At 38.4% G+C, this 72,089-nt stretch overlaps 1 long non-coding RNA gene across 2 annotated transcripts; it reads right to left on the bottom strand.

Annotated features, from left to right (window-relative positions):
• Window positions 1–24,110: 24,110 nt before the first annotated feature.
• LOC108496104 lies at window positions 24,111–63,995 on the bottom strand. Of its 2 annotated transcripts, XR_001874323.1 has the most exons (5): window positions 63,594–63,995; window positions 50,136–50,291; window positions 32,973–33,075; window positions 25,032–25,130; window positions 24,111–24,413 (listed from the first exon to the last, which is right to left on the bottom strand). It is a non-coding gene; the product is annotated as an uncharacterized LOC108496104 (long non-coding RNA). The 2 variants fall into 2 exon arrangements; XR_001874322.1 differs by lacking the exon at window positions 50,136–50,291.
• Window positions 63,996–72,089: the final 8,094 nt, after the last annotated feature.

The following is a 72,089-nucleotide window of genomic DNA, read 5'->3' as shown; positions in this document are numbered from 1 at the left end:
CCCTCTGTAGCTCTAAACCTTATTACTGGGTGCCAAAAAGTCCTGTGAAAGAGCAAAGACACAAAGACAACTCTCTCCCCTTGTCAAACTCAAGTGAACAACTCTGCTAGTATCCATGATAATTATGAATGCAGCTTTCATAGTCTATCTCCTGGATGGCTGGACAAGGACTGAAAACCAGCATGAGTAAAAGGAAGGAATCAGTTCTGATGAAGAGTAAGGAAAGTCCAGGAGATTCCTCTAGATGCAGGACTCCTTGGAGGAGTCTCCCACTGCAGAAAAGGCCACCAAGCACCAATAAGGGTCTTGTACCTGAATGGGGAGAAGTTGATCTTGGTGTGGATGTAATGATTAACAAAGAAAGTGTCTTAAACTGTCACCTCAAATTGGACATTGTTCAGTTTTATACAGTCAAATTGGTACAACCAGTGTAAATGAGTCACATCAGTGTAAAATCACTGGGCATGTGTGACGGCTTATGGCATTGAAAAACACCTAGAGAAGCAGCAAGGGAATTGAGTATCAACTTACTATACCAATAAGTTTTCATATAGCTAGAGTATACTGTTTATACAGTATATTGCCTAAAATTGAAAGTTTGGGTTGGAGAGAAATAAAAAAAGAGCAGATTTTCCTTGTGAAAAGGGCAAGTAGGCTACATGTTGAAGGTATAAACTGTTCCCTGACTGTTGCATTTTAACTTCATCTTTCAAATATTCGAAAGCTCAAGGGAGCCCAAGAAGCAAGTGCTGTGACTGCAAGGGGTTAACAGGCAATTTATGTAAAGTCTTAGTATTCTACAAAATGAAATGTGCATGTGAAATGGAAAAAAAAAAAAGGAAAAAGATTATATTTGTCAGCTGTGCTACCATATGTTGCTCTGGCGGAAGCACAGCAAAATGGTGACAATTTCTATTTTATTGAATGAGGATCTGTGTTGATTTCCATTATTTGAGAGTGTCTCTGGACAAACAGAGGTATCTTCATTATCACATAAAACTGTGCTCACCAGTAACCTGGAATATCCATGGCTACAGGGTGACCTGGGACTGCAGTCTCCTTGAAAATAAAATATCAGAGAAACAGTTCAATCCATCTGCATATTTTAATGGATTTAGCCCTTGGAGGGCATGAGGGAATAGTCTTGTGAAAAGATAAGTGGCAGATACAGGAAATATAGACAAATTTGAAGCTCTTTAAAATCTGAGGAGAACTTATCTCATCAGCATGATTAAAACAAGTGTGTGTAAAGGCTTTGGTGGTTGCAGACTACTCTCAGCCATCTGGTCATACTGGGATGCAGGGCTTCGTGGTTTGGGCACAGAGCTGCACAAATATAACTAAATTTCTCTTGGACATAGGCTGTTGCGTTTGCTTAGCTCCACTGTGTCATACAGGCTTACTTGTTGGGGTTTTACAGGGTGAGGGATATGTGTGCCATTCCCTTTTCCACTGTATATAGATGTACTAGAAGATGATGCTTTTGTTATTCTAGGATCACAGCTTTCTCTCAAGCTTTTTCTCAGCTTGCCAGGACCTCAACATGTGAGTTACAGCAAGCTGGGTGCTAAGTGTCACTGAACATCCAGGGCTATCCTTGACTCCATGTGCAATGTGGGAGCACAGTGTCTCTCTGGGCCATATGTCCAATGCAAGGCATAAGAAAACAATTCTGTGGGGCACCGGAAATTATTCTCGTTTGCCTTCAGGGTAACAAAAGTTAAGCTTTTGTCTTCTATCCTGCTTAATAGTATTCAACATCCCTTGAATGTCTCTCCTTCCAGTGACCACAAAGATTTCCTGTCCATGTGAACCCTACCTCTGAAGTGGCACCATCATTTTTGGATAATGACACCACAGGGCATTAACAATACATCTGTTTTGCCTCAGCAAACATGACAGGCTGGTTTTAACTAGCTGACTGCCTGGCCTGAGAATGTAGAGAGGTGCCTTTGCTGGCACCATGTGCACCAGCAGGAACAGCTAGGTTGTGCCTGTGCAGTTCTGTACCCAGCTCCTTGATCCCTGCCAGACACAGCTAGGCAATATCCAGGCAGGACTGGTTTCTGGAGGGCCAGTTCTGGTCTGCCAGAGCAGACACCCAGCCCTAAGAATCCCATCCCCGTGTTGGTGTGCTCAATGTTACATGGTCCAGGTTCCAGGGGCTCCTGCGGGAACAGGGTGGATGCGTCCTCTTGGGTGGTAGAGCGCAGCATCCTTGGAGAGAAACGTGCTTTGTTTTACACGGGTAAGGTAAGCACCACCTGGTTCTTGGTCAAGCAGAAAAGTACTGTGATAATAAATAGAGGTAGGGGCTTCTTACCTCTGATCTCACATGAGGGGATGAAACTGTTCAAATCACCTTTTTGAAGGTGATTTTCCTATGTGCCCAAACAGAAAAGGGATTCAATTGTACAAACTGAGCATTCACTACCATAATGGATGGGCTGGTAGGACAATTATTTGCCAGATAGTAACAGCTATTTGCTGTAACAGACACATTAATAAACCATTTGGTAGAGGTATGTTTCTGTTTCCAATTCAGCCCTTTGCAATTCTTAAAGGGGAAATAAGTGCATTGATTTGCTCCCCTCTCCCCTCTCATTTTGCAACAGGCAGATTTTGGGCTGCAGAATCACTCACATTTCCCTTGAGGTCATTGTAGGCACCAAATCAATACAGCTGCATGATACCAAGGTGAGTTCTGCAGCTGCCGAAGAACCACACTTGGGAAGAAGCAGAAACTGAAAACTTGATTTCTCACAGTCATATTACTTGTTGTCTCCAAGGTCACTCTGCCTTACACTGCCATGGCATTTTGTTAGTGGCTGAAATGCCTATTTTCAACAACTCCTAAGAAGCCTCATGAGACAGTGACTGTGATTTGCTTTCAGCATGCTTGGCCCAAGAGGTGACACGCTTACGCTGATTTCTATTGTAGTAAACAAAGGACTTGTGCCTCAACTTTGCAACTCACCTTTGGCCATGGTTTTATGTGCTGAATTGTCTGTACTGTACAGTGGAATGCCTTGTACTGGGCAATCATGGAAAAAACGTCCATAGCTTAAAATTTTTTTTTCCTAAATCTGATTAGTTATTTCTAGAGACTCTATACAACACTTCTATAATGTGATCATCCTTCATTGCAAATAATAAATCAATTTTTCATTTCAACAGAATGAACACCTTGCTACTTGTTCTTTAAATTGCCTTTCTTAGGACACATTTGATTTCTGCTGTTTCTTCTTAATATTGTGGACTTGGAGGAGAATAAATGAGGACAAAACACCTACTGTTAAAACGAATTATATTTTTTCAGTGTTTCTGTCCTAGTTTCTTTTCCAGTCTGGGTATTTGGTTTCTGAGTGCTTTTGTACATCAAAATAAAGTTCTGAGCAAGAAGTCCATATTATGCTCAAATTTTGGAAAAAGTAACTACCTGTCCTGAAATCATTACATTTAGGAGTTGGCAGTATTAGTAACTATTTCTCAGATGACAATTTCCAGGGTCTCTTAAAAAGCCAACAAGAAGGCTTTGTTTTTAATCACACTCTTTGATCTTTAAGTGAAACCTAAATAAATAGCTTATCTTTCACAGAACTAACTTGAGCTGATCTGTAAACCAGATATCCTCTTAAGATAAATATGTTAACTAGAATATTTTTAGTGTCTAGATTGGCATTAGGGATGTTGATATACGACTGAGGCCATCCTACAAAATGGTCTTTCCATCACTGTGCATGCACTACTGATTGCAAGTCTGTGTCATAACTGCTGACTGTGGAGCAGAATAAATTAATCATTTATTTAAGATATGTGTTTTACTGCAATTTGACTGCCTTTGCATACATCTCTCCTTGTAAATGCAAACATATTAAAATTTAAACTTGAAACCATGACAGCATATCTTTAGACATAACTTCCAATAATCTGTTTAAATAACTTAAAATGAGTAAAACCCAGCACACCTCTAAAGTAAATCAGATTGCTAAACCAGGAGAAATCATTAGTTCAGCGTCTGAAAAGAAAGTGGAAATAAATATCTACTTTGGAGAGCTGTAACCTTTTTTGGAGACTGTACTAATTTGACTTCAGTGTGGTCAGGTTTTTTGAAATTCTTAAATAACTGAATGGCAACTAAAAAACTATTTAGGAGATGAAAATGTAATAAAAGTAATTTTAGGAAATGTAATGTTTTACCCCCATTTTTTAGGATTTAAACATAGGTTTGAGGGTCTAAGAATAGTTAGTTCTCTTGTCTGAAGGATTTCTAACTGCAGATCATCAACCTTTTCTAAAATAGTAATTTCAAAATGCACAGTCAATATTGATATTTTTATCCAGCATATTTGAAATAATTTTCTTTAACTACTATAAATTTGCAATGTTAATTTTCTGCATTGTTAATTGAATTTTGATATGCACCCAAATGCACAAATGTGAGTAAAGACATAATCTAGTAAATAGGAAAGGTAGTTTCACAATAAAATAAAAATAAAGTTAATATATGTACATTAAACTGTATAACTGCTTTCACTCTGAATAGTATATTGTTCAGAAAATCAATTCCAAATTTTTTGTAAAAGCTACTTTCAAACTTATTTATTTGCAACTAATTTTCCAAATGGTGAATCAACATCTTCAATCAAAAGAGAAATTCAAAGAGGCAGTCCCTATTACTGTTCCCTTGTGTTTGGAGTGAGGTTCCAGACTGTCACCATGTTTGTGCTGTAATCAAGAATCTATGGGACTAGTGTTCATGCACTTGAGAGAAGATTTTGTTGCTCTCATGTCCATCATTAGCTGGTGAGCTGAAGGTCTGTTCACTAGTCTGCAACCCTTCCTAGGATCCATTTGGAAGCCAGTCTGAAAGCACATCGTGGCATTTGCTTCAGATATTTTGGGGGAGTTGGTTGGACATGTTCCAGAAAAATACCCCTGGGTTAGAAGAATTTTATTAACACAGCAAAGTAGAATTCTGAATGTCAGAACTAAAGCTGTCTGGCAAGCCACAGAACCCTTCAGGTGGAGGCATTAACATGCCATCTTTTATTACAGGGATCAGTTTTTTCCCTTGGGCTTCATCCTATGCTTAGGTCAGATATATTTTGAGTCTTGTGGCAAAATTTGGAGAGTAAGTAGGATGATAATGTTTGGATTATTCAAGTACAGACAATCAAGTATAGACCAATATGAGAAGAATTATGAAACATACAGATTTTAAACTGCTAGAACTAAGTGTTACTAAATGTGAAGTTATGTATATTGCAAAGAATCAAAAGAATTATAATTTGCATATCCAAACTCAAATTGTAACAGATGAATGAAAGTTTGGTTTTAATGTATGATATTGATATACTACTATGGCAAAAGAAAACGGTGGCACCTATAAATAATTGTAGGAGGAAAAAAAAGGGTAACATTGTAAACCCACATACAAATATATGCTGCTTGATGCACCTTACCACAAAGGTGGTAGATAACTTTATTATAAAAAAGATCTAAGAGACAAATGCAAGGTCTTGGGCTAAACGAGGAAAATCATTGGTTATATGTCAAGCTTCTATCTGACAAGAGAATGGATGACTGGATTTGTTCAGAGAAGGTGAATGGAAGCAAAAATAATAGATATCTGTAAGTCATGAATGGTTAAGGGAAGGAGAACTTCCTCATTTTCATTCACATTTGCCTTTCTTTGTAATAGCTGAAGAGATATTTAACAAATATGAAAAGTGATGCATTTAAATGTGGCATAAGAGGCTTCTCCTCTGCACCACTCACAGCTAAGTGTAGGATATTACAAAAGCGCAGGATATTAGTAGGTGTACAAATCTGGGATTTTAGATGATTCATGTTTATAGATATGAACATAGTTATATTAAGCATGCAAGCACTTTTTTGATGATAAAATTCTTGTGCTTTAAGACATAAACTAGCTCTAGCACCAAATCTGACGGAGTTTGAAAACAATTTTTCCTTAACATAACATAATCCTAACTTGTTCTGCTCCATTTTCTGGAACTCTTTTGAAGTCCTTTTTTCTGAAAACTTTGTCAGGTAAGGTATCAGATGTGTCTAATCCAGACCTAGGTCCTATTTCAATCATCTATCAGAATCATAGAAAGAGGATTCAACTGTAGGAAATTAGTCCATATATATCATTGCAAAGGCTGTCTAAGCCTAGTGAACCACTAATTGATTCCTATTCAAGAAATCTGTAATTTTATTTTGTGGCTTAGATATGGCATTTTCCAAGTTTAATAATTCATGTCAAATTAAACAATGCATTTTCTGGATAGCTTTTGAGTGTTGCATGTTCATATAGCTAGTTTATGACTGGTTTTTTTAAATTATTTTGTACTATAGTCAGAACTCTGTGAAGATCTTCCAGTCTTGAACAAAAGAAAACAAATATTAAATGATCCTACTGACTGCTTTGCTTGTGTAGACAAGGCACAGATTTAGTACAGTTTTCTTTCTTCAATGTGAATGCTGCTCTAGCTGGGGACCAACAGACCTGAGGAGACACCCGTATGGCATCTCTATGGAAACTGAGGATGGCAGATTCAATGCATCATTGTATCTGATAGTCCAAGTCTTGTAACATTTATTTTGTACCAGGAATCCAGCCTAAGAGGTTGGTTGATTGCTGTGAGTCACTGAGTTGAAATGACAATCTTCTACAAGGGACAACATAATAATTGAAATATGGGCCTGGAAGGTGCCTGAAGAGACCAGCTGGTACAACTGGTTGCTCTGAGGAAGGATCCAGCGCAGCTTGGCAAACCCATCTATATTGCCTGCACAGAGACAAGACAGCCTTACCTGGGTACTGATTCCTGGGCACTGTAGTGGTGCCAAAAGGATTGAGAGGATAGATTAGAAGAGAAGCTTGCAGGAAACCCTCTAAAGCCTGTGAAGCTACCAAAAGACTACCCTCAAGAAGATGTTGGTATCTAGAGAAAGCTACTGCTTTCTCTGGCCTCTTAGATCACTAGTTTAGTTAAGGATAAGTAGGCATTTTCACTGAAGTTATTTTGGGAAGATTTTCCTTGCATGTATGAAATGTCTTTCCTTCTGTTATAACATGTGTATATAGTTCAACACTTGTTTGTGTAATTCCCTGTACATATTTAGCCTGTAGTGTTTTATGTTAGACTTCAGAATAAACTTGTTTTGTCATTTTCCGCTCACCTTCTGTCTGCTATTTATAACTATATGCAACAGTAATTAAGGAGGGAACAAAACAGCCTAATGCAATTGCCCTTGAAACAGCACTCTGTAATGTAAGGAGGAATAAGAGAAATTGTTCTGATTTTGGACAATATTAAAAATTTCCCTACAGATTTCTTTCCATAATTTTTTCCTCTATAAGTTACATTGAATTTATTTCATTCCTTTTAAAAGATGTATGGTATAAAAGGATAAAACTTGATGTACTGAGTAGGAATTGCTGCAAAGGAGCTACTGTACCTTTCTTGAGCCAAGTACCATTTGACAGTTTTTAAATAAAATGTACAAATAATTTATGGGAAAATTCGCCAGTATTTCATGACGAGAAAATTATTGCATTTTTCAGACAACGCCATAGTAACAGGAGAAAACCCTGACTGAGAATTTCCTGCATCTGACCTCCTCATAATGGACCACGTCAAAATCCCAAGAAGGATATATACATATCTATTGTAGCAAAGCAATCAGATGCCACTGTGTACTGTTCATTTTTTGGTTTTTCTTTTGGTAATGCCCACATTCACAAGATAATCAGGATATGATGGACTTCCTACTGCATAAAAATCTACAGTTATGGACAATGGTAGAAACAATTCAAATGTCTTTCAAAGCTACGCTAGTCTGTTCAGGTTCTTTACAACACACAGTGCCACAGTACCTGAGTTTTCCCCTAGAGCATTAAATATTATGAGTAGAATCTGTCACATGCGGTTTGTTCTCCAAGTATAAATGCAAGGTTAGGTCAAAATCTTCTTCAACTTTCATAGTTAGACATGCTCCATAAATATGAGCTAATATACATATGTCATTTTTTGGATTGTTCCTGAACTTCTTGTTTTCCTTCAGTGTCCTCTCTTAGATATTTTTTTTTTCAGTTTGGTACATATTACAGTAGTCAATGGCAAAAGTCCAGCATTCAAAAAGGTGCTTTGAATCACAACATTAAATCAAATATGTGAATGTTTTGGACAATCAGAACTTCCAAAAACACAACAAATGCAAAATTACTTTCTTTTCTGTATTAAAGCATTGTAAACATCTCCTTATTTAGTTTTTAAAGAAATTAAACTTTTGAAGTAAGGGACGTTTTTGTAGAGATTATGTGTATGTAGTATTCTGGGTTACAACACAGATGAAAATCAAGGAATTAAGACTTCAGACAACAAATGTTAGGACTTAATCCACCCCTGTAAGAATGTGACCTTCAAGACTGGTACAAGTCTGAAAATAAGTCTTCCACTTAGGCAGATACCAGGAGGGCATGGGAAGTTGCTCAGTTTAGTGACTTTTCCTCACTGTGAACTATTTATGGCTTGGATTTGGAAATCACAATGTTTTTGAATGTCAGGGTCTACTCCATATCAGCTGTCATTATTGGCTAATGATAATATTTGATAATCATGTTGGAATCTTATAGATTTTAACAATCTTAAACTGTTGGCTTTGTTATGGCAACATAACTGCTACTCCAGCCAACTGATGTGTGAATGTGCCCATAACTTCTCACTTTATCATTCACTCAAGTTCAGACTCTATCTCCTAGTACTAACAGAGCAAGCATTTTGATGGCACACTGAAATCTCTGCAACTGTGATACATTATATTCTTAGAGCCTCGCAGATTGCTAACTGCCTCATCAGATTCTTTAAGAATAGCTTTTGAACACTGATTTGTAGACAGTTATACCACTTCCCTTCATCTTATATCTTTCAACAGATATCTTGTGCCAGTATGAGTTCGTACTTTCTATGTCCTGTCTTCTTTTTGTGATTGTGTTATGAGGAAAACTTAGGTTTTGCTTTTAGTACTGGGAGGTCAATCTTAATTTTGCATGTGCTTAGAATGATGATAATGTATTTAGCTCCAGTATCTATTTTGAAATTTACTTTGACTGGTTATTTCCATTTTCACAAAGCCAATCTGTTATAGAATTTTGCTTTGATCAACAGACCCAACAAAGACCTCTGTTTTGGTATCAACATCATCCGAGCTTTGCCTTGTTGTGGTGCACTCATGAATATGTTTCCTTTTTATGTGTCTTTGCAACTTGTGCTGAGATTGACACACTTTGGCAAAATTTTATTGGAGATATGAGACAGCCCCCCCTTACTCTGCATGCTTTTGTGTCTTGTTATGATTGCCTCCATATGGTGAACAAAGAACTTGAAACTCAGCCCAGTAATGTATAGTACTGGCTACCTAAATGTGTTCAGCCTAGTTAGATCAAAACTTATGGAGACTCAGTGATACTGTAGCATTGGAGGTTATTTTAGTCAAACTTGGAGGTAGGATGCAAGAGAGAGCTGCTGAGATCTCAGGCAATGGTTTGACAGCTCAGTCATCAGGTTCTTTTGCATTTACTGCCATTAAATGATATCTCTTCAGTACCCTCAGAGAACGTGGTTGGTCCTGGAGGGTCAAATAAGCAGGAGAATGCCAGAAATCCAAGGAGTTAAGTGGACAGACGAGGGAATGGTGTGGTAAAGCAGTAAGAGACCTTTAGTTGGGTGTTCTTGCTTAATTTTGATTTCATTTGCACGGACAGTAAGCCTGCCATGATTGGTTGTTATTTGTGCCTCTGCCTGATGTGCATTGGGGGCTGAGCATAAGACAGAGTTTGTGGCATCTTCTCACATTTTGTGAATGTTGAGCATTTTTCTATTGATACAACTGAACTTCTATGCTGAAATAAGATCAGTGCAGTTCCAAAACCAGAATTAAATATTCTGTCCAAACCTCAATTTTGGTGAAAACTTCACAGAACTATATGACTAATTATTTTTGATGGAAGAGATGAACACAAATTACAAGGGTTTCGGATTGCAAATATTACAGCAGTTTGCTTGGGCCAGAGGGCACAGTCACAAAATTAACAGAAAAATAGCTGTAAAAGAAAGTGAAGCTTCTTAATTAGATTTTATTATACAACATGAATTATAAGTTATAACATAAGCTAAAGGATGTGTCTGACCTATTGTGTGGGATGGGATACCAAGACAAATGAAAAACCTTTGACATTTTCTGAAAAGGTAAAAGCTGTAGGAGTGAATAATCCTGTTATAGGCAGCCTGTGTAATGATGAACAACAGGTACCCACTTACTGATGAGGGAAAATGAATTTATTTATTTAAATTTTTGACAGTGTAAGTTTCCCTATCTGCTTATTGAGTTAAATTAGATATTAATTTGAAAACTTTTTTCTTTAACAGATGCCAGTAGCTTATGCAGTATTCTTTTTGTTAATACATGGCAAAACTGAGCTGCTCTGTTTTTTGTGTTGTATGACCCTTTTCTTCCTATACTACCTATTCTGTTGAGAAAATAAATTCTTGAGGGCAGGACCTTGGTTTTGTACTGATCTGTGAAACATTTTGCATGGTTTCTCTGCATAAGTAATGTATTACAGCTACAAAAATGGGTAGAGACTTTTGTGACTTTTTATTCCTTGTAGAGTCCTTCAGATCCTCTAAGCAGGCTCATACTTCAAGCTCAACAAAAGTTCTATATCAAAAGAGAAGCTGCATCCTCTTCAACAAAACTCAGCTGAATGCTTTCTGTAAGACCATATCTCACTGAAGTCCATCTGTTCATTAGTGTTCAACATGTAAAAAAAAATAAATTAAAAATTTATCTAATGTAATGGCCTTGTTATTCTTATAAATGGATACATTTCAAAGAAATAAAAGAGACACTGAGATGTCTTTTTTCCCCCCAGTGTTAGTAGTCTGGAAAATTTATTTCTGTGTATGAGAGCTCTTTTCTTTATCAGTGGATTGCTCCTCAAGGATAACTTCTGATAACATCTTATGAGAGGACAAATGTTATGTTACCTTATCAAATATTAGAAAATCCAAATTTATTGGTAATACCAATAAATTGGTATTTATTCCCAATCTTTTTTATGTTAACCTTGGTATAGGATACAGAGATGGTTGGATATCTTGACATCTATCTCTACCCTTTTCCACAGGATCTTTGAGTTTCATGATTCTTGATTTCAAATATGTTGTTTATTATCCTAAATTTAAATGTAAAAATCATCCTTTTATAGTAGTTGGAAAGATGTTCTTCCCTTGGTAATGTGCAGGCATTGCAGAAGTCTCCAGGGACTGCAGGTGGCTTTGGTGCCTTTTCCTACTGTCATGCTCTAAACCAAGAGGATCAACATAAATATTTCATTTAAATACAATACAAGTGGTAATTATTGTCAATTAAACACAGTTATTAAAATGTGCTGTCTAAATGTTTTATACTTACTTTATAAATAACATAACTATGCCAGACTCTCTCTGTCTCAGAAATGGATACTGGTATTCATGAAATATATGATACATATTTAGTTAAATATATGCTAATAACATATTATATAATCTTAAAACATCCAAGGAAGTGGTTTTGTTAGAAAGAAACAGCAGATTGTACCTTATATCCCCATGTGTGTGGCATTAAATCTGCCCTCTGTGTTTTGTGCTTCTCACATGCATAAGTGAAATGGATTTCTTTGCATCTGACCAACACATAAACCGCAGGGAGATGTTTTTAATAGGATTCATTGTGATTAGGAGCTGTGGAATAGCCCCATAGTCATAGCAATGTTAGAATGCCACAACTATTTGATAGGAGACATTTCAATCTGTCATCATCTTGTGTGCCCTGACCCCGATAATACACCCCATTCAACCTGAGGCACAAACAGAAATGGTGAGGTAGGGTTGCATTTTTTTTCTGTTAGCACAGCACCAGTCACAGTTTTTATGGGTTCCTGAGAGAAGAAAAAGCATTTTTATTTCCTGTGCTGTTCATCCCTTATCTAACCATTTGAAAAGATATTTTGTTTCCTGAAACACAATAAACAAGTGGAAGGGGGAGAAAAATCCTTCCTTAGGTAACCTCAGAACAGAAGAACTTTGTGCATTATGCAGCTCAGGCCATGCCAAAATGCAATTTGGAGGGTGTCCAGCACTTCATTGGAAAGTAATGGTTTTCACTGAACTGAGTTATGACCAGCTGTTTACAGACAGTCTGTGACATACTGATAGAGCAGAACACCGTATGTTGCTTTCCAAATCAAATGATACAAGAAGTGTGACAGAGTGGAGAAACATCTGTCATTAGCAATTTTCAGCACGCTTCACTAATTCTGGACAAAATACGAGTAATGAACTTACCGCAGGAAACTTCAAATACTACCACTGCTGAAACAAGGATATAAACAGCTAGTGCTCCTAATGGCGTCTAATTTAATTCATTTGCAGTAAGAAACAAACAAAGTGGGTTATTTGTTTTTGATCATGGGGTAGTAAATAGTAATGCTGATAACAAACATTCATTTTAATCAAAGAAAAAGAGATCGTGGAACTCAACTTGCCTGATGTTCAGACAGAACGTAATTATCAAGTGGTTTTTCTCCCTTTAGTCTTTTTGAATGTCAGTGATATGGGTGTTTTTGTTGTTGCTGTTGTTGTTGTTTTCTTGTTTTTGTTTTTAAGCAAGGTTTTTTCAGAACAGGCCACAGAGAAGTTGTTACAACATTAAGGGTGTTGTCCTTCTTTGCCTTGGTCCTCTCCCTCACATCTCCCCCCATCATATCCTCCTTCTGAATCGTCAGAGAGCAAAACTGCAAGTTTTCTGCACAGTATTACTCACTATTGGGCATGAAGACATGAAAGGAGTCCAGTTCTGGCTTTTACTCCATTTTTCTGTATTGTGGCACTGATATTGGTATTTAAAATCACATGATTTCAGAGGTACTTTCTTAAAGCTGCCCTTCAATGTGTATGTAGCCCCTATATATTACACATTTTAGTGTTTTGTGGTTGATTTCTCTGTTTTCATCATATCTGGAGCCCAATCACTGTAATTTTGTGATGATTTCCGCTATGTCTTTGAAATCAAATATACCATTTGCATTCAGGGGCTTTAGTTTTCCCCTACCACTGATAACACAGCAAATTCCCGACACTGTTAGGTTTAAATGGCAATCCTCAGAGGAAAAGAGGGGAAAATGAAAGGACAGGTTGTTCCTCTTTATATGAACTTTCAACTAATGTTCACACAAAGCTATAATATGAAATGCAGAGGATAGATTTAGTCCAATCCATTGGTGTCCCACCTATGGGACTTCCCTTGGAATGGATCCCAGACCAAGAGAGTGAAAGCCATTCCAAACTGATGACTGTAAAATGAGTGTAGGAGGTCTTTGAGTAGCTGCGTAATTGCAAAATTATTCATGATAAAAAAGCACTAAACTAGAATTCACAGTATCTTGTAGAATTTCCTGAGGTGTCACAGGAAAAATGTGTAACTTTCTAACACCTTGGATAAACCAAACTGGTCCAAGTACAATATGTTGAAGAGAAAGAGAAAATGTACGGAAATATTTTTTATATATTGGGAGTTTATGATAGAAATATTTTTCTTCCACTTTAATGCAGAAAAGGAAAACTATTAAACATAAACCATTTCAAGAACTGCAAATGTGAGGTTCCTCTAATTCTACACAGGAGAGCAAAGCAAAGGGGAAATATAGGTACCACTGACACCCATCATTACATTTGTGATCTAGATAATAAAGGAAGCAGACCCAAGCAATTCGCTAACACTAACGCTATTCTTTACATAAACAGTAAATGTTTAGATTTTCCTGTTCACTGACTAACAGCACACATATCATAAACACTAAGCTGTTATAGTACGTTTCGTGTGTTGATTCACTTTAACAGTTGTTAGTGTGAAGACAGGAAAAGAAAAGTGGGTGTAATGAGACCATGTGCAGTATGCTGTGAAAACAGAGGCCCTTATTTGGCATAATGGGTTGCACCATAAGGGCCATAAAATTGTGCATGTGTTAGTATCATTTTAATTATTACGGGTGCCACATGTTAAGCAGAATAGCGGAACTACTAAAACAGCTTCAAAATCCTTACTGCTGATCGCTGCATTTAATTACAAATAGGAACATTTGGAGATAGGTCACCATAAAACCCTTCTGTTGTCAAATGAGCTCAAATCTGATTTTTGTAATTATGTTTTTATACCACAGATCCTGTTGAATAACTATAGGGAATAAAATTTTAATAAGTACTGATTAAATGCAGGTACATCTTGCTTCCTAAGAATATTTATGTATGTTCTTTGCCACTTACATCAAGGTACCATCATTGCTTCTGTTTTGGTCAGTGGTGATCATTCAACCTGAATGCAAATAAGCTGAATAACTTTATGTGCCATGAAATATTGTTTTTTTTCAGTGAAGCATAAAAGCACTGGATTTCAATTATTCATTCTGTTTGCTAGAGCTGTGTACAGTACTCTAATTCTCTAGTACCAAGGCACTTTCATTATTACACTACATGTCACATTCAGTAGAATATAATAATTAACCTTCCTAAGGAAGAGTCTTGATGTAAGAAATGACAACTATTAAAATGAAAATCATAAATATATAAATTTTGTTGTTTAACAGAAAAAAAATCACTAGGATATTAAAAGGTGGTAAAAATTGTAATTTTGGATTTAGGTAAATAAACTTTCATTTTATGTAAAGACTGACTATAAAGTTCTCTAAGCAGAAATTTACCTTGGGAGGAATGAAAAAAATAAAAAGGAAGTAACAATTTAATAAATATATAAAATTTGATGGAGTTTGTGGGCTGGATTTCAAGTTATACTAAGGACAGAAACATTGCGTTTGACTATATTGTTCAAGCAAGATTCAAGTCAGAATATATGTGCCCATAAATATTTCTGAGCATTTGTTTGTTCACACTCCCTGTTTCTTTTCTAGAGATACATGTAATCCTAAACCAGGCCTGACCTAGTAGTTTTCCAATCTGAAATCTTGTCATCAAATAGAATGTTAAAAACGTCTAGAGATTTGTCATCAACATTGTGCTGTCTAAGGGAGGAAATCTGTTTTATGAAATTGCCATTGGACTCATGGGCTAACACCCAGCTCAGAACATGTTCCAGAGCTACTGCACATGCAATGGCTTCAAGAGAGTGTCAACTGGAAATAAATAAATATACAGTGCCTCCTGGAAAGAGACTGATGTGATTTGTAAAATGATCAGTGAGAGAATTACTTTGCTAGTTCTGATGCAGACTGACTGCTCTGCATCATTTATAGTTGCATGGTAAAAACTCAACCCACGTAGCAGTCCAAGAATCTGTGTCCTGGCTCAAAAGAAAAAAGAAAAAATCTTGTTGACTTTTGTAACCTTTTCAAATATGTCATTGAAAGAGTGCTAAATAAAGACCTCAAAATGTACTGAGTAACAAGAGAGAAGTCCAGAGGTTTTAGGAATGAAAGTAGGTAAGCAACACTAGAAAATACTGATCTCCTCTGTACTAGAACATTAGCAGGTTATGTTCTAATGTGAACCAGTAGAAATATTTGTACCCAACAGAGTAAAACCACAGATATTAATGAAAGTCTGTCTCCATTCTGATCCCAGACCACTTGTGCACCACTACAGCTCCATCGTAGCTCGTACTATTTGTACTTCTCCCTGTGAGGGCAGAATGCACTCCTTGTTGCTCTCTGGCTCAGTTGGAATAACGCACTATCCGTATGTCTAATGAAATTGTCTCTCGCTGATGTGAAACCCTCGTCTGACTGTGTCAGCCTCCGTCTAAAACATAGGCGGCAAAAATAAAATGCTTGGCATCAGTCCTTCCATTGTAACTCTGAATCCCATGTTGCTCTGGTTGTGATCCTATTTCACGGTAAGGTCTGCTTGATTCTGTTGGATGGAATCATGCCCTTGAAGGGGAAAAGTAATAAGAAGGGAGTGTGAAGAATACTCAGCTGATTAACTGTCTTGTAGAGAAGGAGAAAAAACAAAACAAGCGTTTTATCTGTGGGGTTTACTCCAGTCTAATTCCATTAATTGGTCCTTCTCTGTAATTGCAAGAATACAAATCTCTTAGTACAAAGAGAATGAAGAAGGGGGATAACAATATAAAAAGCAGATGTTAAAGAATGGTAAGACATTATCTTACACAATAGCACTGCTGAGCTCATAGGAACCCATTAAACAGTAATTTGAGCTCTCTTTTGGGAGTTGTCTGGGACATAATGGACCATACTCATGGATTTGGGTAGGAAATGCTCTATCAAGAAAGCAGAATTCCTATACACCATGTATATCAGTCCTCGCTCCTATGGTACTTGTATTCTACTGTCTATTGGTGACTTACTTTGGAAATTTGATGGTATACTGGTGATCTCTCTGGTTTTTTTGATCTGTTTGGCACAATCTCCCCATTTACAAAGTGAAAAAAATCAAGAAATTAGACACAGGTTACTGCTGGGAAAAATCAGTGCACCACTTCAGTTTTAACAATTTAATATTAAATGGAGAGGCTCATAACATTAAAAATTAGGATTATTACCCAGATTGTTACTGCATCTCAGAAACCCTGTCACCCTTTCCTATTGAAAGATCATGGCACTCCTCTCAGTCACAGTGCAAATGAGACTTTTTCAGGTATTGTGCATCTTGAGAGTTACAGCAAAACTTACAGTAATGCCAACTCATACAGGTGGACTTGAACTCACATCCTTGATTTTGGACTAAGCCAGGTTCACTTTGTGACTTTGATTCATTCCCCCATATAATGTGGTTTCATGTGTACTTGAATCTTTGTTACTCTTAGGAATATTTCCTATTACACTACTAAATAATCCTTCATGTACACATTCCCCATCTTTCTGAGCCAAGCCATGGCCTAAGAAAAACTATCACTCTACTGCCAGAAAATGTTACTTCCTAGTGTGCAAAAGTTTTGCCTGTGTAGTTTGATGAGGAATCTTTCTGTTCCCCTCAAATCCTTCTCTTTTCCAGGCTGAACAATCCCAATCTCTTAGCCTTTCCTCACAGGAGAGGTGCTCCATCCTTCTAATTATCATGGTGTCCCTCTTCTGGACTTCTTCCAACAGGTCAATGACCTTCCTGTGATGAGGACCCCAGAGCTGGATGCAGTTCTCCAGGTGGGGTCTCACCAGAACAGAGTAGAGGGACAGAATCACTTCCCTTGACCTGTTGGCCACGCTGCTTTTGATGCAGCCCAGGGCACGCTTGGCTTTCTGTGCTGCAAGTGCACATTGCTAAGTCATGTCCAGTGTCTCATCCACCAGCACCCCCAAGTCCTTGTCAGCTGGGCTGCTCTTGATCAGTTCATCCCCTAGGGTGACTAGGGGTCATGCAGCACCTTGCACTTGGTCTTGTTAAACCTCGTGAGATTCCCATGAGTCCACTTCTTGAGCTTGTCCAGGTCCCTCTGGATGGCATCCCATCCTTCAGGTGTGTCAACTGCACCACTCAGCTTGGTGTCATCTGCAAATTTGCTGATGGTGCACTTGATTCCTTTGTCTATGTCATTAATGACGATAAATAATGATGGTCCTAAAAGAACCCGAAAGTCAACAAGAGATCGAAATTCCATTCCCTGGAATTGTTCAGAGGAATAGAGAGATGCTGTGCTCTCTCAGAATCCTTACTATTTAGTTTAAAAAAAGATGCCAAAAGAAGGGGGGAGGCATTAATTACTAGTGCAATGACAATAAACAGAATAATCTCACTGCTTCACATATTCACAAACTATGAGTACTGACTGTTTAAACCTTTTATTAATGACATACACAGAATTTTTAAAAATCCATTTCAACCAGTAGCCCTCCATGCTCCCATCATATAATTGTCATCCCAGAAAATGTCAGTGATGTTTCTCTGGCTATTTTTTCTATTTATTCCTTTACTTATGCATACAGTTGAAACGACAGACAAATTGTTGGAATAGGTAAGTTATGAGATGGCATCAGTGCTGAAGCAACTGAAAATGGGATAACCCAAGAGGATAATTCATGTACTGAAACAAGAGCAGATGTCAAAAGAGACAGCTTGTCTGGTTTGTTTGGATGATGATTCCCTAGCATGTATTGACTGAGCAAGATTGTCAGACAGCCTGTTTGTGAAGTTCAGTGTTGCCTGTCTTAATTGTTCTTTACAGGGAGGTGACATTTTGTTGCAGGCAATTATAGAGTGAAATTTTTGTGAATTGCTTAAAGTAGACCAAAACTGTCCTACCAAGTGGCATTCTTTGCAAATGTCCAAAGTCCAGTGGAAACAACTGCCATTTTGACTTCTTAAAATTAAATTGGGTGGGCTGTCCCACCTGTGCACTGTGTTCAGAGATGTTGTGTTAACTTCCTCTGCTATCCAGACTAGGAAGATTCAAGCAGCAACAGTCACAAGGAAGAGGAGATCCATTTTAGACAGAAGGTTGGGTAAACCAAGTAATTTAAAAAGTCGTATGTATCTGCTACATCTAGGGAAACTGGCTTGCTCATGGTGCAACCTGTGTTATGATTCAGTTTCAGAGGAAAAGGAAATGGTAAATCTGAAGAATTTGGGGCATTTAGTAGTGTGTGCAAAACAAAATTCTACCTGGCTGACCTTGTTAGGCAATTACATTTTCAACTTTCTACTGTCCTCTGTAAGTAAACTCAAAAAGAAAAATTAAACATTCATCTGAAAAACTGATGTTAACTTGTTAAAAGGATTGAAGTTCCCCCTTGGGTTTTGTGAATCTCGATGATATTAAGGATCAAGGGTCTTAGGATCAAGGATTAGCTCCTTTGTAGCAAACTAAGGAACAGAGAATGCTTCCTCCCAGAAGAATAAGAGAAGAAGGTTTGTAAAACCCTTTCTTCACAGACAGAAATTTAGGTTTCAAGCTAACCTGGCATAGTGATGTATGCCCATGCTCCTTCCATAAATTATTTTCTTGAAATTTAGCTACCTAACTCTTCAAATGACTTTTTCAGTAATTCTCTCACTGAAATACTTACATTGCCTCATATTTTTTCGCCTCTTGACAATGTGGTCACTCCTGCTTGATCTACACAGTATTCTGACCCCCATTTCCCTTTCCCTTTCTCCCAGTTTCCTGAAGGCCACAACCCATTGATGATGACTTGAAGTTTCTTCCTTTTCCTTTGAAATCATTGTCTTTTACAAGACTAAGATTCTTCATGTCCAAATTGTTGGATTCATCCCTCCTCCTATTTCTGGTTTACCGTTACTAGAGTGCGTTCTACTTCATTTCTCCATCCATGCACTCCTCCCATTATCCTTTGTGTGAGGTTTTATGTGCCCTTGAAACAACCTTCTTCATCCACTGTGCCAACCATCAAGACCCTCTTCTTCCAAATCCATCCTTAGCTCACATTGATGCTTTTCACCTGCCAGTGACCATTTCTCCATATCATGGATCAGTAGACCATGATCTCACCAAGGAAATAACAAAACCAGAAAAAAACATAAATTAAGACACAAGATTTACAAATATTTAATAAATATTTACAAACATTTACCTGTTATCATTAAATACTAACTCTCCTGCACAGCATGATTTTCATTTTCCCTCTTTAAAAGGATGCAGGTCAGTAGGCACTGCCTTTGTTTTTCTTCTTTTGTTTTCATCTCTAAAATGATCAATTGGTGTTGATATCAAGGTTTACACCAGCACCATATCAAGGCCTTGAGCTGAAAGATCCCAAGGTCAGGAACTTTGTTGTGCTACATCCTTACTAAGTGAGATATATATTTCATTCAATATACAAATAATAGTAGCAGACTGAATGAAAAGACCTTCAGAGGTTAAACTTAACATTAGTAGGAAATCTGTGAAAACACAGGTGTTTTAACTACTGGTGTTTTTGTGCCAGCCATGACATATGGAGCAGACACCAAGGAGATGGAACTGAAGACTATTGTTAGAATGCATCAGTATCATCTTGCATTTTGTATACTGCAACATGATTTACTAATCCAATTTATGTCGGCATATACATGCTTATGTTTAAATATATGATGAAATAGCTGCATATTTTTAAAAGATGACATATTTTTATTTACACTTAATTTTGCACTTCCCAGAATTTTTCTGTCTTTTCATATTGCCTTATGGTGTGTTGCTTGACTCCTGTTCTCTGTAAGTGTGAAAAGTCAGGAGGAGAGTTCACAGCAGGTTGATGGCCTGGAGATTAAAAGTCTGTCTAAGGACATTTCAAAGTTGTAAAGGTACTATTCTCACATGTACTTATTTCTTGGTGGGTGTGAACAACAGCTACTCACCAAGCTGGTGTAGTGTGAAATAGTTTCCTGTGAAATGATGTGCAGACATATGCAGAAAGCCACATGTACAGCACATGCACAGACTCATCCCTGACTTATGATTAGTGAGATTCTTGCTGATAACTGAGTTAGGAATGACCAGTGGGGCACCCAGTGTTTTAATTACCCAGCAACTATGTGGATTTTCCATGTTTACCGGACTGAAGTCATGATCCTGTCTTGATGCTTTGAGATTAACACACTGGAAATGACCTTGACTTCTCAGCAGTAGTTCTCTATGACTAGGCCAACTGCAGACTGAGATTTTGTTGTATACATGGATATTTTCTATACATTCCTTTGTTTGTCAATGCTTGGCATAAATTTTTCCCATGCCCCACAAGACTAAGTTTTACTGTACTAAATACTAAATGTCATTCTTAGTCAACCTAAACATGTCAACTAAATTAAACAAAAGGAAATTAAGTCTTTCAAGCAATTTCCAAAACCTGGGCAATAATTTGGTATCTTACTGTTACAGGGATGAATATATAATATAGTAGAAATGCTACTGCTAATAATTTGGTTTTATTTTTTTTTGAGACAGTGAATAGGACACCAGAGTAAGTGGATCCAAGGCTTTTGACAAAGTCTGCTTGATCACAGATGCCCAGTGTGACTGTGACCAGAATGAGGGGCCTTTTCAACATTCACAAAAGTGAGCTCTTCCTGCCCTACTGCTGTATGCCAGCACAGCCACACCTTTCTGGTGGGCCAAAAATTAGTGTGATACATGCCAGAAATGACAATAAGAAATGAAAAGGCCATATGGAGTCATTGCTGCCTGCCAGTCATTGCAGTAGGTGGCAACTGGGACAGGAGACGTATTGGAAAGGGCTCCACACATTAGGGTACTGAAAGAGTAATGCAAAACCTGGATATGATTCCTGGCAAAATTTGAATTATTTCCCCCTTCATGTTACTTCGTTCAGTTGTATCATATTTATTATGCTAATAACCTCATATTAGGGATACTAAGTTTTGCGCTGGAAACAGAACTTGGTTTTTCCACAACTGCTATGATGAAAATTTTCTTGGAATAACATTTGGTGGATATTTACTAACCTATCCATATACTTCAGTTACCTGAAAGTCAGACACTGAATCACAAATAATTGTGTGTACTTCCTCTGAAGTCATTGAAGAGAGCTAGATGACTCCAGGAGGGGAATCCTTCTATCCTAACAGAAGCATATTGGGTAAGTCATACTTTGGTGGTGCTCAGCTCATTCTAAAGTACTTGTCCTAGAGACCAGATGAAACATGCCCTGGAAAAGCTGGATTCTCTCCAATTACTAGAGTGACTGATTAGACATGGCTAATGCTCAGATGAGATTAATCCAATTTCTGGTAAATACTTTCTAATCAGGAACTTAGGGGGATTGTCTCAGTATTGTGAGGTCTTTTCAGATAATTCCTGGTTATTATGCATAAAGAATAAATTCAGAAATGCAGTATAGAAACTAAAGAAATTTAAATGGAAGAACGTATTTCATATGAATTTGTATATTGAACTCAAAATACTCATAGACACATTCTATAGTTTTGTTACTTTCATAAGAATACCTTGTCTTATGTGAATGTACAAACAGTCTTTGATTTTGATTTCTAGTATAAATCTGTGATGCTGCTTTGCAGTGCAGTTGCCAGATTTCTTTATTTTTTGGGCTAGCATCTTAATTAATCTTTTTTTATTTACGGAATAATTTTTGTTAAGATTTTCTGCATATTCCCTCTCCCTGTCTTTCTCTGCCTTCTCATATCTGATCCACTTCCTTTCATAAGCAGAAAATTAAAATAAAAGTTTCACAACTGTTGTCTTGAATACTAAAGGGTTTAACCATAACTTCTGTGTCAGCATGTTAAATACATATGCTTCTAAATACTAGCACATATGTGATGAAAATCAAAGCTCAGGGCTTTAGTTGTTTGCTCAAGTACTCACTGAGGCCATTCTTCAAGATTTGATGCAGGAAGATCTCTGTGCATAAAGCAAATCAGAAGTAATTTCACTCTACATGATTTTACCCTACATGAGTACTGTGCTGCTCCACACTTGCTTGCCAGATGTCCCACCTCAAGCTCTAACCTCACACCTTGTCCTGTGCAGATCAACCTCTGCAGAACAAGCTAAGAGTCTCTACATTTTAGGAGATCACTCTGAGAGCAAAGAATTGTTAAATTTGAATAAGGCTGCCAGCCTGTGATCCTAAAAAGAAACTGTTCTTATTTGTTCAGGTGTAACCTAGATTTAAGCCAAGGAAGATACAAACCAAGAGAGAAGACCGAAGTTCTTACATGACATTCAACAACCTCTGGGTAAATAGCCCTATCCATGATGGTCATTAGCACTTTATGAGACAAAAGAACCAAACTGCAAACAAGGCAAGCATGTCTCAGAATAAAGCTTATGCTGGAAATGTTTCTGGGAGGAATATTTAGTTATCATGTGGCTCAAGTAAAACAACTGCCTGTAACTTAAATGGCTATTTTCCATTTTAATGGTATATTAAGGTGTTAAGTTTTGTTAAAGGTTTATTGGCACCCGTGCAGTCTTTTATCAGTCTGTCTATTTTGCATGTTTGTTTGCTGATGAGAAGAATTTCTGTAAAGAAAAAGAGAAAGAGAAGGAAAAGGTAAGACCATCCCATTTGATGAAATGATCATTAAACATGATTGCCATTATCTGAGATCAGGAACCATTCTCATGCAAAAATTAACCCCAGAGGTGTTCATCATGACTCATGTTTTCACCATGGAGCTCACTATGGAGCTGCATGTTCAGAGAACTTTGATACATCTCCCTCTCTGGAAAAGAGGGGGCTTGTATTATTTTCTTGCTTCATATTCAGTCCTCTTTTTATTTCAAGCATTAGCAGTGAGTAATTTGGCTTCATCTTCCTCCTAACTACAACAAACTTTGTGCACATGACCAGATAGGCAGACTGCTCCATTATAAACACCATTTTCATTTGTTTCACAGTGACTCAAGGAAGGGGTGATGTTCCTGATTTTTTTAAAGAAACTTGATTGTAAGTGTGGGGGCAGGGCTTTCCCCCCCTTTCCAGCAACTTGCAAGCTAGCTCTGTAGACTCATAAAAAGTCTACAGAGAACATTTTAGGAATGAAATTAATTCAAAAGGCCACCTATCTAGTCCAAACCCCTGTTCAACACGAGACTTTTTGCATCAGGTACCTTGTCTGGACAAGTGTGAGTATCTCCAAGGGCAGAGATTCCACAATTTCTCTGGGTGACTTGTTCTGGTCTTTGACCTCCTACATAGGGAACCATTGTTTCCTGGTATCTCATTTCAGTTTTCCTCATTACAGCTTGTGCCTGTTGCCCATGTGCTGCCTCTGTGTACTGCTAAGATCTGCTTTTCAGACTGCATGTGGCTGGACTTTTCTGTTTAAGGGGTGCTGTGCTGGCTCATCCTCAACTGTTTATGCACTTGTCTCATCTCACAAAATACATGATGAATTCCCCCATTTGGAGAAGGAGGTGAACATGTTAATTTCCCTTCTACTATTTCTCACTTTCATAGCTTGCTACAAGAAAAGAGTAATGCAGAGGAAACACAAAATCCTTGTACATATATATGTATATATATATATGTGTGTATATATATATTCATATCACAGAACCTTCAGTAAATCTGTTTGAATTCTTTATTGTTGAAAACTTTTATACCAAGGAACCCTTTATTTTCCTGTCCAATGTTAGTGGGAATTTAAGACACAGTTTCAGATGAATTCAATAAGATGTCGTATTCTTATGTGTGAAAATTGTACAACTACCAGCCAAGGAATAGCCTTGCATGCTTTGGATTGGTTGAAACAGAGAGCAAGTAGTATGTTTCTTCTACAAATCACTGTTAGGCTTTGAATACTACATTGTGAGTGAAAGCTATTCTCAGAAGTGGTCTACTCAATTGAAAGGTCGCGTTGAATATCTCAGACTGCGAGCATATCTGCAGAAACTTATTCTGTACCTGGTTTCTAAAAAATAAAATAAAAAGAGAGGAGATGGAGAAAAGAGGAGAGAGAATGAAATGTAGTCGTAATTATCTACTTTCTGAAAATCACATTTAAATTATGGGTGCAAGATTCTACTCAAGCAAACCCAGCATTGTTTTAATTTTAATTATTTTACAATTTATATTTTTCTAATAGATTTCTAATTGATCAATTTCTACATATATACTTGTGTCTTATTGTATGTAAACAGTTGCACTAACAAAAAATTTGGTTCTACTTTCTGTAGAGAAGAGAAAATTAGGTCCTGAAGAGAGTCAGCTCATCATTATGGAATTAAATTAAATCTATTGATTAAACCTTCATTCTGTGGTTGGGCTTTTTTGGAGGCATGAAATAGTCTCATTTAGTTACACTACAGCAGTAAGGGGAAGAATACTTAAGGGAAAGGGAATTGCCTGTTCTAACTAAAACAATTACAATATACATTCTACATAATAATAATAATAATAATAATTTAAAAACAGTTGCTCAGTTATAAACTAGGAGAAATATTTTCTGTGATGTTTTGGTGATAAGAATTTAAAAAGCAACATTTGACTGACTTCTCTGGTTTCTACCTGAGGTCTTGTGCCAACCTACCTTGCTGACACCATGGTCCTTTGAAGGACATGAAGATCTGATGTTCATAGGTCTTTCATGGTTCACATGCATTACAGTGTGCTGAGTCTGTGGATGTCACTGCAAACAGACTCCTCTTAGCATCTCTTTTTCTTCTCTCCCTACAACCCTTCCTCCCTCTCTAATACTGTTACTACATCTCCCGCCCTTCCTTATTTTCACAGGGAAAGCTGAGGATTTAAAACGTGTGCCAAATATTTATTGTCCAACTGAGAACTGGAAGAGAAGCACATGCTTTTACCTGAATAACTCTTTCTAACAATACCTCTAGTTCTTAAAGTCAAAAGGTAATACTTCTGTGGACAGTTCATATCAATAATTCAGGTAACAAGTAAAATGCGTTGCTAGTAAAATGGGCAATTCTGTGTTATCTGCTGGCTAATGCCATGCAGTGTAGAAAGATATTTTCCTTACAACTTTGCTGCTGTGGCAGCAAATAACTTTGTTGTGTGGTCCTGGATGTGGAACAGAGAATGCTAGATGACCTAACCTGTTTCATAAGGCTAAACTTCCACCAGTGGATAGAACAGAACAAATATACCCAGACCGATTTGTGACAAATGGAAAATTTGGACCCAGGTTCTTCAGAAGTGCAAAGATACTTTTCACCAACAACAGCAATTAGGACCTTTCTTCCATCATTTTTTGCTTAGCCATGTATTGGTCTGTGTCAACACAGATTGACAAAGTCATAGAATTTTATGGGACAATGTGAAAACTCATTTGCAAATTTTATTGCAGTCCATCTTGCCTGCATTCACAGCCCAGGGGTCTTCCATTGTTGTGAATAACAACTGGGAACAATTTCTGGCTATGGTCAATGTAGGGGTTGCAGTCTTCCACCAACAGGTGTTCTTTCTTAATTGCTTCCATTAGTTTCCCTTTATTGCAGGGCTTCATCACCTGATGAATGTGGTGTTTCAACAAATACCAGACCTATCAGCTACAGTGTGTGACATGATAATCAACGTATGCTCATTGAGCCCAACCTTAGTAAAACACTCTAGTCAAACTCGCAGTGCTTATTTCCCAATAAAATAGTTATTATTCCAAATGCAATATTTTAAATAGAAAAATTTATTGGTGCAGAATTTCAGGCAAATGCAAGCACTTGCCAACGTTTGCATTAGAAATACTGTGGCCAGCAGGACCAGGGCAGTGATTGTTCCCCTGTACTCAGCACTCCCCCTGTACTCTGCAGTGCTGAGTACACCACATTTGAGGCCCCACCTTAAATCCTGTGTTCAGTTTTGGGCCCCTCACTACAAGAAAGAAAGACATTGAGGCAGTGGAGCATGTCCAGAGAAGGGCAATGGAGTTGGTGAAGCGTCTAGAGAACAAGTCCTGTGAGGAGCAGCTGAGGGAGCTGGGGTTGTTCAACCTGGAGAAAAGGAGGCTCAGTGGGACCATATTGCTCTCTACAACTGAAAGGAGGTTGCAGTGAGATGTGGATTGGTCTCTTGTCCCAAGTAACAAGACATAGGACAAGAAGAAATGGCCTCAAGTTGTAGGATTAGATTGGTTATTAAGAGAGGATTAGATTGGTTATTAAGGAAAATTTCTTCACTGGAAGGATGTTCAGGCATTGGAATAAGCTGCCTATGGAAGTGGTGGAGTCACCATCCCTGTAGGTGTTTACATGGTTTAATGGTGAACTTGGCATTGTCAGGGTAATGGTTGGACTCAATGAACTTAAAGGTCTTTTCCAACTAAAATGATTCTATGATTCTATGATTTATAAGTATGCTGACAAGAGAAGGCATGATTCCCATGGGAAGTAATAGAACTTCTGATCTGGTAATCTCACTGCACCATGAAGCTTGATTTCATTCTAGGCCAAGAACCTTGTTGTGCGTCACATCTTTGTCTACTTTGAGTAAGAACCATACGTATTTTATCAAATAGAAGAGTTCTTCAAAAAGAAGAGCTGAACATGAGCCAGCAGTGTGCCCAGGTGGCCAAGAAGGCCAATGGCATCCTGGCCTGGTTCAGGAACAGTGTGGCCAACAGGTCCAGGGAAGTGATTCTGCCCCTGTACTCAGCACTGGTGAGGCCACACCTGGAGTACTGTGTCCAGTTCTGGGCACCTCAGTTCAGGAAGGATGTTGAGGTCCTGGAGCAGGTCCACAGAAGGGCAACAAGGCTGGTGAAGGGACTCGAGCACAAGTCCTATAAGGAGAGGCTGAGGGAGCTGGGGTTGTTTAGCCTGGAGAACACGAGGCTCAGGAGAGACCTCATCACTCTCTACAACTACCTGAAAGGAGGTTGGAGCCAGGTGGGCGTCAGTCTCTTCTCCCAGGCTGCTATTAGTAAGACAAGAGGGCACGGCCTTAAGCTGCACCAGGGGAGGTTTAGGTTGGATATTAGGAAGAAATGTTTTACAGGGAGTAATCAGACATTGGAATGGGCTGCCCAGGGAGGTGGTGGATTCACCGTCCCTGGAGGTTTTTAAGATGAGACTGGATGTGGCACTTAAAGCCATGGTCTAGTAACCACAGTGGTGTTGGATCAAGGATTGGTCTTGATTATCTTGGACATCTTTTCCAACTCGGTTGATTCTCTGATTCTACGATTTTGACTCCTCTTTCTTTTCATACTCACTGAAGTATTAGTGCAGATATCAGTGCAAAATGGATTTTTGCTTGTATCTTGCATTCTGGATTATCTGAATTTTATGGCACTGCATGGAGGTAAATTAGGAACAGAACGTGCCTTTCAGCCCTTTTTCTGTTTGTAGTGATACTCAAACCAGAAAGAATATAATTTTTCTTTTCAGATCTAAGATTACATTTGCAGAAATTATATTTATAAATAGCAACAAATGCCCAGTGCCTTCTTACTTTGGAACTAAAGAAATTCAGTTGAGAATTCTTGAAGACAAAAAGCCCAGAGAACCATTGTATATCTTTTTAGCATCTTTCCACAAAACAGTTACATAACTCCATAGCTGCAAGGAATTTCTTCAGAAGTACCTTTCTGCTATGGTATTACTTTAAAAATACTTTTTAATGCCAATTTTCCATTAAAAGTAAAGAGCTGGTTTTGAATGATTCCATTGTACCTTCAAAGACAAATATTGTCTCTAAAAGCTAAGATTTTTTTTTTAAATAAATTGTTCTTCATCATTGTCTTTTTTCATTTATTCTCTCCCTGTCTCTCTTTTTCTCCATGGTAACACAGAAGTTGATAACAATGTATGATACTTGCCAGCAGAAGGATTCAGAAGGGAGAAGCATAAAGTGCAAGAAATGTAGAAACCTGTGCCCAGAGCTGCACATTAGCTTTCAAACTTCTGCAGACTTTAACCTTTTTTCTGCTCTATTCACATTTGGCTCATTCTCCAAAATGGATGGGTCTCATTGGTTTTATCTGTCATTTACTTTACCCTTCTTCTCTTCCCTTTATTGCTTCCTCAAAGTGCAACACAATTCCTCAGGCTTTCCTGTTGAATGTTTCTGTGCTAACTGTGAGAGGAGAGAATCACACAGCTGCTGCTACCCTGATCTCAAAAGCAAACATCAGTACAGTCAATACCAATGAAGGCTTGCAAGTGGAAATGGAATGAATTAGCAGCAAAACCATGAAAATAGCAGCCAATCTCCATTTTGTAAGGTTTTTTTTTAGGATAAACCAAAATTTCTCTGGATGAAGTTCCTATAGGCCATGTATTGCTTTTCCGGCAAACTCCCAGATGACCTTCCATTGGCATACTTGTGGTTCCTCTGTCTAGACCGTACTTTCTCGGTGGGAGAATTCTTTGCACCAGGAACAACCAGAAATTAGCTTTTTCAATAAATGTCATTTTGTCTCTTTGCTTTAGACACCAAATAACTGAATGAAAGACCTTTCAGAACTTTCATTTGTTTCAGTTACAGTATATAGTTGTGATCCAAAATCCCCACTGGCTGACACCCTTCTCTGCTACCTGATGTAAACAGGATGTCTCATTCATCCTGCTATTACTATACCTGTATGTTTCTGACATGTTCCTCATACCTCAGCATCTCACCATTGTGTTGACAGGATGAAAGGCCAAATTAGTCTGGAAGACTCATAAAACGCAGTTCATGACTATATTCTCACTACAGCAGAGAATTCAAATATACCTATTTTTCTATTGGTATTGAAGAAAAAATGCAAATAGCAGCATGATTATATGAATTTGCAACAATTTTTACACACACACTCCCACACATATACACTTACACACACTCTCTCCCCTGTTTTTTGGGCATACATCCAACAGAACAATATGTGTCACTGAAGTTTAGAGCCATTCGCTTAATCCTACCTTCTGGCAGTCTCACCCATGAATCACAGACACAGTTACTGATGGGATAGATAGATCCTCCAGAGTGCAAACCCCTGCTTCAAACTTGCTCTTCCTTAAGCTAGCTGGCAGAGACAAGGATTTTCTGGCAGAAAATGTTAGGTGTTGAAATATTCATAATTAGAAAATGGGGCATTTGTACACATTTTGGAGGACAACTTTGTTAAAATGTTGCACTGCAACATTTTCCAGTCCAGTGTATTTCTATTTTTGATACCAAAACCAGCTTTTCAAAAACAAATCTTCATTTCAGCTAGTGAAATCAATTATTCATGGACTTTTATTGCATAGTGAAGTCGTCTGGCTCTTTGGGCCCAGTGCTTGTAAGCTCATCTGCCTCTGTTCATATTTCACTTTTTGCTCATTGACTTCCACAGATCTGTGTTCCTTCTAAGGAACACATTTTGAGAACAAAGAGCTGTTTACTGCAAAGAGTTAAAAAGGCAAACAAAGCCAATCTAGGAGTTTGCACACCACACTGCCCTTCCCAGTTCAAAACAAAGGGGGATTTGCCACATGGAAGATTCCTTTGGGGGAGCTGCTGGCTTGCATGGGTGTAGACCGGGTGAATATAAAGTGTTTGGGGGCAGCATACAGAGGAGCAAACATGTTGGTTTGAAGTCAATAGACTACCTGTTTGGACAGGGTAGGTGACACCTCCTCCCACCACTGGCAGTCTTACTGGCATGGGTACGAATTTGTCTCTTTTATGCCAGAAGCCATGATCTCATATTTGTTAGGTATTGGAAGCAGTCAAAGTCAAAAACACTCCTACAGTTTTGAGGACGCGAGAATATTATTCTACTGCTATGCTACAGCTAGTTATGCTGTGCTGCTCTCACTTACTACCTCCTGTGCCGCCACCTGCCAGACCCAGCCCGCCTCATCCGAGCGCCGTCTGGCATTGCTGGAGCGTGAGGGGCATGGCCTCCCCGTGAAGGTGGAGTATGTTGGCACCGCAGGCCAACAACCCTTCACTCTTCAATATGGCTGGCGCCCAGGGTCAGCGCAGGAGAAGTTGTTTGTTTTTTTTCTGGTCCAAGAAGCTCAAACAAAAGCCAATTATTGCACATACGACAAATTTAGCAGTGCTCCCTGAAAGCAACGCTGTGATTGTATGGCAGATACGTTGGCAGATACACACCGTTGGATTGGGCAATGTCACGTTCACCAGGCAGGTTAAGAGTTTAGACACTGAGCTTGTCTTAAGATACAGTATAAATTCAATGTGTTTTTATTGTAACCATGGAACTGATCCATGAGGTTTGCATTTGCCTCCTTACTTTCAGTTTTTACAGTTGGTAACAAATGGTCCAACAGGTCTGAGGGGAGTTTTGTCCTTTTCCAGGACAAACCCACTGCTCCCCCTCCACGGTCAGGGTAAAACTGCAGAGAGGAGGCGTGACAGGGCTTGGGCATGTGCTGCTGGGGGAGAGCAGTGCAGGCAGCAGCATGGCAGCTTGTGGCGTTATGGTATGTAGCCCATACAACTGCAGAGAGACAGATTGGCTGGCCCAAGCGGAGCCTCTTCTGCTGAGGTGCGCTACCACCGGCTCACTCGAGTGGGGACCCGTAGGCTGGACCCACTCCTACACTCGTCCCCGTCACTTGCCACCATGGCCACAGTCCAGATGGACACTGCGTTACGCAGGCTGGAGATGAGGCTTTGTTCCTGCTGTCAGTACTGTGGAGCCCATTTTTCTGAGGAAGCAGCTTTCAGACATTTGGGGTTGTGCCAGTTTCTGATAATCCAGAAAATCCTGAATTTAAGCATGTTCCTTAAAATTAGGGTCCCCTGCACCTTTCTGTCCCAGGCTTCAAATGCTCCCTAGGAGTAAGGGCACCTTATCTGGCAGAGGGTTTTTTAGCTTCATGTGTGGCTTTTGTTTTAAAATATATTAATTTATTATAATGTAAAATCATCTGCCTGGAGGATGTGGGATGTTGTTGGACTACAACCAAGTATTGGCTTGTAGCCTTCTATACCAGGGTGCTAGGAAATAAATCCTAAATAGAAATGGATGAACAGTTTATGTTCATCACCTCACCCCTCTTTTCTAAGGGCTTTCCTAAAAACTGTTGACGTTTTCTAGATTTGTTCAGCATATGAAATGTTGTATGGTGATGTCACAAATAGTGAAAGTTGTTTACTTAATTGCAAATTATTAGAAATGTCTTTTCCCTCTTTGGGGGGTTCATGGTCTTCTGATTATGTTGCATTATTCCTCCTCTTTGATTAAATGAGTAAAAAACTCATACACAAAAAAGAGTTCAATTATCACTACTTTCTTAATACTGATACTTGTATACATATGTAGTTTAATAGTAGTACTTTTACATACAATGGAATGACCACAGGATATGGGTAAGGAAAACATGCTAAAAAACTATTGTAAAATGACTAATTTGAGGTTTATGTAAGCAGAACATTTTTTGCTTTCCAAAAGATTTTGAAGTGAACTTTCTACACCTTACAGTTATTCCTGTACATTTTACTGTTCATTTTAATGAACCATTGATACTGATTTCCTGAGGTCTTGCAAAAAAAACAGTTAAAAAGTTCCCCAAAATGTGAGGATTTAAAGATACATAGATTTTTTTCCTTCCATTGGTATTTTAGCAGGACAATGAACTGTTCTGAAGTAAGATTATGATATTGGCTGTGACAGCTATGACCTCTCATATGCTCATTTACAAATTATTTTAGCATGTTTGCTGAATTCTAATGACTCTTTTTGGTTCAGCTGCTACCAAGTGAAATGTAGGTTTGTATAACATCATTACATTACTGATGATCAATTTTCATGCATCTTCTGATCAAGGAGGTACCATTGTGCTACCCTGTTTACAAACACAAAAACTAGATGAGCACTGCTTTTTAACAGAGTTTACAGTCCTAGAGCATTTCTGCAATTGCTGGTATTTAAAGAAGCTTGCTGCATCCACTGGCACTTCATTGACCTTAAACGAGCTTCCCATGGGAACGCCAGTATTCTCATATTCTGCCAGTTATAAAGTTGGGAGAAAAAGACAGAGGAAGAGGCATAACGTGCAAGCAAGATTGATGGACACAAACTAGCCCAGGCCAGTATTTGATGTATTTCACACTGATTGTTTCCGTTGCAAACCGAAACTGCACTAGAATGGTGCAAAGGAATAGTTAATGGCTTTAGCTTTGACATCAGTTGAATTGTAGAATGATCATATTTATGGTTACAGGAGCATCTTGTTTTTAATTGGAAGTTATCAGATGGAATTCACACTTTGAGGTTTGGAAGGATAATCACAGATCACAGACTACTGCATTGAAAGTGCTGATATTGTCTGAAAAATTCAGTGATTTTGACAATGAGCATCATTACTCTCTTATTAACAGCATTCGTTTTGCTTGGGGAAAAGCTTGTCTAAATCCAGAAATCTGCCATGCTATGCTCCTGTATTTTCATCTTTACAATTAGTTTTTAACACAGTGTTCAGCAGAAGAATGCCAGTTGACAATGACTAAGTACAGGGAGAGGAGTCTATTTTTTACACAGCAAAACATTTTTATTTTTTTTCATTTCCTCACTTACCCACGATTTGTCTCTTTCCATCATCTGTTTTGTCCCTTCAGAAAGCCAGGCTGTGACCTGTCTGTGGCAGGCACCCATTTTTCATTATCTGTGCAGGTAGGTACTATAATAAGTAAGTAAGTAAGTAAGTAAATAAATAAATAAATAATAAAAGACCTTTGTAGCTCCTTTTAGTGCTCTGTCTACAGACCATTTGCATCGATCTAGAAACCCATGAAGAAACTACTACAGAGTTTATGCACACTGAGTTGAAAATTTCCCCCACCAAACCCCCTGTTGTGGATTGTCTGGTGAAAAACCACAAATAATTCCAAAAAATAAAAAGAAGGACTACCACCTTCTGATAACACTGATAGTAGCAACATAGTTACCTGCCTGTCTGATTGCTCCAGAAGGGATTTATAACTTTATGCTTGACTACCTCAAAGATCTTAAAATTAAGATAGGTAATCAAAAATATTTTGATTGCCAGTTTTATCTCGAGATGTTACAAAAAGGCAATAAGTTCATATAATTAACTAACTAAATAAGTAAAACAGATAATTATATAAGAGACCTTAGCTAAAACAGAATTCAGAAAGATGTGACAGATTATAGGCTGCTAACACTGTCATAATCACTATTAAAATCTGTAATCTCATTAATATCAAAGAACTGGAACTGAACCGAACAAAACTGAAAAATTATTAAAAAAAGATAATTTTTTTTTTTACTATAGCCTCCAGCACTGTTGTGAAATACAAGAGGGAATAAAGGACAGCAAGAACATTTCAGAAGAGGTTGATGAAATGAAAGCTGTGATGAATTATCTCCAGCCTTCTTTCCAGCACTTACAATTGAAGATCTTACATCTACTCCACACTAATGTTTATTAAGAGTGCTCTGTCCTGTGGGGCAGAGGTGTATCCAAATATTGCATAACAGTAATAAAACCAGAGGAGACTGAATGGCAGAGCTCATAATTTTCTCCATTGTTAAAAATCCTGCGTATCTGTTCAATAATTTTTTTACATCAAATGACTATTTTAGTACATTCTTGTTGTTTACATCAAAATTGCCTCATAGGCTAGAAGTACAAAATCACTATTTTTGTAATTTTTCTTTTAGGTGGAGTAGAAGGAGCTGTTGAGCTTAGCTAGACTCTATACCTCAGTTGTTGTTGTTTTTGCAGACAGAATTGAGAGATTTTTGATAAATATAATGCCATTAGGTGGTTCTGTGCTCTTTTTTCACCCATTACATTTTTAGAAGATTTTGAAGCTTCAATATGCATGTACTTTAAAAACAAACTCAAACAAACCAAAAAAGGGGAGAACTTTCTATTTGATATAAGCAGTTAGTATCTATCAGCAAGTATGTTTCTAAGCAGGGAAAAAACTCCAGCAACTGACCTATTCACAGCAACGAACTGATTTTCAAAGAATGTAACTATTTCTTAGATTACAAATTCTATTGTAAAATTAAATAAAAACGTTATGTGAGATGTTATTGAAGAAAACAGTCCAGGTCTCCGATCCTCCAACATTTGCTAAAGATGGCATCTGATTGTGAAAAAGGATATGAGAACTCCATAACAGAGAAAAAATAACTCATTTCAGATAGATGGCATGCTTCAGATTAAGACTGAGACAGTGTCAGAGAGGTCATAGAGAAGAAATACACATTTTATATTCACAGCAGAAATGCAACAGCGAGGTGATTACAAACAAGACAGGAACATTTTCATACATTTAATTATGACTGCTACTGCATAGATGTTAACTTTCTAGTCGCTCATCTGTTTACACTTTTAAAAATCAAGCTCATGTAAAGGTTAAGCAGAGAGAGGGATAAGAAGTTTTCATGGGACAACCCGACTATGACCTTTGATCAATCATTCCAGAGGATCTTCATATTCTAGAGTACAAATGGTGGAAAAGCTGCAAAAGCAATACAGTCAGAGAGTAGGTTAACAGGACATTATGGAGTGTGTTAGCAAACCCTGCTCTTAGATTTAGAAGAAGGACAGACACCTGACAGCTGTAGAGAAAATGAGAGTAGTAAGCAACCCAGTGTTCTGTCTTAAAAACAGTCCTAAATTTTCATCTGAGTTAGCTATCAGAATTGCAGGTACTACCAAAGTTGCCTTTTTTGACAGTTTTTCAATAATCTTCCCTTTACAATTATCTGCAGAATACATGGCTGTGTATATAGGGATGTAATTTAGGGCAACAAAAATGGGACTCTTGGTCTGCTGAGACACACAGAGGCTCATCCTTTGATAGGTACAAAAGGGAAAAACCAGATTCCAAACACCAGGAGGTTTGGTCAAATGAACACACGGTGGTAAGCTTTTCTAACCCCAATACCATATGATGATAACTGAGGATTCATGTGGCTTTGCTCCAAATCAGAGAGGTGATAATTGCTCTCACTCATGCCACCATGTAGGCTCTCCTGTATTGTGACCCACAGGAAGACCAATACTATCCTTCCTTCCCTGGGTCTGTCTGGACCATGTATCAATGGTTCTGGATCAGCTATAGCATCTGAAATTAGTGGCACTGTCTTTTCTCTCAGGCAATGGAAGGCTTATGTTCATTAACACAGCACTGCTGTATTCAGTCCCTGTAGCAGGGTACTATTATACTACAGCTGTATCCCCCAGTAACACACTGGACAATATCAACAGTGACTCTTTGAAAACAATTAGGAAACATTGTGGAGCAGAGGCCAGTGTGCCCATGATCATGGTAAAGTAGCTGGTCTATCTTGCGTTCTCTTTCCATTAGTCTGATGGAAAGAGAGAAAGAGAGAGAGAGAAAGACAGAGAGAGAGAGAAAGAAAGAGAGAGAGGAAAGAAAGAAAAAAAAGAAAGAGAAAGAAAGAAAGAAAAGAAAAAGAAAAAAGAAAGAAAGAAAGAGAGAGAGAAAGAAAGAAAGAGAGAAAGAAAAGAAAGAAAGGGAAAAAAACCAATTAATGAACAAAATGGGTCCCATTTTTGGATGTACTAAATGCAAAGCACTCATTTTTTTAAAAATGGAACTGGGCACTATTCAGGCAGTGTGCTGCCATTTTGACATGCCATGTGGACTCCAATGTAAAAAAAAGAGAAAAAAATAATAATGCATATGTGTGGTAATAATCTGCACATGACTGGTTGCTGTAATGTGCACTGCTGTACTGCCAGCAGGGAAGTGAGTGATTGCCTCTCGCCTACACAATGGGCACTGGCTTTGCCTCGCATGATTTTTCAGCAGGAGAACAAATAAGAGGGGAGGAAATAAGGAATGAAAACCTCTGCCTGACTCCACCACCTCCCAGCCCTTGAGACTTGATTAAGTAGTCAATAAGAAGTTTTTTACTTTTTAAAAATTTTAGGTGGTTTGCTGTGCCCAGGGAACTTGCTGAGCAAGAGATGAAAGAAAACTACCTGCCTCTTGCTTTGACCTCTATGTCTTTTAGCCTAGGTAGTGAGATGTGTGCTACAGGAGCTGTGCTCATCAGGAAAGTTTTTATTTGTTTTGCTAGTCTAGTGGCTCATCCGGAGCAGTCTGATATTCAAATGAATCTGTCAGAAACAAGAGTGTGGTGCTTCAGTTCTTGCTCAGGCCTGATGACATTGATTTGTGAGCATACTGCTTGACTACGGGATGTGTGACAGATAAATTTTATCAAAATTAAGGCACAATTAAACATTTCATCTTCCTAATTACTGGCTGTAGATTCAGCCTGATGACCATGTGCTGTAAGAAATCAGCGACCATTACACATTTTAATGGAGCACAGCTGTCTTACAGCTTGGTAATATTTGCACAGTGCCACAGAACTGTAATTTATGATAAAAAGAAAAAATGTGTATTGGCTCTTTTTTGCCAAAATAGATTAAGGATTCATATACTTTAATGAGATTTGGACCTAGCCTTGGATTATCGTTATAAATGATTTATGTGCATGTTGGTGGACTCCTGTAGTTTTGAGTTGATTTGTGTTTTGGTCGACCAATATGTAATTCAGTATTTCCTTGTGTGCCAGTATTTTCATTCTTTCCTCTCTCTCCATTTCAGTTCTATTTGTCCACCATAACTTAGCGAGAAGGGCAAGTGGGAAGGTTAAGAAAGAATCGAGGCATATTTTCTGGGAGACCTCCTCACAGCAAAATTCACTCCTGAAACCCCTCCCCTGCTCCCCTGCTCTGCACCCTGAGCACAGAGAGAACAGGGGGGAGGGAGGTGAGGGGAGGTGGGTGTCACCAGCCTGGATTGGGGTCACTCCTGCAGCCTGGAAAGCAGGACATGGGGGAACAGATGCTACCTGAACCCCTGCTCAGTCAGAGACCTGCCTGAACATTGCTGTATCTCAAGGCAAAATATCAAAAACCTTCCTCCTGCTTGTTTAAAACATGACCTACAAAAGGGTGTTTGCTCACCCACTTGATATTTTTCCTGTTCCAGTCAGTTTTTCCAGCAAACGTGCTGCTTCTCTAAAGGGAAGGAAAACCCAGCAATGTATGCACACAAGTTACAATTTTTGGAACTGCCTTTCTTCTCCATTCTTTTCTTCACTAGGTTTCTTTTACAGATTATTTAGAGAGTGTGCAGAGAAGGAGAAATAATGAAGATTAAATTAGGTGTTTAATATATATACATATATTCATACCTATAAACAAACACACACATACACAATGGCTGTGTTTGTATTTGTGCATGTTTTATTTTTACATTAATCTTAGTGAACTAAATTTGTACTTAATTTAACTACCTAGGTTTGCAAGGAGTCACACTGAAGTCCAGAGTTTGACCCCATATGTTGCAAAGCCCTGAGATCCATATGCATAGATGAAAAGAGAAACTAAATTCTAATTTTCATAAAAAAAAAAAAAATCCTGTCCAAGCTTGATTTACTTCAGTGTTCATATGCTGGAATGTTTCATACTGTACCAGGTTGCATATGCTTGCACACTAATTCTCAATTGCCGTATGCAGTTTGTGACAACCATCTGCTAAGACCTCCCTTAGAGTTCTTTCTCCCACTCAGCCCAGCTGAAATAAAAATATGGACAGAAACAACTTCTGCAGGGAGATAAAAAAGTTAATAGGGGACCTGGAGTTAGACTGCGCATCTGATTTGAATTCAATTGCTCCTACAACTTATGCCCTACTCATAAAACATTCCTGAGGTGTAAAACATTAAATATAATGGAAAACTGTAAAATAAAGCCATACTTCCCTTGACAGACTTGATTGTGCTGGAAAGGTAATACTAAAATATGTCTGCACAGTGCGCGTGTTAGCTAGCTCTCACCAACAATTCCAAAACAGCAGCTTAGATTAACTGTGTATCGCACCTTATCACATTAAAGTACCCTAAAGCAGGAGCGGGATGAGTGGTGAGAAAAAGAGGGTGCGAGAGAGAAGGAGCTGAAAAATGTCCTCTCAGTTTCATTGACAGAGAAGTAATTCCTTTTAAGCCAGTCTCATCAGAAACCCTGAGTGCTGGGTGTTGGCTCCTCCTGTTCAAGCCAGAGGGGAAAGCCAGAGATCAGATCATCTGAAAATCAGGTGAAGGAAATAAATAGATGAACAATGATAGCAATAATAGAGGAGGGAGCTGTGGGCCAAGAAAGTGAAGATAGACTATTGGGTTCCAGCTTTACATTTCGCTTTACCATGTAGTAATGGGTTAAATTCCCCACCACAAGTATTATTGAATACAGATGAAAAACAGGAAAGAGTTCAAAGTCCAAGTAGACTGTCCCCATACAGGGCTGCTTATGCCACAGCCATTGAGTACAGGTGGCAGTGACAGCAAGTGTTTAGCTAATTTCCTCTTTAAAACCTTCTAATACAATAAAGTTGATTCAATCAGATTTTTTCCAAGATCAAATCTATTTCCATTTCTACAGTTTAAAGCCTGATACTTCTTTTTGGAGTGCCAGTTGTCATGGAAAAAGGTGGTGACAGATTTCCCTAGTGCTGCTCCTCTCCATATTTTTTGAGGTCCTGGTAGTGTAAAGGAGAGGTAAAGATGACTCCAAGTGTCTTCTGGGTAAGAAACTTGTATCTGCACACCAATATGATGTTCATCTAGTTCATAATAGCATGGTAGTTTTGCCCTGTGTTTGGTTCCTGAGAGGAGACTAGTGGAGAGAAGATAGCAGAATGAAGAAATTTGAGGTGGCAAACATGGGTCTTGGTCTGCATCTCTGTGCTGACTTTACTTCAGCAAGTTTTCAGTACAAGCTTGAGTGAAAAATCAATCTCAGTGATGAAGCTTAACTGCTCAGAATTAAAAACGGTACAAGGGAAAAGGGAAAAGAGGAATAATTTTTGATATGATGAAAAAAACCATATCTGGAACTCATGTTTTGTTGGATTTTTAAAGGTGACACATCAGGATATTTGGCAAACACAGTATTCCTAGGTCAGATTGTCTTACGTGTCTTTGAACCTTGGGCTTCAAAGGCTCAGTAAGTCATAAGGGATTTTTGCCCCAGAAATTGTAACACTGCACATGTGTAAACCTTGAAGCTGAAATTGGTTTGAACTATTTTAAGAGCTTTTAAAAGGCTAGCATATTAAGTTATATATCAATCTGTCCCCCATTGGTTATTATCTTAACAGCTACTCTAAGTGTAGCCTATCAGTTTTAAATATAGGAACAGCAGTAAATAGTGCATTATGATATTCCAGATGGAACACTTAAAATAAATTGAAATATCCATATATTTGAGAGTTTTCTACAGCACCACTATTATGTCATAATTTTCTGTAGGTAGTGTAACAATCTCTTATCCCTACAGCATTAAAAAGTTTGAAGGCATGGATGACATGGATGAGTGGAGAACTGATGACAAAAAAATTCTCAGCAAGACCTTTTGGATGCAGAAAATGTTTCAGGATTTGATGCCAGAGTAGAAGCAAGGCAGGAGTGTACCATGTTCTGGGTTCTCTTCTTCTGGGTTCTCTCTACTCATGCCAGCTGTTGGAAATCTCTATGGGGCCATAGCATTGTGAACCACCTGTTGCTGACTTGTAGCATGTGGTGTCTTGAGGCATGTCTACTCTAGAAGGGGAATAACTACATTACATGGAATTAGGGAGAAGGGCAGCTCTAGTCACCCATATTTCTGATGGAGAAAACATCTTGAATTCAATTGAAGGTTGCACGGCCTTCCCATCACAGAGCATAACTGATATGCTTTGTAAAGGTAAAAGGGAAGTGAAATGACTACAATTTTTTTCTTCTGCTTAAACTTAGCTGCACTGGGGTATAGTAGCTTGGTTTTTAGGGACTGGGGCTTGATGTGTGGTGGTATAAGTCACAGCCGAGCTGAGAGACTGAACTGCCGAGCCCTGAATGTGATACCTGTCCTAATTAGCACATGGGTTAGTATTGCACAAATAACCACCCAAAAGCCTCTGCAAATCTGCTTTTTTTCCCCACTTGCATTGCTTAGGATGTTGATGCTCATCTCATTGCACAGACAGGGAATTCAGCTGCTGGCTTAACTGGGTTCCAGAGGCCCAGTAGTGCAGCAACTTTAAAAGCACAGAAGGCAAATTATCATGTGTCTTTGCACATGTGTGCTTGCTCACCGGTTCACTGAATAGGTCAACTTAACTTTTCCATAAAAATATAAAAATACATCCCAACTTACATCCTAGGGCAAAGTGAGGAAGATAGGACAAATGCCAGAAGGTAAACCATGATGGTGCTAAGTTGTGCAAGGAGCCTTGTCTGTCACTGCTGGTCTTTCTGGAAGTTTTTTTTTTTGCTTTAGAGCTATAGGAAGCTCTTGGAAGATGCTTGGGAAAGATATTCTGCAGGCCCAGGAAATATTGCTGTTATTGCATGAAAACACAAATTACTTGCTATCTACTTCAGTTTTTCTCATCTCTTGAAAGCCACTTCCTACACTGGGACATTGTGGTTCCTCTTCAAGTAAGATACAGGCAGTATATTTAACATGAAAGCTGTAGCACTATACAAGTGATAAGTGTTTGCTACTCTTGTTCCTGCCTTTAAACTTCAGACTCTTGGGCTCCAGGAGGTGCTACAGGCAGAGGATGACAAAAGACCAGTTGCTGATACTCCTTTTGCTTAATCAATTTGGTGTTATCCTATTGCCCAGGAGCCATCTCAGATGTTATTAAATGTACAATGGGTAAGCCTGCAGGTATTCTCTTCCAAACTGATGAGGCAAATAGACTACAGTCTGTATACCTGTAGGTTTTCTGAGCTCAGTTGGCTCTATGTTTAAACTTCTGAAATTAACTAAAACAGTCATTAGACTATAAAGGGCTCTGATCCTGTGACCAGACAAGCCCCTGTCTCCTGTTAGCCTTGTATGTAAAGCTTTCTTCTCAGTGGTTAATTCCATAACACACTCCATCACACCCCATGCCAATCGAGATATCCAGACATGATACTTGTGCTTATCAGGCACAACATAAGGACAATGGGTCAACTAACATCTCTGCTGAAAATGAAGTGCCATGGAGATGGCTTATGCAGAATCTTTCATAGCATTGCTGGTTAGCACCAGGTACCTGTTCTGTTACTGCATCTCAACTGAGCCCAGGGATCTTCAGGTCACTGATGAAATCTTTTTAACCGCGAGTGCACTTGCCCACATTCCACTTTTATTCTAGAGAACATGATACTTATAAATAAGAGGTTATGTGTAAGCTATCAAGACAAAAGTAATGCTATGAAAAATAACTATCAAACATGAAAATTGCAGTTTCCAATAAAATTTACACTTATTGCCACCAATGTGAACTGCTGAAAACAATTACCTACACATTGCTTCATATGTGAGGGAAGAAGTACATTACAGGATGCCAACATCCACATAACTCGGTATCTGTAGCAAGAGCCTCTATAGGAGCAACTCAGTAACTTAAGGCTGAAAAACCTCTGACATATTAGTCCCTCTTACTGGTAGGTGTTACTATGACAATATATCAATCTTTTTAAAGTAATGCATTACCATCCACAGACCCATGGGCTGCTTTTATACTCCCATCATCATATCTGTGGCCTTCAAAGTTACAGCTGATGGACCTTCTGTCAAGACCAAGATATTTAATCAATGTGACAGCATCCTACATTTTTTGAACCCCAAAGGCCTTGGAAAAGTTTAATGCAGCTTCCAGGTAAAGTTCAATCCACATGGCTGAGTCCCCTGAAGTATTTTCTGCAGAGAACTCCCCTCCTCCACATTTTAACATACCCAATGTCCTTTACATTTGAAGAAAATGAAAGGCTAAGTCTGAAGACCAGATATTATTGTAATATAAATATATGCTTTACAGAGCTCTGCCTCCCACTAAGACATTGGGTGCAAGACCTGTAGTTAAACCCTTACACTTGGAAGAACCAGTTAGGACTTTTGACAACAATAACAAATTTCTCCCTATCACAATAACCTATTGCTACCTGCATGTGTGTGAGCATTTGTAGACTAGAATACAAGGAGGAATATATTTTAAGGAAAGGAAAACATGTACTAATATTTGATGAGTGCAGAACAGTTTTATTAATAAAGAAGCATCCTGTTGTTGATGTCAGTTGTAATGTCCATGCACTGACACAATTCCATCAGAGATCTCAAGTTATTCAACACCTCTATAACTGTAATCAACAAATTATGCTAGGGAAGTAGGATTACTTGAGAAATCCACTGTGGACTTGTAAGCCTGTTTCCCCCAGCTATAGCTTCTGACCTCAGAATCTTGCTTCACCAGGATAAAATTATTTCCTGTCTCTCTTTATATGTGCACATAAGCATTCAAACAAGATCAGAATCTGGCCCACAATTCTTTTGTTCACAGCACTCACCAATGAGTACCAACTATATGTAACATAAATAAATCCTAGTTATATTCTTATATGAATTTCCTTTAGAAAGGAATATTCCAGAATCCTAATGGCTGCATTTTCTTTGTCTCTTTGAGTTTTACCTTTTACATGCAACATTATTAGACGCACTCATTGCCTGACAAACAAATAATACTGTCCATAATTATAGCAGAAAGCAGTTCACTTATGGTTGAGCTAAAATGCTATGTATCAGATATGTCAATGTGATCTGTATAATACCAAAAATTTAAACAATGAAAAATAACTATCAAACATGAAAATCCATTCATGCTAGTCATTAGATTTTAACTATGCTCTAGGGTTGTTAATGTGGAGATGGGGAAGGCACTTCGGCTGACCATGCCTAATGCTGCAAGCATGCAGCAGAATCAAATTCTTTATTTTCTCAGTACTCAATAAAGAAAACAGAAGGATTGCCTGTTAAATTATAACACTTTTGATGAACAGATTTCTCAGTTCCTAGTCCCTCACTATTGCTTCTATCCAGAAATTTGTACTGCAGGTACTACATTGCATAAATAAGCTGACCTGTCAGGTTTTTGGCAATTTATGGGGCTGGTCAGCCTGTACATTCGTGCAGTTTTTTGTTGCAATGAGATGTAATGGCTTTTCAGCGCACCATAAGCACAGTTGTGACCACAGGCTCACTAGTGTCATTTTGTGTGCAGTAATGAAGCCTGACGAGTGGTCTCCTGCTTGCAGATAGCCGGCTGTTGTCCTAAAAATGCAAACCATTGCCTCAGGCCATGGAATCAGGAACAGGCAAAGGACAGTGGCACAGGCACGGCTCCCCACTGCTCACCCTCCCTTTAGCACACTGTACTTGGATGCAGTAGAATAGTCTTTACCCTTGTACATAAGGACACAATGAGAGAAAGTGATAAAAGGAATTGTATGAGGCCATGTTGGAAATCGGGTTTTGTGAAGTTGAGCCGAGGTTTAGGAGAAAAAAAATCCATTGCCAATACATTTTCCCCCATGCACAGGTAGTCCTTTGAGCAAAAGTGCTGATCTTCATCACTGTTTCCCTTTCACTTCTTTTATAAATATTTGTGCAGATATGTGGATGCGTGCTTATTTGTATTTATTTACATTTTGAGAATATGTACTTACTCCCACACTAGCACACACATAAACATGTATACATATATACAGAGAGACAGAGCTAGCAGGCACAGCAAACCACGGGAACAAGCCTCGCTGCTTTTTCTCACAGCTCATCAATATTCCACCACCCAGGAAGGCCAGGAGTGCATGGGGGTTCTCACTTCCCACAGCACAGCCAGCCCCATCTCACATCCCCCTCCTCAATTCCTCACCTGAGGGTTGCCGAGAGAGCCAGTCTGAGCTGGGTAGCACACTGCTGGGAGATTGCTTGCTTTCTGGGAGAAAAATAAGTCTATCCTGAGTCAAATAGCAATTAGGCCTCATCTTGGAATTGTGTGATTTGTGATTTAATTAAGCCCCTTTCCATACACCAGCCATCATGGAGCAGCCTGGGTGCTTGTGACAGGGGACTATCTAAATCCTGAAACCTGGAGGGTGGTTTGTTCTTCAGGAGGGTAGGAGCTGCTTTTGTGGTTTCCACGTGCACACCCAAGTGTTTTGTAAACAACTACAGGCAAAGGAGATGGGAGCAGAAGTTACAAATCTGTTTCAGTTATAACCTCGTTGCCATATCCCTTCTCACTGTTTTATAGCTCTTTGGGAGTCATCCTTCCCCGTAAAACTTGCCACATGGTGGAAAGTGTCTTTGTAAAATGCTGTGTTAGAGGAGAACGTGGAGCCCAAGACTCTCATCCTTATCTTAGCTAAGACCTTTCCAACCTTAATCATCAAACTATTTGTCATCTCAGAGAGTGCAAAAAGCTGCAGTTTACGTGGTGTTTCTTGTGCAGGGGTAGGGATGGGTGGTGCAGGAGGTTGAGAAGGTAGGAGGCAAGATAGGGGTGCTTGCAGGTACTGTTCCTCAGCTGTTCATCATTTTTGCCTTTGAGGTGAGACTGGCCCTCAAATATAAAACCTAGAGTACCTGTTTTTACATCACTTCACTTCTGAAATAAGAGGGAATATTTGGTGAAGTATTAGGTGTACTGCAAACTAGCATGCTTGGTGCAAACAAGCAGTTCATCATGTTATGCATCACAAAAATGACAAAAACAAAAGCAGCAGTTTCTACTGTCACAGGTGGTCAGCAACATGGATTATAAGCAACACATTACATTCGTCTTTATTTCTTAAATGTGTAGCTTAATACTGATATTTTTTAAATGTTAAACATAAATCACAAAACATACAGAATGTACAGCATTGCCTTGGGAACCTTTGCTTTCCTTGTTTTTGTTTTTTTTTTTAAATTTCTTTAATTTCTGAAATTTTATGATAGAAACTCTGTAAAGTTAAGGTAACATTAACCTAGCCTTTGGGTATATATAATACAAAATGCTTGATCTTCTGGGACAGCAGCTATTTCTATGGATACAGTATGTTGAGCAGACATGGAACAAAGAAAACCAAAACAGTTGCTTCTCTGCTGTCAAGGAAACAAGCTGCTCTTTCTGCTTAAATATCTCTTACCAAAACTAGGAGGGAAAAATCCTCTAAAACTCAAGTTTACACTTAAAAAGCATGAATCTGTCTTACAGGCTCAGGAATAAATGTATTTTCAGATATTTTAGTAAGGTATATTATTATGTTTGCTGTAGGTAAATCAATATATCTCTCTGAAAGCCCCTAAGGTTAAGGTTATTCTTAAAGGTAAATAGCAAACCATTTTTTGAGAACAGTAGGAGTCCAGAAGGAAAGTGAGAAAACATTCTGCAGTGTTCTGGTTTTTGTGTTACATGCAGACTACATAGATTAAATTCTGTTATTTGCACTCCTGTAATTCAAATTCCTTTTTTATTTTTTTCTTCTATTCAATCCATTAGGAGCTTTGGTTAACTAGGAGCTTTGTGGTTTAAAAGAATGAAAAATAACCTCATATAAACTCAAAAATTTTAACTTCTTACTTCTTTCAGAAGTATTAAGAGGTGTACTGAATAGAATTGCTTCAGCTGATACACAGGCTAAATGAAGATGCACATAAATGTTCTATACGGCACTTCCAATATACAAATGACATGGGAGACTGCAGATACTCAGAAACATGGTTAAGGTTACATGAAAGAAAGGGGTTACAGGAAAAAATGAAATTACTCAAGGCATTTTTAAAATCTTGGAGTTACCTCCTGGTGAGTGACATTCTGGTTCTGGTTGGAATAAGCTTCATCTTGAGCTCCTGCACTTCAGTGAAGGACATTGCAAGACTCTCAGAAAAGCATAACACCAGAAAATAGGTCTTTTCTAAGACAGAAAAATATCTAACACATACCAGTGAAGCTCACAGTTTTTCTGGACATACAAGTAGACCCAAAATGCCCAGCTAGCTTTGAAATGCAATTATAAACACAAATCTTTGTCTATTCACGGCATCATTTCTAATTTGAACCAGGGAGCACAAATGAGGTTGAAGGCAAATGGTGTATTTAGTTAAAGTTGTCTTTGTTTATGGGCTATTTAGATTTTCTCTAGCAGGTTTTGCAACACCACTGGTGTGCTTAGATATATGATACCTGGATACTGAGTGTCTGCCCAGCTACAGGTACCCTGCATGTACGTGCCCTTAGTAACTGGAAAGGTACACATATTCAGTACTTTTCCCACCTGGGACCAGTAATGTTCCTGAGGCCTAGAAGCTGCAAAAGAACCTGGATGTGCAAAACAATCCTGTGTCTGGAGATAATATCTGCCTTGGTAGTAACTTACAGTGAAATTCTGCATATATGGCCCATTGCATACAAATGGTTAAGGTTGATTTTGAAGAACACTGCCATTAAAAACCCTGCTCTTTATAAAAAGTGACCAGGAGTTAGCTCTTTGCCTAGCTATTCTTGCTTGCAGTATTAGCTTTGTTAGTCTTGTAGGCTGGAAATAGTTTTTAGAGTGTTTTTCTTGAGAAAAGGTTGTGAAACATTTTAAAAACACAGCCCTTAAGAAAAAAAACTGATAAATTTAAAAGGCATACTCTGAAATGTCATTAAAGATGCTGCACACAACACAACCCCACTAAAATAAAAATTACTACTAAAGACCTAGTACTCATCCATAATTAACTTTTCAGTGTCTTCTTCACAAGTGCATGAATTATAAAATTCTGTATCTTCTTATCTTTGAATTTCCTGGCTTTTCTTGCTTTGTTTAGACACTATTGTAGCAGAGAAGAGGAGTGGATTTGGGGGGAGGGAAAGGTTTGTACACTTCTGAATATTTGAGCTGTGTTTAATCATTCTCATGTGTGAAATCTTTTATTAAAAAAAATCAGTTTATCTGATGCTTACTGCTATTTAGTACAGCACAGCTTGGTAGCACTAGGTACGTCTTGTTGAAAGTATGTCCATAAATATGTCCCTTGCAGCACAGAACAGCTTGTTAACTTGGCAATCCTCAGCAATTTGCTTTGAAAAGTTTGCCTCAGTTTTGATAGTCCAAATGTAGGGCAAAAACTCACAGTAACTTTTTTAGCTAATTTTACCAATTGACACTTTCCTCGTAGTTTTAACTGCCTGTTTACTAGAACGAGAACTACGCTGCTTCTTTCTCATTATTCAATAATCCTTTTTTAAACATTTTATTTATTTTTAATGGACTGGGACTATTGATTTTCCGTTTGTCTAATGTACAATCTAAAAAACAAACCTGAGTCCATTATGTTGAAGAAATATTATTCTGTTATCTCAACCATACATAAACCTGATGCTAGTATTATATAGGGGATGGTATTACTATGAATTTGCAATGCTTTCAACTGAAAGAGAATTACAAAAGCAGAAAAATGCTCTGTATCCCTATGTCACAGACAGAATAAAAGGGGCACAGAGAGGACAAGTAAATTGTCTAGTGCCCAAAGGATAAAAAGAATCAGAAGCCTTGAGAAAAAAACAGATTTGTGCATGCCTAGTGCTGTAAAAAAATTTCTGCACTCCTTTTTTTGTTTCAGTAACACTTTCAGCTAGCTTTGTTGGATATCTTCTTTAATGGGAGAATGGAAGTAGGATACCTACACTACTTCTATACCAAATGCATTAGGTTGGCTTACGGGAGAAACCCTGAAGTGAAAACTCATGAGTCTGTGTTCTAATTTAACCACATGAGGACTGTGATTGGAGATACTTCAAAGTGGGTTACAATGGTTAACTAAGTGAAAGATAATATCCCTTTGCCATTACTGTCTAGTAGGTCTCATTACTCCTCTGGGCATGCTCCTTAGAATAAATTAAAAGGATCCACTGAGAACTATTTTGCCTTAGGTTTTTTTTTCTAATGATTGCCAAAAGCCATTTGCTAGAATAGTACAGAATGTTTACAGATGCCTTAGGAAGAAAACAGCAGAATGTGGAACTAATTGTGTTTATTCAAGATAATTATGAAACACAAATGACCATTACTTAAAACAAATCCCCTGACAGCTAGAGTTTGACTCACGGGGCCAGGATCAAACCCAGTAAAGAAAGGCCTTAATGTTAAGTTGTACTGTCCATATGGACACCACGTATCAACACTAACTATTCCAGTTATTGCTCAACCCTCTGTGCTCTTATATCCAACTAGTGTTCGGTACAGAATAGCCACAGCTGCTAACACTGAAGAGGAAAGGCACATGGGAATGATGAGTACCTCAGAAAGAATATCCTGCTGAGGTGAGAAGTTCTGAGAAATGCAACCACAGAACCTCTCTGGCCATTAAAGCAGAAGGTTATAGGAAAATGAATGAGCTTTGCTGCACCAGTGATAGGCATTTAATCTCTTCAGACAATGGGATGCAGAAAGCAAATCTAAATATATGGCTATTAATTCCATCATCAAGAACAATGCTATGCACACTGCATTTGTGTTCATCCTGAGATGGTTTGTCAAGCCATTCCTACATATCCATGCAAAGCAGGCATGGACACTTCATCCTTGAATAAGAAGACCAGAGGAATACAGTGCAAAGCAGTGTTGCAATTGCATAAAGGCGGATGGAGAAAAAAAGTAATGAAAAGTTTCATACTGAAAAAAATAAGAAAATTGCTAGATTAAAGGAATTAGGTATAATCTGATTTATTGTTTTTTTTCTTTTCTTTTTTTTAAATGATTTTTAATTGATCTAGGAGTTTGCTATAATAATATTCAAATGGATCAATATTGGAATTACAGTTTCATTTCACTTCATTATTGCTGTTGCTGTAGTTGAATTGTTTTTGCTTTGGACAAGAAAAAAAAAGCAGTTATTTAGACTACCAAAAATGTATTAACATGTGGTTCTCATACAGAGAGGTCATTTATATACTTAACAGTGTGAAAACACAATGTAGGCTGTACTGCTTTTGTTGATTTCATTTTGTGACGATGTATACAAAATCCAAAGCTCAGTAAAGTCCGAGAGAAAAAACAGCAATTTTTTTATTGACTTTGGATCTTGCTTGCCCATATGGATGAGGGCACATCTTGGTGAAAACCTGGACTTTATATCACTGTGAGTTTTGGTTCAATAGTCACTTAACATGCCATGTATGTAGCTTATGTTCAATGTTATAAATCAGCATTCAGTGTTGATTTCAAAATTCCATGAAAAAGGATGACTGTTAGAACTCCTGCACTAACACAGAATTACTGAAGAGGGTTGAAAATCACCAACAAATACATTGTAACTGAAAAATGCCAGACTCTCAATGGGACCAGAAATGGCACACAGGTTGGATCTTAGCAGTCTGGATCCCTGTTAACTAAATTCCCAATTTTCAATCTTGGTGATTGTTTTTCCTAGGAAAGAAAACCTCCACTAATTCAGTGTTTAATATGGCCAGAAGAAATTGGACCGAGATCTCAAACTAATTGTCAAAAATTTTACAAATCACACCTCCTGTTGTTGTTCAGTTTCAGAAAACTTCTACTGTAACATTTCTGCTTTGATTTTTATTTCTCATATAATGGGCAATATAGCTATAAAAAGGGAAAATTATTTTAAAAGAACTAAGAAACCTCAGAATGAGCAAAAAGCTTCAGCAGGGTTTGAAAAATTTTCCATTTAATAGCTTTAAACTATGTTTTACTTGGATTCAAACCTACTTTTTTCATTGACTTCAGTACAGTCAGCTCAGACTGGGGGATCAGTCCCTCGTAGTGACAGGACTTTTCTGTTCCTGTTACAAGGACCAGCCTGTGATGAGTTCACCAGTTTCCCAAACCACGTTTTTAGCCAGAAGGAAGCCTTACCTCACTGCTATGGGGACACTTCTTCTACTGCTGCTGTTAATGGCACGGGTTGAAAGTATATGCAAGAGAAAGAAGGGGTGAAGGAGAAGGCAAATAACATCCTAGGGTGAGCAGTTAATATTCATGAGAGCTCCCTGAATCTCTTGTCCAGTGCATCTGGGCAAGGAAAAAAGTGGGAATTAATCTTATGGGAACTGAAAAATAATAACAACAACAACAGCTTGTCAAGGTCTCCCAAGCAGTACATGGGATCTCTTAGCAAAGCAAAACCGCAGCCTGGTGAGCTTGATCCCCAAACTCACATTTGAGTGGATTAGATTCTCAGAGGTGGCTGCAAACAGCTTCTAGTGATGCCAGTCAACTTGGCAGAAGTGGAGAGAAAAGGACCTTTTCCAGTCTTCCCTTTCATGGGATGGGGGTGATCATACCCCATTAAGGGTTAATGAACTGCCTGCCCAACTTCCAGGCCCCATAACCACCCTGCTGTCCTCTCAGCCACCAGCTAATCCTTCCAACAAGCCACTGAGGTGAGAGTTCATTGACAGAGGTGGGTGAGGTTAAAGATAATAAGAGTCTAAACATCCATAGGGAGTTCAGCTCGAGTACAAAGTCATAATTACATAAGCCATTATCACTGTACGGCTGAAAAGAAATTGCTGCAAGCAGGGGTAGAAAACATTTGCAAAGACAGGTTTAAGAATCAAGGATGGAAAATATCAGACTTTGTCTAGTGGATACACCAGGGCTTTAGCGAGGCTATAAAATGAGGATCGTTTGGTTATTCAAGTAGAAACCTGTTAAATGGATAACCTTGTTGCAACAAATTTTAATTTTTTTAGCAGGTCTGTTCTTTCAACAGGTACTGAGTCGAGCAGCCTCTGCTATTTTTATCAAATGTATTTTAGAGGCACAGGAAATGCCACTGAGGATTTAAACCCCCAGTAAGCTACACACAGGCAGTATTTGTAATACACTGCTTGCTGCTTTTACAAGCTGGACAAACCTCATACATTATGGGCCAAATTACGCCCTTGGATGAGTATGCTTGATTCCCACTGCTGTCAATGTGGCTGTCATAGAAATCTGTGGGAGACCAGCTTGTGCATCCAAAGAAGAACCTGGCCTAAAATCTCTTGTGCTCATGTTCCTTGTTAGATATTTCTCGTGTCTACTTGACTTACTCTCTTTTTTATTGAGGCAAAATAACCACGTTTAAAGATATTCTTCAAAAAATAAAATATAAAAGACCTCTAGTGCTATAATGTTTTTATTTGTGATGGTAAGCAATGGATGTTCTTCATACAAGGTTTCCTTGAAAAGTCATTATATTAGTGGGTTTACAGAAATCTAGTGTTTCTGCATTTTTTTGGAGTTTTGGACAGGCCTGGATGATCTCTCCTACAAAGTGAGCAAACATGGTCATTTCACCACAAGTTTTACTCTGCCAATCATCAGCTGCCTGTAAGTTGCTGCCCTCCCCAAAGAAAATGACTGAAAGGAGGTATTCAAGAAACATTCTGCTGCCTCTGTGACACAGGATCAACCCCCCCCTCCACTCAGGTGGCTTATCTAGGAGTGAAGGATTGTCTGGATGAAATAATTTGTAAATATAAAATACCAGGAAAAGCCAGTTCGGGATGTAGCCCCCATGAAAATCAGACTGAACATACCTTGTGCATTCCCAGTGGGTACTACTGTGGGGACTATGGACCTGGGTGATAACATGAAGGATAGTGCTAAGGGCCAGGTCCTCTGGAATATTCCCACTGAGCCCCTCGAATGTCACCTGGTGCCCTGGCCACCTCTCTGAGCTTCATATCAGGTTCAAGATTCACTTCTCTCTGCACGGTTGAATTTATTCCTAGGCAGCTAGATGGAGTGGTAAATTTATACATGCATTCAGCATTGTCATAGTCATATCTTGCCTGAGGGCATATTGATCCTTGTTACCATATTGACTTGATGCTTCTACATCTGCCAGCAATAGGTCTACACATTTTTTTTTATATGAAGATTGCACATTTTCCTTCCCCTGCCCCAAATCTCCTTCCACACAGTTTACTTTTATTAAGGTGAAACTGTTTTGGGTTTTTTTTAGTGCAGCTTTTAAAATGTGTCTGTGTTTGCTCAGGTAAAGGTTTTGCAATTGTAGTTTAGCCCCAGCTGGCAACTAAACCCCACACAGCCACTCACTTACCCCACCCCAGTGGGATGGGGGAGAGAATCAGAAGACTTAAAGTGAGAAAACTTGTGGGTTGAGTTTAAGACAGTTTAATAGGTAAAGCAAAAGCTGCATGCACACAAGCAAAGCAAAACAAGGAATTCATTCACTGCTTCCCAAGGGCAGGCAGGTGTTCAGTCATCCCCGGGAAGCAGGGCTTCATCAGACGTAACGGTGACTCGGGAGGACGAACACCATCACTCCTAATGTCACCCACTTTCTTCTTCCCCCAGGTCTATACGCTGAGCATGATGCCAGATGGGATGGAATATCCCTGTGGTCAGTTAGGATCAGCCGTCCCGGCTGTGTCCCCTCACAGCTCCTTGTGCACCCCCCACCCTGCTCACTGGTGGGTGGGGTGAGCAGCAGAAAAGGCTTTGAATGTGTGTAAGCACTGATCAATAACACTGAAAACAACCCTGAATTATCAACACCGTTTCCAGCACAAATACAAAACATAACCCCATACCAGCTACTATGAAGAAAATTAACTGTATCCCATCAAAAACGAGCACAGTAATGATGACTTTAGTGAACAGAAAGAGTTAATCAAACAGTTGGAAATTACTTAGCAACAGAATTTCCTTTCTAAATTATAAATACACAGAAACCATGTGTTGTATTTGCTTTGCAGAGCAAAAGAAGCAAAGCAAAGGGGAAGTTACCTGTTTATTTGTAATTAACTGAAGACTAGGGGAGCCCCAGCAACTTGGTCCTTGCGACTGATATGCTTGCAACTGCAAGATTTGCCACCACGGGCAATTTCTTCTTCTCACTCATGTTCTCCACACAATTTCAACTATAAAGGTCACTAACCAAAAGCAGCGGCTAAAGTGGGTCCAAAATAGTTTTTGCTTAACTTTTAGCATTTGCTTAACTGATTACTAGTTACAAATCTGACACACAGCAGACATAACAGTGCTCTCAAAGAGATTAAAGGATTAGTCACTCACTAGCTTAATCAGATTAATCAGAGATTTTGAACACAATCTATAATTCTATCCGCAGAGGGGATACATGATAGCCACATGGTAGCCTAATTTGGAAGGGATACTAGGGATGGACAGACCTAGACAAAAGAAGGTAGAAAAAATTGCTAGTTATCACAGGGATTTTTCTATGTACTGCACTTGTAATACCACGTAGAGGCCTTATATTTTCTAGTGGAATTACAAATTCACAAAATCTAACACCAGGATCACCTAGTAGCCTACACAATCCTGTAAAACAACTAATACAATGCCCTGATATAAGTTTATGACTGGTATACAGTAAGCTTATGCATGTGTTTTTCCTTATTTAATTTCACTGAAGCCTTGTTTTCAATTTGTGAGGAAAAGGTCATTTTTTTTTGTCTTTTGATGCCACAGCATCCAGGGTCTGAAACACAAAGTATGGGGAATGACTCTGTAAAATCTTAAAAGCTTTGTGCCAAAATTGGAAATTTGATACAGTAAGTTAATTGAAAGTAGGAGGAAAAAAAGGATTTGCTGTCATCTGTGAGAGATGCCAAAGCTAGCATTTAAACATGGCTTTACCTGTGGAGATATCTACTATTTTTTAAGAAAACGTGCATTTCTTTTCCCCATTATTTGAATAAAGGGAAAAGTGGAGTGGAATCTCAGCATATTGAAGCTGAAGTTTTCCTGTAGTAGAAGTTACTTAACAACTGTAGTATTTCTACCAGTGATTAATACAGAGAAATCATAGACAACATTGATATGAGCCCTGTTTTTACACGAAAAGAGAAAAAGCGAAGAAAAATCAATGTAACTGATGATATCTTCATCTATCACCCTCATCTTTCTTAATCCATTACTTTTCATTTTCCTGATTTTTATCCCCGTATCTGGGATAGTGACCTTAACAAGTTCCCTTAGCATTTTGGAAGGTGTCAGTCTCGTGTCTGAATCTTATCTGCCTGACATTCAGTCTTCAGAAAAGAAGCACTTTTAAGAAAGAAACAAACAAATTAATCTCCGTGTGCTTCAGGAAAGACACTGTAGTTGGAAGTAGGCCAGGTTTTCACTCTGAAGGATGCTCTGTGCTTGGCAAAGCCCAGAAATGTGTATCTGCAATGGTTCTTCTGCTAGGATTTTGAAATTTAATAATTACAGTTCTTTAAAGGAGGAACTGCAACTTAGTGTAAACACAGCAGCTAACAAGGAAAAACTGTGTTACCAGGAATTAAGCGTTTGTTATGCAGAAACTGCAAAAACAAAACGGAACTCTCAGAGATAGAAACACTCAAACTGTGCAATCTGCCAACCCCTACCTGAGGTCATGTGTGTGGTACATGTATTAAACGAGTTGAGGTGAGTGTCTTTGCTATGTGCAGGCTGCCAAACCTCCCCTCTCCCTCAGCAAAGAGTGACTGTAGGATCGTTCTTTGCTGAGAGGACTCAACAAATCTATTTACAGTGGCCCACTGATACACAGCATTTGCCATCGCCTCTCTGGTGGCTGCCCTACTGCCTCACCCAACAGGCCCCAGCCCCAGCACAGCTCCCTGCAGCCCATTCCTTTCCCCAGCTCCGACAGTCAGATTTCAGCCACGCAACCCGTGGCAACCAGAATCCCATCACTGCTCTCTGACAGGAGAAACACAGACACAAACACAAAGCTGCCTTTGGAAAAACAGCACTGAGGCTTTGCTTTAAAGAGAGAGAACGCGTTGAATTAAAAATGTGCCAAGAACAACCAGGATGGCATTGCTTTATTTTCACAAAGAAGTCTCTCCTAATTGCACATTAACTGTCTTTTCGCGAACAAACTTGTTTCCACCTAACGCTGACAGTCGCAGGAGCCCGAGTGTGTGTGTGTGCCGGGGGAAGGGGCGGGGGGAGCTGCTTTGTGGCAGTGTCTGTACGTCTCGTGCCTGCGCTGATGGAATTATTGTTTATTTTTTTAATTTTCAGAGGTAGGTTGATGACAGCTGAAGAAGACTGTATTTGCTGAAGAGCAGCATGATGGTAGAGAGGAGCGGAGCTCCTGAGGGAGATCTAATGGTGCCTCTCCTTCCTGCACAGAGATAAAGACTTATAATAAGCGTGTATGTTCACCATCTGGCTCTGTGCATGTGGTCCTTATGGAGGCGAAAGCAGCACAATCTGTAAATGATCAGGAGCCATCGCACTCTCTCCAGAGAATCCACGATGCAATCAAGGTGACAGATGGCATGGCCGCTGCTGTGGCCTCATGGAGAAGATCAAAATCACCTTCAATAAACTCTGACTGAAATGGGCATGAGCACCTCAAAAAAGTCAGTTTGTCAGTCAAACTGCGACAGCAAGCTGCATTGGGGAAACATAGCAGCCAGCTCTCTGTTTTCAATCGTTTCCGTCTGACTGAGCCTGAACTATGATCTTTCTCAAATTGTCCTTTCTGTTTAGCTGAAGCAGGCCAGCAAATTGCCAGATTCATAGCTTTATTGAAGGAAATTGAAAACATGATGTCCTCAATTCAAGGGACAAACAGCTGGCAGGTGCTTGGACACCCAAGCACATAAAATGGACCCCTAGTCTTTTGGACAAGTTTGTCCAACTTTTGTCAGAGTAAATACAGATATATAATAAAATAAATATAATAAAAACACAATTTAGGCAGGGTTTATCAGGCATTAGCTTACAGCAATTATATGGCTGCAAATGAACCTTGCGGTATGTATTAAATGCTGGGTTTTCCCATTTATGCTAAAAATTCCACATCTACTGCTAATTACAGTGATTCTCGTTTCCCTGTTTTTGTATGAATATCTGACTATGGCCCTTTTGCCATGACTATTTATAAAGTATAGGCATTGAGGGCCCAATCCTGCAAGAATCCCAACAGCCCTGACAGGGTGGATCAGTACCTTACAGGATCAGTCTGCTGGGGTCAGACTCTCTGAAGCACTCTGTCCGTCCCTGGCCAACACCCACACCACCAGCACCTCCAAATGCCCTATTTCCTCCCTCATACAGGCAGAGTAGTACCTGCCAGGTGTTTTCTGTCATTTGTGCAACTGCATGAGTAGCCAAGGGTCTTAGGTGAGCTTATCTGAAAATGGTGATGAAGACACATATCCATTCCTTTATTTTTCCTAATTCTTTCTACTTTTTATACTTATTTTTTATGCTGTCCTTTTATGGTGTCCTTAATTTTTATGGCTTCTTTCTTTTTAGAGGAATATAAAGTAATGTGCTTGTCACTGTTTCCAAGCTTGCACATGAGAACTTCCAGGCTGAAGCTCTATTGCCAGGCTGAAGCAAGAAGGACACACTGAGAGGTGACAGAGGAAGTGAAGGGCAGCCTTCCTCCTGCCCGCGGGATCCTGCCCCAAGATCTTCCTGGCCTGCTTTGGTACAAGAAGTGGATCGACGTCTGCGTCCCTGCTCCGTGTGGCAGATGGTCACTGTCTTTCTCGGTTTGCTTGCTTGCATGTTTGGTTTTCTACCACCACATTTTAAAATGTCCCTGTCGCCCTTAGCCTTTCCAGCTACTCATTTTTAGCTTCGTTACTCGTGAAATATTCTAGAAAGTCTTTTGGCCTGGTTCAAAGTCTGTTAACAGCAGTGAGTCTTTTCAACAACTTCGCTGGGTCTGAATAAGTCCTTGGCACATACGTCTCTGTAAAACAGAGCGTTATCAAAGGCACTTCTTTTGTATTTTATTTTTTGATTGGGTGTGGAGCATGGGTCACATTTTAAACTCCAGGTTTCTGTTCCATCTGACTGATTTTGCACATATAGCTGACCATCCTGGCTTGCACATTTTATGCCTTCAAAACAAATATATAGGTTGCCTTTGCACTAGCTACCTCTGTTCCTCTCTACCAACGTGACTTTTTGCATGCATGGGAGAAGAGCTATGCTCCCTCTCACGAGTACACAGGTGCCAAGAGACTGTGACAGAAATGGCCCAGTGTAAGCCCATTGTTTTGACCTGGCAAAATGGTATTTTGCTGCTCCAGCAATCTGGGGGTTGGATAAAGAGGTAGTGGCAAAACCTTGATCTGACAAAAAAAGAGGTGCTGCTAGGAGAACGAGGAGGGAATTTTAGAGAGAAACTCCTGAGGGTTTCTGCTTTCTCAGTTGAGAAGTTTCATTGGGATTATAAGGTCTTGCACTGCTTTTTCCTGTTACGTGATAACAGGGAGCACAGCAGATCAGGTGTATGAGCAACTTCTCCCAGAACTGAATCTTCTCACAGCTGACTGTGCTGCTAGCGTCCAGTTCATTCAGAACAACAACCCAGGGAAACATCTGAGTATCGCAGGGGCATTTCCTATGATGCAGTTTCCAAAACAGAGCTGATATAACAGTGTAAAATACTAAATACAATACTATAAGCTTGAGGTTCTTGTGTGGACCTTGTCAAAACATCTGAATACCTGATATCTTTATTATGGCAACCAACCTGCATGGTGAGACATTTATACATTGGTCACTAAGATTTTGGAACTTGATTATTTTGAAAAAATAATGCACTTGCTACAAGCAACACAAATTGGGATCTCTCTAAATTGTAGCTAAACCCTGGTAATTTTCTGTCTTCAGCTACCTCCTCACTGTATTTTATTTTCTGTTCGTTTCTCATGATGATCACAAAGGGAGTAGCAGGGAAGTCTGCTTTGCTCCAGTGGTAAAGAGGGCAAAGTCCAAATCAGGTAATTTGGTTGACAAGCCCCAGCCCCTACCTACAGTGAGGAGAGCCGTTATTGTAGAGTTTGTTTTCTCCTACCATGATCTTCAGAGGATCTCTACAAGGACACTATTTCCTGTTGGAGGAGAGGCTTGAAGGGGTCCCTGCATGGGAAAAGGAATGTGAAATCACCTTCAGAGAGTGGTTTGAGTATAATGAATGGGTTTACTTGTTCAGTGGGTGACAATGCATGACACGTAATACACAGCACATTTCAATACACACGTGCATTAGATCAATGGAAAAAAGCCTGGCCCAATTGAAATTTGCCACTGTATGGCTGAGAAATCTGGAGGGCTTTCCCCAACAAAGGGAAGTTTCACTTAATCCATAGAAATTTAAAGTAATATATTATGAGGAGAAGAAAAGGATAGGTTTCTAGATAATTGAATGAAGTGAAGGGAAATTTAGGGCCAGAAACGCTTTTGTCCTTGAATGTTCTTTCATCGCATTCCAAATAGGGACTTTGTGTCATGGACCTGTGAATACAAAGACTGCTTTTAAATCTCTACTTCTTGCATGACTGACACTTACAATTCAGTAACATCTTTCAAGACATCCTTTGTGCACATTTATTTCAAAATAATGCATTGGACCTGTAAAATCTTACTGGAATATTTTCCGCAATTACACTCCCATATTCTGTGATAAATCTTTAAGTTGATTGTTCCTTGTTTTAATATGACCTTATATCACAACAGCATAAATACAGTGAAAGTCACTGTCTGAAATGAAACAGCTTTTATTTTGTTATGTATTGATGGAAGGGAAGTTGATTGTAAAAGGAAAATGTTTTGTTTTCTGGAATAAAAATACAGAATTTGGAGCCTAGCAATTGTTGCCTGGGGAACATTTAATAATATTGCCATGCCTGCCACATACCAGGGAAATGAACTTCCCAACAATGCCTAGAAATGTGGGATCACTCCCTACCCTTCTTTTGTTTGTCTGCTGGCTTTATCTCTTTGACCCTCATTCTAGTTAGAAAAACATGTTGCTTCAATCTTTTTTACAAATCATTTAAAATGAAAGGAAATCGGGAGAAGGGGAATAGCAGCATCAAACAACCCACTCTCAGGAGTGGAGTCTCTTCCATTGGCAGTTCAGGGCAATTTCCATTCCAGTTCCCTGGACAGCTTTATGGGGAAATGGGATGTTCTACTTCCCTAGTTATCATCTCAGCAAAGGCAATGAAAAACCCCCTTAAGAGGAGGTCAACAGAGTCCAGTATCAAGAGCAGGAGGTTTAAATGGAGAAGAGAGGATGAGAAAATTGAAATAAAGGATTGATTTTGATCAACAATGCCAGTGCTTCATACATATGACTGTCTTTCATCTAATGAATGTACCTCATAGAGGGGGAAAATAAGTCATAAAGACAGCAGATATCTTGTGCATGTGAACTAACATGAATTTCTTACATTCCTCTGTTCAGCTATCACCATGAAAGCAGAATGGCTATCATAATGTTCTACTGTCAATTTTTCTTTTAAAATTTCTGGGACATGTCTTGTCTGAGTGGTGTATACACTGCAATTAGCATTATAAACTAAAATATAGATTAAATCAAACTAGTATGGAGTGTCCATTTGAAAGTAGTCAGGTGTGTTGATTAAAAATGCAAAAGTTGATATTGGGCAAAACCAGGATGTTTTTATGCAATTTTTTCTTTTATGCATGTGGACACAGAATTACCATCCCAAAAAGTAGACAGATACATTTGTGGACAGTATTAAATAGCTACAAAAAACATGTCCCTATTTAGAAAGGTCCATTTACACAGTGGTCCCAGCCTGATTTCTAATCATTATTTGAACATAAAATGCTGTAATTGCTCCTGTGATAGGAGAAAATTAGTGAACTCGGAATGGTTTAGCTAAAATCAGAAACCAGGAGCTGAAAATACTCAGTTTGATGGCAGTATATTTCATGTTATGAATGTACCACAGAGCCCTTGGACTGTTATGCCCTTGCATTACTATTTTAACAGCAGGGGCTACATCTGGGTGGTATATAGGGTCTGCTCCTACCTACCTGCAGCTCCACCAGAGCCACAGAATGGAAGCCTGATAAGAGGAGATGCATTGCTTTGTATGATAAAAGGTACTTTCTTTGTCTGGCAAACCACTCCTTTTGTATGCACATCAACCAGATGGCCATTTCAGTTTGTCTCCGGCTGTGAATCAGACAATATGGCAGAATTAAGGGAAAAGCAAAACCTTCCCCACCGCCCCTCCTCTCTGCACATAAAATTAGAAATCAACAACCTTTAGGGAGATTTTATTTTAATACTTCATTCCTTTGGTAATTTAGTGACTTTTGACTTTCTCAGTCATCGTGAATCACTCTCCTTAAGGTGTGACTAGCTAAATGCTTAAGGACCAAGAGACAGGGAAGAAGGTTCAGAAACTAAGTAACAAAAGAGACGTGAGAGGCAGTGGATTTTTTTTTAAAAAAAAAGTCTATCTGTGTAATTTTGGTGATTTGATACCAAGCACATTTTGCATGGGGAGATTCCTGATGGTGTTACATGGACAGTGACTGCAGTTCTCTTTCCTGTCATACCAAGAGGTCTGGAGTCTTGTAGGATTAAACATAGGAAGTTCTTTGCTGATGGTCTACATCATTTTATCCTACACTGGAGATCCTTCTACAGATTTTGGGCAGCCACATCATTACCCTGTAGAACTCACAGAGAATTTGGAAAACCAATTTGCTTTGGGATCAGGAGGTAAAAGGCAGCTCCCACACTGCTGATAGTTCCCACACAGGTGGGGAATGTTACATGCTCCTGAGATATAAATGTTTCAGCTGAAGAGGAAGAAACAAGGTGAGGAAAGAGGGCCAACAGAAATCTCAGTAAAACTAAGTCTCAAAAAAAGACTGAAATGTCCAACAGGAGTCCTAAAATCTTTTCTGTTGGACTTCCAGGGAAAAAAGGCCTTATGATTTTTACAGAAATCTGCTGTACACATATTTAGTTGCTAACATAATTTAAAGCCTTCTGAAACTGTTCATTTCACTTATTTGGCACAATGTGTAGGATAAAATTTGAAAATAACTAGAAAGAGACCAAAAGCCACTATGCTAGAAAAAAACCACTCTAGTCCCTGGTAGGAGACGGCAGCTCTATATTAAATCCTATATTCAACTGGGATTAATTTTGCAATTTTCCAGAAATATTCAAGCATATACATGCTGAATTTGGCACATCTCTCAACACAAAATTATCTCTGAGTACCAGTAACTTTTGCTATAAACAGTGATAGCCATGTGCAGTTGTGAGAAGACACGTTCTTCATTGAAGCATGTACCCATATTTTAGCAACTGCTAAAATTAAATCCATGGGTTGAACCCTCAGTTTGCCTGCTGTTGCCACCTATTAGCAACCAAGAAATACAAAGGTATTTCTCTACTGTGCAAGTAATAACATTCTTTTGGTTCTTAGAAGATCTCCAAGAATGAGCATTAAACCTTATGTAAAGTTAGGTCCTATGAAATAAAGAAACTGGGCACTCTCAGGATTCTCTCTACAGTTGGCACGAATTCCTATTGACTTCTATTAAAACAGTTTCAAATCCTGTTCTAAACCTTTAGTTAGCAAACACTGAAACTGCATTCACATTTAACTGTGAGGGCAGTTAAGAAGAACACTTTCCCATGCGTCCCTTCTTGGCCAATTTGAATTTATGCCAACAGTGACAATTAGCAACTGCATTTCATGGTTTTCTTCATGTTATATATACCTGATTTAAGTTTAACTTTAACAAAAATCACACAGTATTCCACTTATATGTACAAATTTTGCCAGAAATCATGGGAGGAAAACAGCAGTAAAAAAACATTTGAGAACATTAATAATAGAGTGCCACTCTACACAAGAATAAGGGAATAGATAATAAATAACTCAATTTCAAGAGACTTTGAGATGTTTTACACCTTCAGCCATTTATCCTAAGGCTCTGGAAATCAGATTTGTTGCAGCTGGCTGCTGTTGAAGTGAAAGTAAACATAACAATAGGCAAAAAAAAAAAAAAAAAAGAAAAAAAAAGGAGTCAGATTCTGGAGTTTTGAAATAATTAATGCAAATTCTTATGCATTAACTTGTGTCAAGGAGATGTGAAGGTTAGCAGACATTTTACAAATATTTAGTGAGAGATAGCTTTTATCTCAAAAGTTTAAGGGTCAACTTGCTATGCAAAGAATAGATAAGATTCAAGAAAAAAATAATAGTCATGATTTTTGGGGAAGGAAGGTTTGGTTTCATTAAGAGATATAAGAAAAAACTTCTAAAACTGGGGGTGAACTCTGGAAAGTTGGATGTATACTACCAAAGAAATATCAACTATATGATATCTGATTATAAATTCTCATGAGTACAAAATCGTGATTAAAATATTCCACATTTTCTGCTAATGAGGAAAAAATACTGTGAAAAAAAGTTTCATGAGAGATAGGTGAGTACTTTTAACATTTATTAACTACATGGGGAAAGAGAAAAGGTAGAAAAAGTGAACATTCAAGTATTTATGAATTTTCTCTCCTTGTCTCAGGACTTGTATGCCGAAATTGAAGCACTCACACTAAAGGGGCTTCATTTTCAACAGCATTTGGTACCTATTTTCTTCTTTATATTAGATATCTTTCCCTTTGCAAGCTTAAGTTTTATCTCTTCTTTACTGCGCCTAGGTCAAGTAAGATATCCATTACAGTCCGATTGCTGTGAGATCCTTGAAAAATCTGTGAAATTAAAATACCTCAGTGCAAATCTAAGATCTGTGGGGAATAAATAATTCTGATGAGAAGTTGGTTTGTTTGTTGTCTGTAGAAATGAGACTGTAATAACTCCTTTGCAAAATACCTTGAGATCTGAAATCTTTGAACATACTATATAATAACCAGAATTTGTTATCAGTTAGTAGTGAATTGTTGATACCACTTATATTACAGAAAGACAGAAGATACTTTTCGATGTACAATATGGAATAAACTCCCCAAGGGAAATTCCCTCTTTATTCTTAACATTTTTACCTAAATGTAGACAGGAAAAAAGACGAATAGTATTCTGAAAAGCCTCTGATCAGATTGCTTTTTTTTTTTTAATCCTAGGAGTGGTAGAATTAACATGTTATCTGGTACATGGTAACTGTTTTACTTGGAGAAAGAATATATTTGCCAGCATAATATCTACATTTTGATAGTCCTGCCATATAAATCTGATGCGCTAGGTCTCAAATGCAAGCACAAAAATCTACATACCCATCTTTATCATAATGATTACAATAAAAAGGAGGAAAACCGTTGATTTGCTTGATAATTTACAAAACCAAACTTTATAGGCAGGAAATTTTTAGAAAGGTAGCTGTAAATCTCAGCACAGTTCTCTTATCAGGTGACCTATAATCTTACTCTAAAGTCACTTCAAACCTATGGAAGAAAATCCCAAAGGTCAACAAAAGAAGTCATTTTTCTTCTTGAACTGGCATGCAATTTTTATGTTAAATAAAATTTATACCCCTATATAAACAGATTGCTTAAAATTAATGTCTTCCTACCTTTATCCAGTTATCTTCTCATGGTTTTAAATAATCAGAAGTCATAACTTATGGTATATGAAGACTTGAGGATTTTATTTGTTATTTTTATTCTTGAGCATGGCTTCCAAGGAGGTATGCATAGCCTGCAATGTGCATATATATCTATATCTATATCTATATCTATTTGTCTGTGTATATGTGCTCTCTCTAATAACCAGTGAGCCTCTGGAGACAAAGCACCTCTTGTGCAGTTCTTAAGTCCATGAATAACCTTAAGCACATGACTCATTCTCTTGAGTGGGATATCTCATGTATTTAAAGTTGCATACATGTTAAAGTGATTTGATGGATCAGGACCAAAACAAGTAGGGTCTATGGGAATGTGGGATCAATGATGTTCTTATTGTAAGACTCATTAACCCTGGTTTTTCATTAATTTTAACAAAGCAAAGAGTTTCTGATTAATGGGAATTCTTTAAGGTTTATTTTAATTTCTTTGATTTCGTTCCATTGTGCATGGCCCATTTTTATGCCTGTGTTTCCAAGGAAACAGTTGTAAAATGGAATTTGATATGATGTGTTATCAGGTTCCTTGTCAGCAAGTTTCAAGCGATAGTTATGAACTTGACAAATTAAGTTAAAAAAAATTATGATTCGAGTATTAAGATAGAGCTACATGTACAATGTTTGTTGTCGTCTGAATTACGTTCTAATATTTTCATTTGTTTGGGGACAGAAACTGTTCTGATCACTGGAAGGAGGTCATAGTATTGATAGCACATACACAATATACAATGTCTGCAATGCTGAAATCAATATTTGAAACTGCTGCTGTTTTGATTCCATTAATACAATCTCAAGAGGAAGTACATTGAGTTAAATCAGACTGACTGCATTTAAGAACTCCTTTATCTTCACTGATGGCTAACTATAAAAGGAAAGTGAAATCTAATCAGGACCCAAGTCTTATGTAGCAAAATCCAAGTAGGGGTTGTGTATGCAATAAGTCTAAGAGAATGGCTTACTTTGGATGATATTTACAATCTGTTAATTGCTGCGCAAGCACAAACACAAATGTTTATTCCAAAACATTTGTGCAAATATATGTGTTTTAGAGAGCAACAAACAAACTGGGGTTCTGTTCCTCAGCTTCTTTATTATTTTTATTGCAGTAACAAGGGTCCATTGAGTAAATACACTAGGCCAAAAAAAAAAAGACTTCTTAAAAAAGACTGTAGATCCAAGTTTGTGTTTGTGACGTTTTTCACAGATATTGACCTCAAGAAAAAGATGAACAGGAAACTCCAAACTTGTACTGAGGACTCTTGTTTCACATAATACTGTTTTTTGATGATACTTGCAAGTAAAAATATTTCAGGAATGTTTCATCATTCTATTGAGAACAGCCTTTTTTTTTTGAAGCAATCTCTATGGGGCAGTTACCTTGACAAGCCTGAGAAGGTAGGCAAGACCCTGAAAAAAATAGAAAGACCTATGCAAACAATGTTAAAACCATGGTTTGAGGGAAGGAAAATAGGAATTTGTTACTGAAGCATATTCCAGTAGTGCTCCCCGACTTAGTAGGGAAATTACTTGGTTTAGTTTTAATACAACTAGTATTTGTCTTTCAGATACTTAACAGAAGTCATGTCAGGATTTGCAGAACTCTCATATCACATTTTATTTTTTCTTTTGTCTGTGCATCCACGTGAGGCATGCCAGGAGCTGAGACTTTGACCTCTGGTATGTGACATGCCCTGCCCTGAGGTCATGGCCTCCCTGTTGACAAGATGTGGGACTGCACCAAAGCCCAACTATGCTCTCACTGGCATCTGCACTCATTCTTCCGTGAAACTTAGGGTGCTGGCAAGAACAATAAGGGCTTTTCTCCAGCACCAGGATGCAGATAGGACATTAATTTGAACCCACAATATCAGAAGCATTCCTGGTTCCCTACATTTATAGGTCAAGTGCCAAACCTTAACAGGTTTGGGGAAGGGGATGGGGAGGAAGTTAAGTAGAGACTAATGAGCAGGATTGTGCAGGAAACTTTAGGCCAAGCAAGGAGTCAAAGCTGCTTTTCCTTAACTGTAGGCTACTGTCTTAATGTCTGATCTTCTTCTCTTGATTTACAAGTGACATGTAAATGGAAATGAAAAAAAAATCTAAATGTTTATTATTGAAATGTTCACATCTTCAGAGCACAGAGAATTTTCTGAATTTTTTAGTTCAGGTTTTGTAAATTTAGAGGCTACTACTACCAAATGCTACCCTTTTTACACACGAGAAAGTTACTGTTCTTGAACTTTTAGAAAGTGTGATCCTAAGGAAGATAGACTTAACACTGGAAAAACAGAAATTATTTCCCTATAGACTAATCTGAAGTGTTTGAGGCTGTCAGAAATGTGGTATTTTAATGTTTTTGAAGAGGTGGATTTCTGACCAAAGGTAGGTGAGGTGCCAGAGGTGAATTAATTTCAAACATGGTCCTGCATGGAGAAATCACCACTCCTTGTACAGTTACATGTGTGTGGAGACACACACACACATACACACACACATACATTGTGAATTTCTTGTTTTTCATGTATTAAGCCTAAAACCAGTTTATGTTTTTCCATTAACAGTTTGAAGTAAGTTAATTTAAAATCACAGTAGCAGGACTTGGTGAGGCAAGGGTGGAGTGTATGCTCTCAGTTGTAGAAGCAAGTCTTTTCATTAAAAATGGCTGTAGTTATATTCGTCTTAGCCTTTTCCCTTTAGTAACAGTTTATAAGAAGGAAAAGGAAAACGATTCCTCTTGAAGACAATTGAACCTGACATAAAAGAATGTAAAAGCTTGAAAGATGGTCTGATGCAGAAATACATATTTCAACAATTTGTAAATTGTGCATTATATACTCAATGAATAATTTTGGTCTGTTTACCAAACATGAATGTAGACAATTGTTACTGTACTATCATGTCAGTCCATGAGATAGAGGCATTATATTTTTGATACAAAAATGCACATTGAAGAAACAGAACCAAAGAAAGAAATACTTGCTGCTGTTCAAGCATTAATAAGAGCTGTTTTAATGTTGTTAGAGATTAGAAGACATCTCATTTGAGACAACTAAAACTTTTCAGATTCTTTTCCCTAAATGTATATTATAAGAGTGCAAAATGCATTCGCATATGATGTGTTGTTATCTTGTCTGTCTCTTTTTCTAATTCTGTCTTTTGATGTCATTTAAAAATGGCTAGGGGAGTGTTTTGAAGGCTTGTAAGAAAAAAAAACTGCTCTCATTTCCAAGACAAGTCTTGCTATGAAGTCTCAGGAATCAGTTTGGGTGAGTTATCGCATATCCTTTAAGAAAATGGGAATACATGGGCTATAACAGCTCTATTTAAAATAGAAAATCTACTCTGTGTGTGTGTATGTGTGTGTGTGTGTGTGTGTGTGTGTGTGTGTGTGCAGGCAAACATGGCATTCAGGAGAGTGAAATGAAATGAGCCAGAAACTTCTCACATTTTCCTGGCATCTGTGGCGTGTCGCCATATGAGAACCATATGACTGCTGGCAGATTGGCATGTCAGCTCAAGCATGTACAACTTGACCTCACGGAGCTCTGTGTTTATCAGTTTATAACAGGAATATTGATACAATTTTAGCTGCAGTCTTTCTGTGCAAGGACACTTCATCCTTTCACAGTCCTAATTCTCCTTTGCTAAAATGACAGCACCTTGTTTTTGAAGTTGCTTTTCCACTTGGGGGAAAAAAAAAAGCAAAGGCGGCAGAAGACAGCAGAAAGCTGCTCTGTGTGCCAGAATGATGTTTCATTCATTGTTTTGTTAACTGTGAAGTCCTTAGTGGAGTTTGTCATGGGATTGCCTGGCTGACTTGCACTGGTTTTTCGGTTGAAAACCACAGCAGTATTAAAAACAGAGGTGGAGGCAAAAATCTGGAGTATTGTTAAAGCTGCAAGTTATCACTGAGATATCTGTACAGAGCAGTTCCAATGTTTATTCACTCAGAAGAAGGATAAAATGATAATACATAACAATGTGGATGGGCAGGTTTTCACTTAAAGTTTGCTTTAGATGTCCTCATCTCCAAATGAGTGGAATGCAAGCATATATGTAGTTGCCACAACTTATATATATGCTGCTAAAATTAGAATGGTGAACACGATGTAAAATCTGAGACAAACAGCTCTCCATCCAGAGTGAGAAACTAGATAGAAGTGTAATCATAAATCTGAGTTTACTTCAAATATTCAGATGTCATACAAACTTGTCTGGTTGTTGTTTATGGCTGGTGAGAGTTGGTAACAGTGAAATGATGTAGGTGCAGCCCAACCATGACCTGGATTGGAGACAAATAAAAGGTATAAGGGTACTTTTGACCATATGACTTCATTTAAACTGCCTCTGTCACCACATTTTCCTTCAAGAATAAGAGTATATCTTCGATCCTCAAGCACTTAAACATACACTTGCGCTATGACTTGTTCCACTTAACAGTGTGGAAAAATGATGTACTGAACATGCATCGCTTCACATTAGCGCCCGCAACTGCACTCACACTGCCTTTCAGAAATAACGTTATTCATATCTGCTCAAGCTTCCTTGAAGGTTAAGCTTTAAACTGCTGTGATTTTCTAATTTTCTCTATACTGGCAACTTAATTAGAATCTCATCAGAGCAGATTCTAGAACTGACATTAAAACTTTCTCACCCACTGTCTTGACGAGAAATGTTATAGAGACAGTACCATAATGACTAGTTTCTTTGTAAGGACTGGCATGAAGGGTAGGTGGAAAATCAGTGAAGAACAACATCAAGAATTAATTAGATAACACCCTGAAGAGAAAAAAGAAAATGAGAAAAATTTTACTTCTTTGTTTTTTAAAAAAAACAAACAACAAAGAACTAAAGAGAGATCTAAAATTTCAGTTCCCCCAGAGACATTACAGGATACATTACGGGATACAAGGAAACATCCTGCCACATGCAACTATATATTCCTATACAACAAATAGGAAATTTATGGTGATCAAAATTGCCATTTACAATGTCCTTGAGGGAATTTATTAGAAAGTCTAAAATAATTGGATGTATTTATAGAATTTCATTCAACAGTCTTTTCATGCTGATGGATTGGAAGAAAGACTAAAAGAGAAATAAAAAAGGGAGGGAAAATGGCTCTGTTCTGCTGAAAATGGAGAGCTATTTATTTCTAGTTTGTTTTGGCAGGTGACGTTTGGCCAGAAAATCTAATATTGTGGTAAGGCCAAACGTTTTGAGTTTACCCATCTGTAACCTCCACACAAGCTACAAAATTTTAAAAATTCAAAGTTTCAGAATCTTTTATGCATGGTGAACTCTGATTTAGTTTTCATTATCATCTGTAGTCTGAATCTCTGCTTATAGCCTGAGAAAACTTGCCATATCAAATTACTGCAAAAAGATTTCCAGTCTAAGAAAATGAACAATGAGCAACATCATTTGACAATTGTCTTTTCTGTTGGTTGAGACATATTCTGTCAAAAGCACCACCATGGATCGATGATGACATCTAAAGGGGCAAAGTACATACTCAGAAAGACTATTGAAAATCAAATATGATCACAAATTCTCATGGATGTGTCAGTTCATTAATTTATACACACATTTGCACACTCATATTCAGACTTGAGAACACATAGATATTGTGAGTGTAGTAGACTCTCTCCAAAATACATATATGGGGCTGTGATAATTTTCCTCTCTCAGGAAAGAAAAAGATTTGCAACTTCAGTCAGATTTATCATGTTTATTTTATATATAATTTATTATTTGAATGGTAGCAAAAATACTTTGAGAAGTAGTAAGAACTGAAAGTGTGCCTATCATTCATGATGGTGATATGCCTGTTTAAGGAAAGGTAAAACTACTTCTGAGCATCAAGCTCATCTTAAGAGATTGGCACCAGACAATTAAATTTTGGTCATCTGGAGAGAATCTGAATAAAACAATACAAGAGATCCTACAGTCATGACAATATAAACTTGAATAAATGTTAGATTTATACATGAACAAGCAAAGCCCCTTATCATTAAACAGTACTTAGTGTAAGTGGACAAGCCAAGCTGTTTGCTTTTTTGTTTCTCTTCAAAGAATTGTAGTGGGGGGTGCCTAAGTGTATGATTCAGAAGGGAGGGAAGATCACTTGCTGCAGCATGTGGACAGGTTTGAGTGAGAGCAGATTTCCATGCCGGAATGAAATATGAGCCAGGGAAAGCACCCCTTTTTGAACACACACGAGCCCTGATTGCATGGCCCACAGCTGGAGTTAATCCAGATTCCTATTTAATTAAATAAGGCATTCTGCTGCCTTACATCAAAATGCACAAGGATGGAGGTGAAAGGCAAAATGTGACACCCACTTCTCTTCATTGTTACTGAGAAAAGATAAGGTTTATTTAAAATCTTTTAATGAAAATCTATTCACTGTGCAGGACAAATTGTAACTGCACAGGGTAAATTCTAACTGCAAGAGAAATGTATTGTGATAAAGTGATGGCTTGCTACTAACATATGAAATTTTGTTATTGAATGAACTCTCTATGAAATAACCTGTGCTATAATTTGTTGACAAATCATCCTATCCTGGGCTCGCATTATCAACATGCTTCTGAAAAAGAATAATCCAACCTTTTTTTTTTCTTTCACAGCAATAAGAAGAAAACTTTCAGCTGAAGGATGTCTAGATGAAAAAAGCAAGATACACAATCCCATTTTAGAGCTGGGCACTGGGTTATCCCATGTGCAGTACCCATCCTTCAGCATCTTCACAGGTGAGAGTGGAAACTTCACCAGTCTTTGAGGACTAGGAACTCATCTATAATGCAGGTCAAGTGAGATGTGACAGGCACCATCCAGGGTTAAAGGGTATGACAGAAGTAACCAGGTGAGAACTTTCTTGTAAACTTAAAATTAATATATATATTATATATTTCCCTAAAAGGAAGATGTTTTCTTTATTAATCTGTTCATCTCTGATACGGGTGCACTGATTTCATTGCATGCCAGAGGCTATCTGATTTAAAAGATGCAGATACACTTGGGGAAATACAGACCATGTGTATTGGCTTTCATTGTAGAATCCATTTTTTTCCCAGCATATCATCTCCTCTAGGAAACAGGAAGGATGGATATTATGGGGTTGTGCATTTTTATAGCATCACATGGCAACCATGTATCCTTGATAACAGCAACAACCACTGCCCTCTTCTTAGTTTTCTCCTGTCATGAAATACAAGGGTTGAGTTTGCTTTTTTATTTGGCTTAAGTCAAGAGCAAACAAAACTGTTGACCATAGACAACAAAGAAGTTCTGGCTCCTTGAAGAGAAAGATAACTATTGGATGGGTAAGCAAAAAGTGGAGGTTAGAGAAGCAACAATTTCCCCACAAACACAGCATAAAATGGGAGCAATACATGAAACTGAATTGCAGATAGTTTAACAGTGATCAAAGTTAAAGGTTGTCTTTATGTAACTCCTTAATAATTAGCGTAACTCTTTTCACAGATATTACTGAGCCAAAAATCAGCAGGATTCAGTAAATGTATAAAGCCTTTCTGAGGATATTGAGAGCATTCGGTCACATTACATTAGAATAAATTATTTCCTAAGAGTATGAGTACTCCTATCCTACAGTACGAAACACTGATTGCCTGCTCTTTCTGGCTAGGACATTATTTCCAGTGCAGGAGATGACTTAATATTGGTTTTTAAATCTTGCTGTGACATATCAGAGGCCAATTAGATGGACTGTTGGTCTGACCTGGCGTGGTTATTCATATATCCCTTCTGAAGGTGATTAATTTTGTGTCTGTTTTAGCACATCCTTCTCATCACTTAGGCATGGTTTTGAGCAAATAAAAATATATTCTTTACTTCACATACCTTGGCTGCCCCTATCCCATTGCCCTCCATGCCTTCTCTGGCATTGTAAACACATCACCTCTCCCCAGCACCCCTCTGTATGTTTTCTCCTTAACCTTTGACACCTTTCAAGTCTGTGAACAACTCTTAAAGACACCCTTAAAGAATAAAGCATTAATTCATTTCCATCTTTCTCTGCACCTTCATACTACAGGCTCACCACTGTTGCAGGCTTGGCAGGGATGGAAAGGATGGCAATAAATGCATTCAGGATATCCTGCCATTTAGAAAAATGAGCAGCATTTCAGAGGAAGGTTACTTTAAATTCTGCTTAACATATCTGCAAAATCTTTCCAAAGTAGGTATCTGTCTGGTTTTCAAATTCAGCCTTAATTTGCCTCTTTTTCTTCTCTGGCTTTGAGACCCCAGGGTTGTCTCCCTCCACACACACCTGGAAGAGCTTCCTCAGAAGTGATGCTTTGCTTCAGGTTTCCTCTCCCAGACAGCCCTTGAAGGCCAGGGTGCAGCTGGCCTCAGCTTGCACTACCCCACTGGTCCTGGCTCCCATTTCAACCTCCCTGACATTCCTGGCAATGGAACCAT

The sequence above is a fragment of the Lepidothrix coronata genome, unplaced genomic scaffold (assembly GCF_001604755.1).
Source record: "Lepidothrix coronata isolate B3197 unplaced genomic scaffold, Lepidothrix_coronata-1.0 Scaffold36, whole genome shotgun sequence".
Taxonomy (NCBI): Eukaryota; Metazoa; Chordata; class Aves; order Passeriformes; family Pipridae; genus Lepidothrix; species Lepidothrix coronata.
This window is presented reverse-complemented; position numbering and strand designations above follow the sequence as displayed.